Below are 72,089 nucleotides of genomic sequence, written 5' to 3'. Positions count from 1 at the left end.
AACGTCCTCACCGACAATGGATCTCATTTCGTTTCGCTCGTGCTCGAATCGCTGTCATTCGAGTACCACGTGCTCAGGCGTTTCTTCTGCATCTCCGCACGCGATGCAGCACGGCGAACTCGCGAGGCCGAACCTGTTCAGATACTTTTTGAAACAGCCATGACCAGACAAGAACTGTGTCATGTGAAAGTTCACCTCACCGTGCGCACTGTTCACCCACACCGACAGGCATGGAATTAGTCGATGGGTCCATCTACCATTTACAGCATTATCCCACTGATGCTGCCACTTGATTAAGGTGTCAGCTCGGGCTCGTTTACGGACTCCTCTCGTGCCTCGATTCCTATAACACTCGCTATCTTCTACGAGTAGAAGGTTTATGGAAATCGTTCTAGCATCACGTAGGCTGCCTTTGACGAGATAGTTAGGTACGCGCTAGACACCCGCATGGCCATCAGCCTGAACGTGCTGTTCAGCCGAGATGTGTTCCTCTTCATTTGCAGTGCCGTCACCCAAGCAGGTCCTGCGTATCTGAGCATCGATGTGGAGACACTCGCCAGTAGTCGCTTTTTACTGCTGCTGATCGCCGAGTTGTTGGGCATGATCCAAGATAGTGCCGAGATCATTTTTACGACCCTCCCGTATGCGTGGTCGATGTAACTGAGCTTAGCTGGGAACTATCATCACGCCCAGTTGTCTCACCCAGTTGTGTGTGTGTTTTATAGTAAGGTTTGAAAAGCTTGAAAAGCCTGGCCTGTAGTGTATAACCACTGTGTGGGACAAACAATCCTTCCTTTTTACGCCTTTCTTCTCCACGGAACTACGACAAGGTATTACTTCGTGGGGGATCGTTGTGCTTTCGTCGCACCTCTTTCTTCTGCTCTATCTCGCAGCCTCACTTGGTTCAGGGAGAGCTCGACCTATGAGCTTTTATCTAACTTTCGACTCTTCTCTTACTTCTTGCCTCCATCTATTACGTCGCCATTAGCTCTCGTCCCCGTGCGCCGTTTAGGTGCTGATTCCTTGAGCCATTGTTTCCGTGAGTCATTCAGCTTACCACGATCTACATGGATAGTCCCCAACGGTGAACTCACCCTACTCCGACCGATAGTTCCTCGACGGAGGAATTTCTCCCGACACCGATACCCGCTTCCTTGAGCCATTTAGTTCCAAACTTTATCGAGATAAACTCGGATGTTGTCCTACTCCGACTGAGAGTTCTCCGGTAACGGAATTTCTCTCGGTACCGGTGTTTCTTTCGTAAGCCTTCCTTTTTCGTCACGATTCTGTCGGGTGGTCTACGGCGGCGAATCTACCCTACCGTGAATTCCCAGACGGTAGATTGCTCCCGATATCGATGTACCTTTCTGTGAGCCATTTAGCTCTCCGCTCCGTCTACTCGGTCTAGTCCCTGGCGGTGGACCTAGCCTACTCAACGTGCTAGCCAGTAGGTGCTGAGATCCGTCCAGGGATTCCGGGTGGAGCGTAGCTTCCGGTTCACTGGCGACCCAACGACCCACTGCTAGCTATTCGACACGGTCTACTCGGTCTAATTCCTGGCGATGGACTAGGCTACTCACGAGCTACCCGGTAGGGTGTCGAGGTCGGTCCGGCAATTCCGGTGAAGCCTGACGTCCGGTTCACTGGCGCCCCGACGACCCAAGCCCGGTAGGTCAGCATAAGTCCGACTGCCAGCATCAGTGGCATCGTCGTCTCGGCCACCGTGCCGTCGAGCGCCTTCTTAAGGAAGATCTAGCCACCGGAATTAAGATGAGTGATTGTGGCCTAAAATTGATTTGCGAAAGTTGTATGGAAGGGAAGGCTGCCAGAGCTCCTTTCCCAGCTGTTGTCGCGAGGAAAGCGACTCAAGTGCTGGACGTTATCCACACTGACTTATGTAGGCCGATGATGACAACTACACCGAGTGGCAACCGGTACGTAATGCACCTATTCGACGATTACAGTCGTTTTACCGTAACAATCCTGCTGAAGCACAAGTGGGAAGCAGCGCAGAATATTATCGACTACGTGAGGTAGACTGAGAATATTTTTGGGCGTAAGCCGCGTGTAAATAATTCGTTCTGACGGTGGGGGCGACAATAAGCAGCTGAGGAATTTCTTCAGTTTACCACTGCTTACTCCCCGCAATCCAACGCTGTTGCTGAACGAAAGAATCGTTCGACCAATGAAATGGCAACCTGTATGCTCGTCGATTCGGGACTGGAAAAAGTATACTGGGGCGAAGCCTGAAGGTGTTTGGCAGTGAACCCTTCGTCCATATTCCTGGATCCAGGAGGAGCAAACTTGATGCGAAGGCGAAAAACTTTATTTCGTTGGCTGTTCGATGGAGCACAAGGGCTACAGGTTTCTAGATCGAGAGACGGACTCTATAACCATCAGTCGGGATGCGCGTTGCATCGAACTTAGAAATGGAACTTCATCTAGGGAATTTCCTGCTTCGGTTCCGAAGAAGAGATTAAGCTACTACCGTTCAAGGAGGAACCTGATAAGGGTGAAGAAAATGACGATTCGGCTAATGAAGAAGGTTACGATACTGCTAGCCAGGATGAAAGTGAATCTAGTGGAACTCGACGGTCAATGAGACGGAATCTAGGAACTATTCCAACGCGATTTGATGATTTTATCGTGGGTATAGCGGCATGTGCTTTCGAAGAACCAGTAAGTTACCGAGAAGTTGTAAGGCATCCGGAGTGGAGCAGTGCAATGAGAGACGAAATGGACTCTCATCGCCGTAGTGGCATTTGGGATCTAGTACCGTTGCCAAAGGGGCGCAAGATAGTTGGTTCCAAATCAGTATTTAAGCTTAAGCGCGACGAGACAAATGAAGTGGTAAAATTCAAGGCGAGAGTTGTAGCACAAGGATACACTTAACAGGTTGGGATCTATTATGATCAGGTGTTCGCACCGGTTACTCGACACGCAACGCCACGGGTATTCCCGACAGTAGCCGCTAACCGGAAGCTATTGGTCCGTCCTTTAGATGTTAAGACGGCGTTCCTTAACGGAACTTTGGAAGCAGAAATACTCATGCTGTAGTCGTACAGAAAGAATTGGTGTGTCGGCTCAAGCGAAGTATTTACGGATCGCGTTGCTGGAATAGAAAACTAAACGATGTTCTAACCAAGTTGGGGTGCAAAGCGTCGTCAGCGGATCAGTGTCTCTACGTGAAGAACACTGGTAAAGTTGTGGTGTTCCTGTTAGTCTACGTCGACGATATGCTTCTCGCAACGCCGGATGATGTGGAGTTGCAAAAGATCTACGAAGACTTGTCTAAACAATTTGAAATTACTTGTCTGGGAGAGATTCGTCACTTCCTTGGCATGGAGGTGCGCCGCGCGGATGGAGTTTTTCAAGTCCGACTGTAGCAGTACATCGAAAAATTATTGGACAAACACGAAATGGATCAAGCCAAGACCGCGAAATCTCCTATGGATTCGGGGTTCTTGAAGTCTCAGAAAACCAGCAAGTTACTTGAAGATGCAACAATGTACAGGAGTTTGGTTGGCGGATAGCTGTATCTGTCAGTAATTGCTCGACCGGATATTGCAGCTGTAACGGCGATACTCGGCAGGAAATTCTCCGCACCAAGCGAGGCGGATTGGACCGCTGCGAAGCGTGTTTTGCGCTTCTCGAAGGTGACAAACGGATGTTACCTTCAATTGGGTGGAAAAGTTAATCAACCATTCATCGGGTATTCTGACTCCGATTGGGCTGACGATCCCTAGAGCCGTCGATCGACGTCTAGTTCCGTATTTTACTTCGGCGAAGGAACAATTTCCTAGGCTAGCCGTCAACAGCCATGCGTGACACTCTCATCCATGGAGGCGGAATACGTCGCGCTTTCCGATGCTTGCCAAGAGACCCTTGGTTGCGGGAGCTACTGCGTGATTTCGGTGTATTTCGGGACAAGCCAACCTTCATGAAAGAAGACAACCAAGGGCAGGCACCCTGTTTGTGAAGACTGAGAGATCAAGTCGTCGGTCGAAACGTATTGACACAAAGGAGAAGTTCATCCACGAGCTGTGTGAGAAGAAGGTGATGTAATTGGAATACTGTTCAACTGATCTTATGGTGGCTGACATCATGACCAAACCTTTGGGTCCTCAGAAGCTCGAGTAGTTTTTGCAGATGCTTTGGCTGGTGAACGATGTGTGAGGCGGATACCCGTTGAGGAGGAGTGTGGAAATATGCAACGTCTACCAATACACACATCCCCAGCAACTGTCTACACGTTCGTTTACATCATACCATGCGCCGACCGCAGAAGAAGAGAGAGAAGATAAAACCAGATCATCAATCTAAACCAAGCACTTCTCACGATAAGTTGTACCTTTTAATTTCTCCTTACTAAACGATTGTTAAGCGTAGTTCTCGTGTGTGCACTGTTTCTAGTGTTATTCCACTCCGAATCCCATACGTTGGTTTTTCCATATCGGTGTTTCTGACTCTGCCGTTATCTATCAGTGAACATACAAATACGCCGTTGATCCTGGCGATCACGAAGCCTTCGCGTGCGTTATCTACCACCTCCTAGACAGCTGCACGATACGGTTTGCAATAATTGCAACGTCTCACTTTGTTTCTGTTGTTGACTGCAATGTCGCAATGATTGAGATTACGCTGGGTTATCTGCATCAATATTGGTCTGCCTTTGTCTTTTTGTACACTGGCCATAAGAAGTCTCCCGTTGTGTGGTCCTTTCCGTTCTCCTTTGTGCAGAGTGCTTTGTGCAGGTTGCTTTGTGTAGTCTCTAGCAATGTGATTCTTTTCTCCTACATTTTTTGCATAGATCAGATCTATCTATGCATTACATTCTTGAGTGACATCCCTATTATTATTACAAAAACTTACAAAGTGTTACCGTGCTTGTATTCCGAGAATTTCGTAGCTGTATTTACGCACCCCGATTTTCAAAATCGGATTGATTTTGTCCCTAAAATATCAGTGAAGTAAATACGTTAGGCATACGGATGTTTGACATGTGTATGTGGTGGCCTCGAGTGGTACGAGCGTTAATGATTGAACTTCTTTTTATTTTGTTGATTTACTCTAAGAAGCTGATCAAACTAGTGGTAATCGGAGACTCAGTTTGGGTTAATGTCTAGATGTACAACCGATAAATTGCACATAACTAAAATAGGCTGAACACTCTTGTTTAGAATCAATCTCTTTGTATTAATGCATGAATAACGTAAAATAACTTAGTTTTTACATACATGCATGGTACAATTGTCCTAGAACAAAATATATTCTTTGAAGAATAGCTCATGAAAGAAAAAAATATGCATTTTATTATTTATTAAACAAATATTGTTGCATCAATACTGAATCATCCATATTATTCCGTGCATTGATTATATTCGTGTTGCCCCCAGAGATAAAACTACGGAAACTGTATGATGTGAGGAAAAGTTTTATCGTGTACTGTGACGAATACACCGAAACAAAAAGGTATCGTCACAATCCGTAGTCTAATTATGGAAGCAGTCCATAATACTACTAGTTTGTATAATTTTTTATAAGTATATTTTTTCTTATCGTAAAGATGCAAAATATACAAAAACAAAAATATATTTTTTTTTATTTTGCACTGGAAGACCCCCTTAAGGGAAAATTATACTAAATAGTCATGTAACATGTAAACTTCATTCAATTAGTAAAGAGGCGTGTACAAATGATTGCGATTACTAATTCGAGTTTCGCTATTGTAAGTTGCCATTTTTTTCTAATGATATGTAATTTTTATAACATACGTAGTATTCCGTTTTATTTGTTGGATGCTTTTCGGTGCATCTGATCCGATGGAAATCTACAGGTTTCTTTAAAACTGTGTACAATACAATATTTCTACAAGAGTAATAACGGTTTCGGCTAAACCAAACTTTTTCGTCGAAACTCCGCATCACATTAGCATTCTAAACAGCCTCAAACAACAAAATGCAAATCAGTGAAATGCTATTCATTCACTATCAGCAGCAATTTACAAGCAAATTTGGAGTATTATTTTGCGAATTCACCATTCCGCTGAGCTATAAAACAGGAGCAAAGGTGAATTATCTTGTTCCCTTACACAACAACAAGTTTGCTTTGAATCCAGCCTCGGTTCGTTTCATTGCAAGCAAAAGCTTCCCTCTACTTCGTGGATGTTATCGAATCATCAACCATATGCCAGACATCAGCATGCAAGGAATTGTGGCGCCTCGACTTGACATCGTCATCATTCCACCAAGTGCCAGTCTGCCAACAGCAGAGAAGGAAGACGTTTTGAATCATATTCGGATGAAATATCCGACACATATGGTACGCATCGTCGACAACAGGAGTGATGTTTTTTGTTGCCTTTTTCGCCTTTCATTTGATTGATGCACACGCATACGCCGTACTACATACAGACAGACATGTTGAAGAAGCCACTCCACGCACAGGACGACTCCACCATATAATAACCGAGTGACGCTAGCGAAATATCAAGAAACCTTGTCGGCAGCTCATCCGGGAAAGGTGAAATGACGTGGTTCCATGAACTCCCCAATAAAAAGTACCGCTGGCTGTGTATGAATGCAACCCGTTCCGGTGCTGAGTAATACAATCATTTATTGGAGTGCTTTCGGTCGGGATATCGAACCAGAATTGCCAATTTGGCAGCTGAAATTGCAGTCAGGCAATCTTTGTGGCTATAAATTACACGCATTTCGTGAATCATCGTGAATGCAGATTAGTAAGTATGAATATTTTTGTATGAGGATTACTGCTTGAGCTATTTGAGTATACTACATTGTCTATTGTGATGATGAAAAAAAAGAATTAAAACAGTTTTCCTTTTATTTTGATTTATTTAATTATCTTTAGAGACAAATTAATATTTCGTCGGTAGTATATCGACATCTGCAATGAATGGTCACGTTCAAAACGTGAGAAGTTAATGGAAATAATTCATTACCATGGTAAAATTGTAAAAAATCTTCCCAAATTATTTGCATTTAATTTCAGCACTCCCCTGAAATGCACAACAAGATAAGGTTTTTCAATTATAGAGAATTCTGTGGTTAAATCCTGCAACAGATCCTCCAGAATTTCTATTTCTGTATCATACGACCGACTTATAGAACCACCTGAATGCTGCAATTTATTTCCACAAAATATATCCTTCTAGTTGATTCATATTTCCGCTTATTGCTGATCTAATGCGATATCCTCCATTTTCCAGGTTTGGTGGCGAAACATACCTAGAACCACAATATTTCACTAGAGAATTGCTCCAATTTGTGTTAAGATGCCGCTGCATGACGACGGGCTGCACCAACTCGCACTAAATATTGCTCGGCAATGCGAGTCATTACAGAGAACAGATGTTGCATGGCATCCACTTGTGCGGGCTCGGCAGCAACAAATCATTAATAATTCATGCTCGAATTAACCCTGTAGCTTTGGCTGCTTCAGTGCTCCCGCAGCCGGAGGAGGTTCTGCGATACTCCACAGATCTATACCTATAACCGTGCTAGCGCCGTGCAGCCGTGCAATTTCTTACCGTCGTCGTCGACGACGACAACGACGATGACGTCGGTGTCGTGTTCTGGGAGCTACTACGTTACAGCAAGTGGCAAAGGATTCTCATTGACATAAATTTCAAATGCCACCGTTATCGATGACTCTCTCGTACGGTTATTGAATTTTAATTATGTTGTACAGTGTGTTGGTAGGATCAATGGGATGATATTGCAGCACTACCAGGGCTTGATCTAGAAAATTGAAAATTTCAAAGCCGTGCTGTCTTACTAATAGTGAAAAGGCGTAGCAATTTACTTATCAGGTTGAAGACATTTAAAACTATAATTTAAACGTTTCAAGTCGTGTTGATAAAGATAATAACATGTTACAATTAAAAAATTCTCTCTTAACAAAGTTTTTAATATATATTTGTAGGAGACAAAGTCTATCGCTAGAATGTTTACAAAATTAAAATATTCTAGTGATAAATGTAAATGGGTTATTTCGCGCGAAGTGTAGGCCATATTCACGAATTTAAACAAATTTTAGGGAAATTTTTCATCCAAGGCGTCAGTATATAAGAGAGCGAAAGTAAACGCCGGAAAGACAGAACGTGGTTCTTAAAAGTCACTTGAAATATATTAGAATATAATGTTCAAGCGTACAAATCGGACTGAGACTTTTCGATGTAAGAGTTAGTTAACAAAACCTTCAGTACAAAACTCGGACATCGGACAAAATCGGAAAATTGCAAGTTACCAAATAAGTTTTTCAGCTAGCTTTTAATCATGCTTTTAATTTTGACGCTTAAGGCTTTTACCCCATATTTACATTCTTTTATAATTAAAACACCTTTTTGATATACTTAGTTGCGTTTCGGCTTCGCCTAATCAGAAACCGACACTAACTTATTGTCGGAATAGATTAGCGCCGGCTTGACGCAAATCCCTTAAAACTAAAACACACTTTGTGTTTCAATCGAACGACTGATCAAACAAGATGTCCCGTTCGAGCAGAAGTTCCGTTTATGCCGATGAGACACAGTGAAGCCGAAACATGTCTTGGTTTAGCAGGCCTATGCGAAAGCACTATGCTATATTTCACCCTAAGGAGGAATATTTGGTAAAAACCAAAATTTATCCCTAAGGTGAAAATTTGTTGGTAAAACCAGTCTTTGTACAGGAGGGCGCAAATTCTTAGTGTGTTTTAGTTTTAAGGGATTTGCGTCAATACGGCGCTAATCCATTCCGACAATAAGTTAGTGTCGGTTTCTGATGAGGCGAAGCCGAAACACAACTAATTATGAAATAAGGATTTGTGCCCTCCAGTACAAAGACTGGTTTTACCAACAAATTTTCACCCTAGGGAGAAATTTTGGTTTTTACCAAATTTTCCTCCTTAGGGTGAAATATACCATAGACCTTTTTGATATTTTTTTAGAAATTTTAATGAAGCGAATTGATCAATACTTTTGTACATTTTTATGGATCATTTCATTAATATTCTGTAATTATTCTATGCAAAAATATCGACAAGCGACTCGGTGACGAATCTTTTTGTAGGTCGTCTCTGGAAAAAAAATACGATTTGCGTTGATAACTGCCATTTAAAAACTACTTAACCGATTTCTTTCAAACTTTGCATACACATTCTATGTAAAAATGAGTTAACCTCTACGTTGAGTTTTGGAGATAATTTTCCATTTAAGATGGTTATTGCCTTTCTCATAAAGAAAGGTTATGCAATCGCTCCAAACATCGACTCTTTAATTGAGACCCGGAGGGCCGATTCACATATACCATTCGACTCAGCTCGTCCAGATCGGAAAATATCTGTGTGTACCTATGTGAAAAAATAATGTCACCTCTGTTTCTCAGAGATGGCTGAACCGATTTGCACAAACTTAGTGTCAAATGGAACCTTCCCATTGGCTGTTATTGAATTTTTTGTTGATTGGAATTCCGGTTCCGAAGTTACGGGTTGAAGAGTGCGGACACACACACTGATTGCTGTAACGTTCGGTTACAAAAGATTGCAGTATGTGTATACACCAAGACAGGTACTGAGCAGGCCCGTAGCCAAGATTTTGTTTCGGGGCTAATAAATACAATATGTAACATCACGTGTGTTTACGATTTGAGATGACCGAGCACATAGTCTCAGAAAACCTAATGATAATTCGAAATTTCTCTAAATGGAAACAATACTTGTTTACAAGTAAAACAAAATGAGGCGCAGAAGACAACAAAGCGAATTATCTTCGCAAAAGTTCGTGTTCTGAGCTACTTTCCAATTCGAATTAACCTTGTGAACAAGAATATTTCAGCGGTCCAATCCCAGGGCATACCAGAGTATATTCAAAAGAATTAAACTTTGGCATTTCTCAAAAAAAAATCTTATCTGGCAGGCGATTTATAGATGTGGGAAAATCGACATTGAATTCTACTTGTCACAACTAATGCAGCAACACTATTTCCATTACTAGAATCATTCTTGTAATTTTGCTTGAATTTAAAGTAAATAATTGGATTATCGCCTGAACCGATACACTATCCAACTAAATCCATTCGCTGATATCAAAATTGGGAGTGGGAAATACGAAAACATACATGAAACTAATTTGCTCAGTATACTCACGTGATGGATATTCGATAACTCTTGATCGTGTTTATGATTTTTTAATACTACAATTCTAATAATGCGCTACAGTAATTAAAAATAAACGGTTTATTTCTATATTCCTAGTTTGAACGTGAGTCTTTGTTTTTTTGTTTTTCAAGGATTTTTTGAACGTGTCCACTGGAAAACAGACAGAAAAAGAATGACCGGAACGGTGAGAATGAAGAAACGGTAAAAATTCACCTTTTTATTGGAAACACCGAGAAAAGATATATCCTCAAGCAGGAATCGAACCTGCGATCTCCCAGTCTCTAGTTGCGCACGTTACCCACTCCGCCATCGAGAAACTGTGATGATTCCCAACAGTATCGTGATCACCGCTGCAGCCTCCAACACCTCCTAATTGACCCATCGACCCCCAATGTCTACTATAAGCAGATCGTCACCTCTCGCTCTCATGGATCGCGCCAAATCTCTCTCTATATCTATTTTTAGGTCCAGTGGACTGCGCTCAGGCTTAAGATATTTATTATCACTGTTTGTTCCCTTAGCTAACTCAGACGCCGCCAGACTTTGGCAGTGAATAGAGCTGTGGAGCGGCATGTTGACGTCTGCCCTCAAAGCCTATCGGCAGATGCTAACGATAAATCCAGCCATTGATGGAATTTATATGTTCCTTGTTTGGACGTGAGTCTTTGTTTTTTCATTTATTTCTAAATACACTAAATTGTTATCCGCATTTTACTCAGATGATTCTGAATCATTTAGTGCATAAAAGAACACAATATATCGACAACTTGCAAATTTTAATAACTCATAACCCCTGGTAGTAATTTTAGGCATCTTTAAAGCCAAGTAGTGATGTTTCGCTGTGTTCGATCTTCGGAAAGTATCGTCACGGTCTAAGCCTATGTACTTGCGAGCAACTTAAAGACTTAACCACTCGCAACACGACTCAATGAGCTAGCTTAACAAAGCCATGGATGTATCATACATTTACAATGTGTAAAACTTAAAACAAAAATTTTAAGTGGGTGTCCGACAGATCACGCACACGCAATTTGGCGTGGAGGCCTTCTTTCTTCAGGGAGAAACTAGGCTTCTTCGCGTACTGTGTTGGTGTCGGTATTCGTGTTCAGATGCTCTTCCTTGCTTCAACTTACGGATCACAAGCCATATATAGTATTAGCTTCCTGCTGGCTGTTTATTTGGGGGTACCGGATGTAGCTTTTGACCAATACGTCTGTCCTGGATACGAGCACCGTTGGTTTTGGATGGATTACGGTTTGGTGATTCTGCTGTTTCACCATACATTGCGCCTGTGTGTACATATACAATTGGGCATTGCAAAAAAACCTTTTTTTTAATTCTCAAAGCCCCCATATTGCGACAGATGTCAAAGTAAGCTCAGATGCCAAATTTCACATCATTTGGACAATTCTGGACCCCCGCCCATTTCGATTGATTTTTTTTTAATTGGTGCTATTGAAAAATATGGAGGAAAAATATATTAAATGCTATAACTTTTAAAGTAGCGCTCAAAAAGTTACAAATCATACCTCTTTTTAAATGAAATAATCTTAGTATTTGAATGGAGATATTTCGGAGTCTCGAAAAATACGGAAAATCTTTCTGCTCCATGATGTAAATCATACATATTTTACAGTTTTTCTAATGTGAAAAAATCTCAGAAATTTGACTGAACCTTTTTGACCACTGTCCGAATACGAATTGGGGTTATAGGGCCTTTTGTCATTTATTCTAAATTATATCATTTTCTCGGGCATATATATCTACTATTCTTCAATCAATTTGAATAAACTGTGTTCAACAGAACGTGCAATTCCTTTGGAACAAAATTACAATAGATACGTTACCAGGAAAATTCAGAACCATAAATTTTTTTGACATTTGATCTCGATTTAAAATTTTGATCATTAAATCGCACATATTAACTCCATTTAACAACAAACTCTTATTTATACTACTATTTTCAATGTAAAATACGCTTAAGTATCATATGAAAAAAAGTTTCATCGCCGGAAAAATAGGGGAAGTTGAGATATTAGAACATTTAATGACAAATATGTGATTTGCAGATGGTTTGATGTTTCTGAATTTTACCGGTAAATAATCTATTTTTGTTTTATTTCTAAGAATTTTCCACTTTCAACAAATTATATTTTATGAAAATTGATTGAAGAATAATAGAGATAAATGCACGAGAAAATGATCAAATTTAATATGAATGACGAAAGGCCCTATAACCCTAACTTCTCGTATTCGGATAAAGGTAAAAAAATTCTATTCTATTTCTGAGATTTTTTCATGTTAGAAAAACTGCATCTATGATTTGCATCACGGAGCAGAAATTTTTTTAAAAATAGGGGATTTTGGGGACAAAACGCCCCAGTACCCTACTTTCCCGTATTTTTCAAAACACACAAATATTTCCATTCAAATATTTAGGCTATTTTCTTTAAAAAGAGTATGAATTGTAATTTTCTGAGCGCTACTTCAAAAGTTATTGCATTTAATATATTTTTCCTCCATATTTTCCCATAGCACCAATTTTAAAAATTTGGCATCTGAACTTACTTTGAAATCTGTCTCAATATAAGCCTTTGAGAATAAAAAAAATTGCGTTGCCCTAATATACAACCATGTAAAGCAGCTAAAATATTGCTACTGGTAGCATCATAGGGGGGCGTCTGGTTTAACGTGCTCTAACCGAAAATTATTTTGGTTTACGATTTTAAAAGCACGGTAACAATGGATCTTTTTTGTAATGTTACGATTTATTTACGCATTCATCACGCGAAAAAAAAAATTTCAGTCATGCGGAGCCACACATACGAGGGATCCAAAAGTACACGTCCAACCATTTCCACGTCGAGCAGCGCCGTGGCGAACACGATGACTCTCGTTAAAATTTTCTGATACAGGAAATTCAATAAGCTTTGAAAAGCTTGGACTTGTTGTTAATAGATAAAGAAAAAACCTGTTTTAATCCACCTATCGGTGCAATTGTGCCTTTCTCATTTCTTTAAACTATGAGTCTATGGCTGGTTATGTTCGTTTCAATTATGGAAACATTTACTACATTCTTAGTACACTTTACTCCTACACACAATAGTTTGCCAGCCACGAACCTGATGAGCTATGTGTCGACGGTGAAATACTTGAAACAAAAAAAAGATGGGTGGGTAATGTCTAGGACATAACCGGAGTGTCGTGACTACTCGTTTGACTTGTAATTCAAATCGAATGATACTCAATGAAATATGTGGGAATGTTTCAAGTTATTCTTTATAATAATTATGGTGGTTCTGAAAAGAACCTTTGTTGTTGGCGTCTGCGTTGATAGGGGATGCGCTGGATTCTAAGCTCGTTGAGACATTCATTCATGAAATGAACAATTTTCTTGCTTTGAAATATCAATGTTAAAATCTCTCGAAACAACCATCGGAATCTTTTCCGTACAGAAATGAACACGCTTAGCGAAAAACTAGAGGCGGGTAATGTCCGGGACATAACCGCGATGCTCATATTCTTAAAATTCTGCTTGTATCTCTTTCAAATGGCTAAATTTTACGCATTAAGTTCGATTCACCGGGCTCAGCGAAATTTTCCTGGGGATCCCGTTCGTTAGTAGATTCAGCAAAACAATTTTATTGCCGAGTTCTCCGCGTTGAATACAGGTCAATAATTTCACATAATGATTTCAACATGCAGACAATGTACATGTATGACAGGTGGGAGTATTCTGAAGTGGTTTTAGTGGAGGTAACAACATAAAATCATGTATTGGACATTTTACAATGATTCTCCTTAACCCTGCAAAACCACGTGGTTGGCAGCAGAGGGTTAAGTTGTTTGGAAGAGATGACAGTTAATATATGATAACTAAAAATATAAAATTGTTCTATAAATTGCAAAGTTATTGCCGCGTTGACCTGAAAATTTGTCATTTCATTCATAAAGGAACAATCATTGAAATTATATCAATTTATGCTTTGCAAGATTTGAAATAACTTCGAAGTGTGGTCACGACACCCCTGTTATGTCATACATTACCAACCCATCTTTTTCCATTTTGCATTCGTCCTAATAAGGACGGTTTGTAGATAACTATGTTGACACAAGACGGGAATCTTTTGAAACAATTCAAACCTTGCCGACGATTGTTTTTACTGCGTACATCCACACGATCTTTCCTCTTTCGCAGCTCACACCGAATGAGCACACTTTTCATCAAGCTGTTCCTATTTATTGACTTTACAATGCAGATGGAAGGCCGTCCTTTTGTTCGATAAATGAAAATATTTTCATCATTCGTTGCGGTGTAGCCTTCGCTTAGTGGCAGAGTTGCCACATTCACCGATTTTCTTGGAAGGATTTGCAAAAACCTTCGGGTTTGTAGATTAGAAAAACATTTTCTTATGATTCACTGGTAAAATTACAGAATTACCAAGCGCAACTTAATACTAGTTAATAAAAGAAACTTTCTAATTAAATTCTTTTTCCATTTTGCATTCGTCCTAATAAGGACGGTTTGTAGATAACTATGTTGACACAAGATGGGAATCTTTTGAAACAATTCAAACCTTGCCGACGATTGTTTTTACTGCTTACATCCATACGATCTTTCCCCTTTGCAGCTCACACCGAATGAGTACGCTTTGCAGCCTTCGATGTTTTGGTAGCATTTTTAGTGGCAGTTACTACCGCCTTTTCAGTGACTGCGTTTCTTAGCCTTTGGCTTTTTGGCCTTCTCACCACCACCACCTCCACCAACGTTTTTCTTCTCTACGGTGGTAGTCGATTTGATTGGTCGTCCGATGCAGCTTCTCACAACCACGCACGTCTCTTATGCGCTACGTCTTACACACGTCCAGCGTTGCCAACATTTTTTTCAAAAAAACTGGAACCTTTCTTGAAAAAAAAACTGGAAAAAACTGGATGCTCGAAAAAACCTACTTCACCCTTGTAATGTTTAAATCAACGATTCAATGAACGTAATTTTAAGTAAACACGTATGTTCCATACCTTGTACTGAAAATTTGTGTCGGTTTTTTGATATTGTTGTCCAAATTAAAAAAAAAATATTAAAACATTCGAATTTGATTGTAAGTGTAATAGTTATAGTCGAATTTTACTGTTTTGAAAGTTTCAATGTACACATCAACAACAAAACAATGTATAATCGAACGCCTTTGAGTATAGACGTGTTTTACGGTCCACAGTTAATTGTTATTTATTTATCTTTCTACCGTCGCGCGTGTGTTCAATCCTATTAAACAACGGTTATCATAATGAGCTGCAGTGTGACATCTTGTAATATCAGCGATGATCGTTTCTTGTGGCAGTGTGAATTCTGCAGAAAATGTTATCATGCAGCTTGTGTAGGAGTCCAGCGAAATCAAGAAGAATTTATCTCGCACTTCATGATTCCCCTGTGTGCAGATTGCCAGCATAATCTAAAGGTAGGCATAGACACACGAAAAGTGCTGTACCAACAGGAAAAATTATTTGAATCTATAACTACGCAAACGGACTGCAACTTACAAATAGCAGCCGACATAAAAAAGTTCAATTCAATTGTTGACTTATTCGAAAATGTTGAGCTGCAGCTTAAAGAATCAGTGGCGAATGTGAACATAAACACATCGTCGCAAGTGGCAAATGCTGTATCGGCACTATCGCAGGCCATTGACAGTAATTCTTTTAATAAGGCCGATGAGCTGGTCACGCTGAAAAACCATATCACATCACTATTCAACATATCTATGGGATCCACAAAAAAACACATTGAAGAGTATGTAAATGATCTCACTGCCGATTTGACCAGAGAATTGAAAAAAATCTGCAGTGAAGTTCAGAACTTGAGCACCCTTACCATAGATATGGCAGCTCATTGTAATGAACACTACCTGAGTGAATCGCGTCCTACACGTGAAGTTTTAGACGAAGTGAAAATTATAACAAATTCAGTTGGCAGTGACATTCTCAAAGAAGTACAATCTCTTGCCGGCTCAATTAACACTTTGGATAGCAGTATACGCGATGCTTGTTTGCCACCAGCGGGCCCCAGCTTGATGGACGAATTAAATGCCCAATCAACAAAATCGGGTGACTCAGGTCACCGTTCCACTGCCGAAGCCACTGAAGGGTGGCGCTTTTTGGGTTCGAAGAAAGTGTGGCGCTCTGACTGGACGGAGTACGACACACGTAATCAGCGTAGAATTCAACAGCAAAAGATGAAAGATAGGGCGATGACACGAAGAAAAGCTAATAAAAAGCAGTTGCATCGGGTAATAAATGATCGCAATAAAAACAGACACCAACGTAGCCGTAATACTAATGAGACAAATAAACATCAGATATCCAGAAGCAGTTATTATAACTATAACCTCAATGACAACAACAATAGCAACAACAATAGCAACAATAATCGTAACAACAATCGCAACAACAATAGCAGCAATAATCGCAACAACAACAACAATACGCAATGCGGTCGTCCAACAGCTGGCAACTCTCTTCCCCGGGATAAGGATCTACTTGCGGCGGCAAGGGTGCAATTCTCTAGGCCTCCGTTTGAAAATCAGCGTGGTATCAGGTTTCAACGTGGTGAAACACTGAATCCATACCCGGTTGTACATCAATTTAACTCAACTTTCGCACCAGATAGGTTTGTAACCCCCGTCCTGACGAATTCCTTTTCTCAGCGCTGTTCAGCTTGTTCCTGTGAGCATTCGTGTTTTCGTCCAACCTAACGCACTCTTCAGAGGCAGACCATGACGAACCGGTTACGGATGAAAACGGATCAATAGTTTTGCATGATATTTCTAAGTATGACAAATTGCCATTAACTTTATCAGAAACGCTTTCAGAAACTTTGATATATTGTCAAAATTTTAATCGTATGCAGAGCGCATCTAAAATGAGCAAAATCTATAGTAATGTATTGAGCTCCTCTTATACTGTTATTTTAGGCACTGAAACAAGTTGGAACGATAGCATAAAAAGTGAGGAAATTTTTGGTAGTGGCTTTAACGTATTCAGAGACGACCGAAATCTTTTAGAATCTCAAAAGAAGTCTGGTGGAGGAGTTCTTATAGGCGTTTCGGCTCAATTTAATTCTGAAATTCTTCCCACAGTGAAGTTTAAAGAATTTGAACATGTGTGGGTTAAAGCGAACATTTCAGGTGAAATACATGTTTTTGCCTCTGTATATTTCCCACCAGAGCATGCTAATATATCATCGTATGAAGCCTTTTTCAAAATTGCTGAACAAATTTTATTTGAACTTCCGGTCGAGGTCAAAGTTCACATTTACGGAGACTTTAACCAGCGCAATGCCGATTTTATTGCGGATTCTGAAAATGAAAATATTCTAATCCCAGTCGTAGGAGAAAACGAAACATTGAATTTCATCTTCGACAAAACTGCTAGCATAGGATTAAATCAAATAAATCATGTAAAAAATCAACAGAATTGCTATCTTGACCTTTTATTTACAAACACTCAGGATGATTTCTGTGTATCTGAATCTTTGGCTCCTTTGTGGAAAAATGAAGCTTTTCATACTGCTATTGAATTTTCTTTGTTCATCCATAAAAATCAAGAACCCAACGTCTATGACTTTGAGGAAGTCTTTGAATACCATAAAGCTAATTATGACAATATCAGACGGAAGGTAGGTAATGTCGACTGGCAAAATACTCTTAGAAATGAAGCGAATATTGAAACCGCCCTGGACGTATTTTACAAAATAATTTTCGAAATTATTCATGAAGAGGTGCCCATTAAGAAGAAAAGACGACACGGTAGCTCGAAGCATCCTATTTGGTACAATAGGCAAATTAAAAATCTGAAAAATAGGAAACAAAAAGCCCACAAGCTATACAAGAAAAATCAAAATAACGAGCACTTGGAACAATATCTCGACATTTGCGATAAACTAAATATTGCCATAGATTCTGCACTTGCGGATTACAACTCCAAAACTGAACAGCAGATTAAATCCAGTCCAAAGAATTTTTTTAACTACGTCAAAACTAAATTAAAATCAGACAATTTCCCATCAACAATGCACTTGGATGACAACGTACATAATAGCCCGAAAGAAATCTGCAACCTATTTGCAACATTCTTCCAAGAAATATATACAACTTTTTCTGAACAAGACCGCGATCGCGATTATTTTGCTTTTCTTCCAGATTTTCCTATGGATATTGGTGTCAGTCATGTCATAGTGGAGGACATTTTCAATGCTCTAAACCATTTGGATTCATCAAAAGGTGCTGGCGCTGATGGAATTCCACCATTATTTATGAAAAACCTAGCAACCGAGCTTACAACTCCATTGTTCTGGCTCTTTAATATGTCTTTACAATCTGGAGAGTTCCCCAAAACATGGAAGAGTTCTTTCTTAGTACCTATATATAAATCTGGGAAAAAATCTGACGTTCGCAATTATCGTGGAATAGCCATAATCTCCAGCATTCCGAAACTTTTTGAATCAATCATTAACGAAAAAATATTTCTTCAAATAAAAAACAGAATTACTAACCTCCAACATGGCTTCTTCAAAGGTCGTTCGACCTCAACAAATTTACTAGAATTTATTAACTATTCACTGATTGCAATGGACAATGGAAACTACGTGGAAGCACTCTACACAGACTTTAGTAAAGCATTTGATCGAATCGACATCCCAATGTTACTTTATAAATTAAAAAAGATGGGAATTGAGCCTGAGCTGCGTACGTGGTTAGAATCATATCTATCCAACCGCCAGCAAATAATCAAATTCAAAGGAAAGCAATCTAATCCAATTGAAGTCACCTCAGGAGTTCCACAAGGCTCTCATTTAGGACCTCTATTGTTTATTTTATATGTGAACGATATTTCCTTCCTTCTCAAAAAACTGAAAGTACTAATCTATGCCGATGACATGAAACTTTACTTGGAGATAAGAAATGCCGAGGATATTGATACATTCCAAAACGAAATTCTAGTTTTCCACACGTGGTGTCAAAAAAGCCTCCTACAGCTAAACGTGAAAAAATGCAATTCAATCACTTTTAGTCGAAAACGACAAACACCGAATGTTGTGATTACCTTAGGAAGACAGACTGTAGCAAAATGTGAAAGAATTAGGGATTTAGGCGTTATATTAGATTCCAAGTTAAATTTTATTGATCATTATAACACAATTATTCACAAAGCTAACAACATGCTCAGTTTTATAAAACGCTTTAGTTATCATTTTGTAGATCCGTATACAATCAAAACATTATATATTGCTTATGTTAGGTCGATATTGGAATATTGCAGCATCGTTTGGTGCCCTTTTTCAAGCACACATGAAGAACGAATAGAATCTGTACAAAAACAATTCATATTATTTGCCCTTCGTAAACTAGGTTGGATAGCATTTCCTCTGCCATCTTATGAAGCACGCTGCATGCTTATCAATATACAAACATTGAAGGAACGTCGTGAATTTGCAATGCTTTCGTTCATTAATAATATCGTCTCGCATCGTATTGATTCATCCGAAATTTTATCCAAATTGAACTTTTATGCACCTTCTCGACAGCTACGAAACCGAAGCATATTCTCAATAACTCCATATCGCACAAATTATGCAAAATATGGCCCTATAAATCGAATGATGGCTGTTTATAACCGCTATTGCGAATCAATTGATTTTACAATGTCCAAACTAAAACTCACACAATATTTTATACATAAAAGAAATTCTAACGCATAAGAAAATGATTCTGTAAAAGCTGAAATTGTTTTATTTATAATAAAATTACGTATATATATATTTTAGTAAATAAGAAAAATGTAAACATTACTGTAACTATACCAGTCTACATCGATTGACGAAATAAATAAATAAATAAATCCTAAATTTAATACCATTTGCTAAACTTGAGGATGCGCTTAAACCTTTCTTAGACTAACAGCACCGGAGCGTGGGTAAAAGCAATTTGCTAACCGCCATCATAACACGACACCGCACCGGCGATTGGTAAACAGGTTGGGAAATGAAAACTTATCGTTTCGGTTTACAGCGAGTGTCTATATTTGGTAACTTCTTCCAACCGACGCCAACGTTGCTATTCACAGAAAGGAGGCAAAACAAAGGAAAATGTAAAAAATAGGATCTCGCGATAAATGTTATGCAGAAGTTTTCTGCGTGGATTTTGATTCGACTCGTGAAAGATTTTTATTTTAAATAAAATTATGGATTGAGCTCAATAAATAAAACTATCGGTTGTGAGGCAATAAATTATTTGATTGAATTCAATAACATTTTTTTAAAGTTTACAGAAATTAAAACAATTATTGAAATTAAAAGTTTATTGTAACTTTAATGAAAATATACTTTCAAACCTCGATTCACACCAATTATTTTGTCGTTTGATACAATGAACGATATTTGTTTGTATTCAATTACCCACAGTTTTGATTATGCTGTATGTTTTCTGCGTGGAAGTAAAATGAGTGCATCTAAGCAGCTTGGATTGAACTGGAAGATGTAGCATTATGTCAAGCTGGGCATGATGTGTCCCAGGATCCGATTGATGGGATGCTAGCAAGAAGCGGAATTTCATTGGCTTTGAAGCTTGTAAAGGCCCGAAAATTTTTATATGTAAAGGCCAATACGAAAGCTAATGATAGTGTCCAACGAAAATTGAAAATCGCTGCGAACAAATGGTGATGATTGTGGGGACTGAAAGTAAGATTCGAGATGAAAGAAAATGCGTGTATTTTTCTCGCGCAAAGTTTTTAATTCAGGACCAGTAGTAAAAAGAAGATCACGACGATAATGGTTTATCACACACTCTTCAGCGCTTAGTTCAAAAACGCTGGATTTAATTGCTAATAGGTACGCATGGCAGGACACAGATCACACCTGTTACATCATCAGCATCTCATTTCATCCGGTGGTTCATCATATTTTCGAGGGATAATATTGTGTTGTGGTGTACAGTCGTGATTCGCTGGTTGGACACTTTTTAACTGGACCGCTTTTTAGTTGGACCTCCGCTAGTTGGACCATTGTCCAACTAAAAAGCATCTGAACGTCAAAATGTCGTGTCAAATTTACTTTGACAATCAATCTGACAATATTTAGAGATATGAACAGATGCATTTACAGTGCCAACATCTACATTGGAGAGTTTTTGACATTTGTCAGTCGGTCCAACTAGCGAATCAAATTCGTTAGTTGGACAAGGCTGTGGCCCAACCAGCGAATCACGACTGTATACTACCCAAGATCGCTTATTTGCCCCGTTTTCTATGGGATTTCCTATCTTCATGGGACTGACTTGCGATCATAGGCAGTATAGTGAAATGCATGAACGTGAATGCACTTGGAATTCAATTCACTTAGTCTGTAAATAAGGGGAGGGCGGGAGTACTTAACTTATAAACTTGGGTGGTTGTACTTAACTTATAAAAATGCTATTTTTAATACATTTTAACATTTCTAATATTGTTCTTAGAAACAGTAACACGAAATGTTAATTAACTTTATAATTTATTGTTGGACAATAAAATTGCTTGTTTCAAGACGTTTATTATAAATTTACTAGAAGTATTCCGCGTCGAACAATGTGGAAATGTCCTATAACTCTAGGATAGCCACTTTTGTTAATTCGTTGCAATAGTTTTTGACTTACTCCGACAATTTTATGCAAACTGTGGATACATGGATGTGGATTTGATGACCAATTTGGTAAGCAGCGAACGTCACGTTCAAAAATTTTCGAACGTTCCACTGTTTAACCTACCTATGATTAAGACCCGTGTCAGGTTATGGCAAACACCTGATGATGCTTTGGCTCGTTCTAAGCACAGACAAACAAATATAACAATTCGAAGACTGATTTGGGAAATACATCGATGATATTCAAAAGAGCACATCTGAACATTACATTACATTATTGTCGCTGCAGCTCATCGCATCGATGCTAATGCATTTGACAGGCGAAGATCTAATAGAATTTCCAATTGTTTGAGTTAAAAGTAGGAGACACAGTACGCTACTTCGAATTATGAAAAATTCTTGTCGCTGACGCTAGGAATTTTGCATTACCCCGCAGGACCGTTGTTTGAAAGCAAGATTCCGTGTTATGTCATTTGCCATACTGATAAATTGGAATCAAATTTATAATTTTTGAGCAATAACTCATTATTTAATTCCATCTTTGGAATTACCGTATCGACGACAAAATATTGAATTCAGTTAATATATATCTGTATTAACTTGCCACAAATTCGTGTGTACCAATTTGCTCGAGGGTACGCACTTAATGTTTATTTCTTGAAGTAGATGTAGTTGTAGTTAGTATCTCAGCTCCAGCGATACAACCGATTGTAATTGGAATTAGTTGTGTTATTGACGCCAGAATACTACACAGTTAAGCTTTTTCGGGAAATCAGCCGGAATACGAATTACGAATACGAATTAGAACCAACCAGAATTTCCGATTGAACTTTACTTTACCCATAGGTGCACGCAAAGTTCATATATCGATTACTGGAAGCCTATTGGCCGGTAGTAGCGCCGGCTAGCGGCTACTTGTTGCCAATGGCCTTGTTTATGTTATAAAGGCTCGCACAGAGTGAACCCAAATCTACCTATCGAACAGTCAGATGGCTATCGTGCAAAGTAAACAAATATCCTTCTTTCGGAGAACATGCAAGAAAAGTATTAGTTAGTTAATATCATGGCGAAATATTTCAATCGTCGAAACAAGACACTGTATTCAGTTTATTATGCTTTTTTGTAACAATGTAAAATAAATTACATGGAATAGTATCAAGAATAAAGTGCTATAAGCCACGAAACAGTGGGTTTTCAATTCACTCCATATTAATTTATTGTGTAACTCGGTTGAAGTCACTCAAAGTTACAGCAAAAATTATGGGTGCCAGAAACAAAGAAGATTGCATCATTTTAGGCAGCGTTGTGCATTCCTCTGTACGGGACTCTATAATACCACAGACACTAATTGTTGTTTGCTTAAAAATGATATTTATATGTTTTACACATACAATCTGAATTGGATGTCATTTATTAATAGCAAAAGTAAAATTACTTTTGGCATGGGTCAAAATCCACATTGAGGGGAAATTCCGGAGAAACTATTGTTGGTTCAGCGCAATTCACAGCAGTCACGAAAGAGTTGACGATACTCCTTTTGTTCACGAGCACTAAATGTGTTTGGTGAATATTGGTTTGGAACTTCGAGAGCTCACTTCGAGTCGATTAATTTTCATTATTTTCGGCGCAGTTTACTGCCTCCCGGTTATCGAAAGTGTCAATAAGGTTGCAATTTAACGATTATACAAGGTGAAGTGGCTTATAAAAGCATTTTCGGCATATTTTTGATTGACGCGAGTGGTGACAGTTTGTGAAAATCGAATTCCGGTAAATGAAAAAATATCTTTTCCTCGCATTACGGGCCGTCGATTCCCGATGCAAGGACAATAAAAGTGCACAGAAAACATCTAGAAACACAGTGTATATTCTAAAAATAGTAAAAAATGGTTTTTCAGAGAAAATAGTTCAATCCGAAAAGTGAAAAAAGATACTGCAATCAGAAAGATTAGAATATTCAAATAATTGGCGATTCACCAGCGACTAGCGACTACCAGGTGCCGCCCCAAAATTCTTCGCCCGAAAAATAGGTGGCAAACCAGCCAGTCGGTGCTCAGCTAATTTCGTCCGCGTCCCTTGTCACCTATTTTTTATTGGGGTGTTTCATAGGCGTCATTCATCTTTGGAGCCGTCTTGGATATTTAACTGTTTTTTTTTACTTTCTTATTTTTTTGTGAATGAGTAGAGGTTTTGATTCTTTAATATTCTGGATTGCAGATATTTTGTCGCATGTAAATTTTGGGTGTTCGTTGATGTGATGACACTGTAAGGGAACACGTATCTGCCGGTCGGTAAACTTTTCTTTGGACTGAGCAAACTAATTTCTATATTTCTTTAGGGTTTGTTTTACCAACGGGGAACTGATCCAAAGAGCATTCAATGTGCTTAGGGAAAACACATGGCCTTGTTTGAGTGGAATGATGACTTCAATCATGTTATGAGGTTTGAGAATTGACAATTCGCGAGAGGAATCGGGGACCGGTAAGCAATTACCTTCAGTTATGTCAGCACGAAGAATAAGTGTTTTGCTGTCATGTTCATTGGTTAGCTTTCAATTCTATCGCATGCCTCCACGCGAGTTTAAGATTATTAATGGCATTTGGTCCATAGACCGGCGACGACTGGGTGCTATCAGCCTTCTGCCAATAGTAGCGGAATGAGAGGGTGCGAACAGATCTAGCGGAGAAAACAATACCGTAAAAATGAATAGTAGTTGGGAAATCAGCTCCAATAAGACTTTAATTTGACTAGTATCGATGATCGCGGGTCAATACGTACTGAAAATTCGCCGCGTCTGTTTTAATGAATCTAATTTCCAGTTCCGTTATTGGTGGCAAGCTCGTGCATCAGGTTAACGATCCTCTGTATTTCCTTTTAATGTTTGATATAATCGTTCGTATACGCGTACTTCGCAAACAATCCGATACTAGAAATAGGAAATACTTTCGTTGATTTATAACATCTCGAGCTATCATAACTCTTTGTGTGTATAACGTGTTATCACTCGGTAGTTTGCAACCCAAAAAATATATTGTGGAGAAGGTATAGCGAAATTAGTCTAAATAATGTCGCAATAAATAGTGATCCGGCCTATTATGCAGATAAGATTAGCTTTTCCAGGCAATACTCCCACGATCGGCTGTGTGGAATTGAAATTGCTTTTGTTTAGAAAACATAGGATACTCTCGGTAGCCGGCTACCCAGAGTTTGAAAAGAACCAAAAACTAAACAAGATCTTCTTTTTCGAGCGATCGTGTTCTCGAAAACTTACTAAACTACTACCTAATAAACTATGTACAGGTCGCATCGCTTGCATGGAGCGAATCCTAGAACACCAACTTCGCGACACCTATGGAAGAGTCTGATGAACCTTCTGTATAAGATTCCTCATTTTATTCAAACGATCGCCGGGTAAAATCAGCACCGACACGATAGAAACCATGAAAAAATTCGTCGCGTGATTGAATATTATTAAGAAATATAAGCAGTGCTCCTCATAGCCGGCTTTCCGGAGCTCAAGTTGCTTATTTTGCTAATCGTATTAATACAACAAATGATAAATTTCCCAAATTCTCGGCAGCCGGCTGCCCAGAGCAATTATTACATGACAACGCTATTGGCACACTTACTAACAACTCTCCCATTCTCGTGATACATGTGGAGATGCAGAGGATTCCTCGGTCTCTAGTAGCAACATGTATCGGACTAACATTCCTTCCTTACCCAGAAGATCTGCATTCGGACGTGGCCGGCGTCGGTATTGATCAGCATGCAGGGATCAGAATAGATTGTACAATGTGGCTCATCATGTTATTCCCAAACATGTTGTTCCAATGAACATTTTGCAACCTAATTTGGTTCTGGTCAATAACGGAGTAGCAACTACGGGCGATCTCTTATGCTTATGCTTATGCTTATGCTTATGCTTATGCTTATGCTTATGCTTATGCTTATGCTTATGCTTATGCTTATGCTTATGCTTGGTGAATATTGGTTTGGACCTTCCTCTCAACGTGAATTTTGATAATTGTCTTTTAAGCACAAATATCCGATCAACATGGGGAACGTGCTATTTGAACCAGTCGCTACTGATTCCTGATTCTAGTTCTAGGTTACTTAGATGAGATATGATTACTATAACAACGTGCTCCGTGTATCAACCTAGGAAAACAACGCATTTTACGCAAGTTAATATTATTATTGAAGCCACACATAAAATACTATCACTTAATTATTTTTGTTTTACTGTATACTGTTCTGCCCAAGTAGTAAGGCCACTATTCTGCGATTCAAAATTTCTTTTGAATATACTTAAAACCCAGATATGTTTACCCGGCTATGCTGTCTACAATATGACCACAGCTGATGGACATTTGGGCTACAAAATTTATGTAAAAATCAGTGTAAACGTCTATTACCTGGGGTATGGCAGTATTCTCACATACATTAACGCGCAATTTTTCTCCCATCCGAATATATTTGACTGCAGCGTCTGAAGGACGTACGTCAGATGTCTTCCGTATAATTTGGTAAAACCCAACTTTCTATGGCTTTTCAATATAGTATTAGCCAGAGTGTATGTAAGGAGAGTGAAGACAACTGTCATGATTATCCGTCAGTGATATTCCAAACGAACAAACGACCTGTCAAAATACATGAATTTGACTCGTTTGGAATGACACTGACAAATAATAATTGTTCCAATTTTGACAGTGTCGTCACTGTCCTTATATGCACTCAGGTATTAGCTCCTCTTCAAACTGTTTCCGCAAAACAATCGTTGAATGGTCGTAAAGGTTCCTTCTCCGCAAGCCTGTTTGTAATATCTAGCATGAGATCCTTTTCATTGCACTCCTGATATAGAGCGGACGTAGTATGTGCTTCAGACAATAACTTCTGGGCAAACATTAGTTAATAGAATTCGTCGTCCGTTCCGAACCCATAACATTTCTTAGAATTGTTATTACATAGAGAATTTTAGCATATTTGAACAAAAAATGTCTTATTCAATGTTTATTGCTTCAAACGGCAAAATTAATGGCATGAGCATTTTTTTCATTGAAACAATAATTAACTTTTAATCTCAATAAACATTTCCAGTTTGAATAATTTTACAATCATTGCAATAAAATATTTTTAGAAAATAGAACGATGTTTGTTACTGAAATGGTTTTATTGAATTCAATAAATAAATGTATTTTCTTTCTAGCAATATTTTTTTCACTGAATAAAGTCCATATCATTAAAAAAACGATTATTTTATTGCATGATTGCAAAAAAAATGTAACGTAACTATAATAACAACTACCGGTGTAAAAACAGATTATTATTTTGGCAACCTATTTACCAACGACCGGTGCGAAAACGGGTGTCTAAATAAAATATTATCGTTTAGCGTAATCAAAATACACACGCATTTGCTTACGCACCGGTGCTGATAGTCTACGATACCACTATAGCAATTAGCTGAGCATTCTACAAATGTTCATCAAAATATTTGGCACAGTGTACTGCCACCTTTATGTTTGAGTAAAATTCATTTGAAATCGAATCAAAATGTACATTCCCGAACCGTTTTACTCACAAGTGGTATAAAAAGAGTTCTGGTTACGGTGGATTAAAATCTTATTCTGTGGCACTCGGCATAATCCTATCGCTTGTTTGAAAATTCTATGAATCAAGTTACAATTTGCGAGAAAAAACTACATAAATGAACATTTAAAAAAACTGGATAAAACTGGCTCAAATTTCAAAAAACTGTAAGATTTCTCCGATTGTCTGTTTGACTGGATGTTGTAACAAAAACTGGAAGAATCCAGTTTAAACTGGAAGGTTGGCATCGCTGCACACGTCTGGCTTTGAGAAAAGCTGCGACACCCCTATTTATAGGTTTTATCATTTATGTTGATTCTCATTTAAAGTAGTTTTTGAACTATTTAAACAAATTGTATATAGCAAACAACGTATCGGTAGCAAGCGTTGAACGTTTTCCTTCCGATTTAGGAAACAAGATTGGCAATCCGTTTAGAAGAAGAAAAGTTATTAAGGTTCAAAATGTACGTAACGCTTTCGCTAATATGCACTACTATCGCTTTCTCGCTCGTTCTCGTGGCGTGCATGAGCCTTTCCTTTCCGTCCGGCTTCTAATGGCATAACCAAAACTAATATGCCGGCTTTCCCCCACCAACTGCTCTCGTCAAGCAACCCAATACGAATAATCAAAGGAACAAACATGTAGTTGACCTATATATAAACTTTTCATTATTTTATTGTTCATTTGCTGCACCATTTTGACGGCTCTGTGCGGGATGGGCTGAAAATTTTCACTTTTCCGAGTCGTTTTCGAAAGATTTGTGAAAACACTATTTTTCCGTTGATAATGAATGTCCTACATATTCCAAAATATAATACAACATTGGTACAAATATTTTCGACAAAATGCCGAAGAAATTGATTAAATCCATTCCGTACAACAAAAGATATAAGCGTTCAAAATCTTACATCATTTTTCTTCCGAAATTTTGAAAAGGGGCCCCTATATTGAAAGGTAAGTCGTTAATCACGACAAAAATATCATACTTTATTAGCCTAATTAGCATTAGTTCAATATTGTCATCCTGCTAACTACGAACGAACCACTCTCCAGCTTAATTCGGAATGCCTTGTGCTATAGCGGTGGTATAAAGATGATGGAGCATTCAATTATGCATTAAATTTCAGTCAGTTGGAAAGTGAATGAATGAGAGAGGCGTTGAATCTGAATGTCGCTTTCGGTAAATGCAAGCAGAAATAGGTAACTGATTTTGAAATTTCCGAGCACTGCATGCATAGTGCAACGCAGCATTCTGGGAACGTGCATAATGTCATGAAAAGGTTTCTACCTGAGGAGCGCGCCTCAAGCCGAGAGCGTCGCATGGTAGCCAGGACGCCGCTTCGAACAATGGCCTGTAGAAACTTTTTTGGCGCACGAATTGAAAAACCCGTTTAACACAATATAGTAGACACTTCTACCTTTCAAAAAATGCAAAGGAAAAAATCAATTTTTTAAAAATTTCGAATGAAAACCTTCCCTTAAACATTTTGTCCAATCCTACTATTTACTTACTCAATTCTTGCTAACATAAAAACACCATAGACTAGATTCGCAAACCGTTTAATTTTTATTGAATAGCTGCATTAGTAAGTATATTTTGTTTATGATTGTAGCATTCAATAGCGGAATTTGTTTTTAGAAATTTTGTCCCAAAGTCTTATATATAATATCTTCTACAACATTTTCACGTTAAGATGTTCGAACCAGTTCTTTCGTATCCACTATACGAAAGTGTATTACAAGTTGTTTAGAATTAGCCGAAATTTTACAAAAAAAATGATTTTTTCGGTGAAGTTTAGGGAGCCCCCCTCTGACTACGTGCCTGGTACTAAGATGGCAATCACACCACGCCAGATTGTTGACGCCTATGAAAAAATCAATTATTATTTTCGTTTTCGTCCATACCAATATCAAACAGAATTTTGAGTGTCAAAAGAATAATGCTGCATTCTCCTATGAAATGTTCAAACCGAAGTGGATAGCTTGTTAATCGCTTTAATTATAGATTGATTAAATGAATTCTAGAATTGGGATTCAAACCAATTCATTATAACGAACAGATTGCCGTCGCACCTGTTATAAAAGGCAAAACTATCTCTCCTACTAATTGTTTTCCAAATGATCAACCTCGAACGTCTTGAACAGTATAATCAGAATCCTTCCCGCAAGACATTTTCCCCCGCCCCCTTCCATCGCTCGTTCTGTCATCATCCTTTATCATCCGCAATCAATCCAGTCTGGGCAGCGACAAAACAATCGGCACCACGATTATCGTTATGCCTGCTAAGTCGTCTCACAACCGTACATCATCTTGTATTGTCATCGAAATTCCGCAGTTTCCATTTTACGATTGATTCGCTGCTGAGGGGGGGGGGGGGACGCTCCCGCCTCACCGTAACACGGTCCACGGAGACAACGGAAATGGAAGCGATTTGTTAAGTGGATGATAAAGCGATATCTTGTCATCGCCGGTTCCATCCGTTGAGGCCTCCGGCCATCGCTTGGAACACCACTCCGGGGCTCCTTTCGTACTGTCTTCCTGCACGCAGGAATGTGCTTCCTGCTAGTTAGCCGAGCCTGACCGGTCTGTGGTTGGTAGGTACGTGCGTAAAATGATTTCTGCACGATGATAAGCGCTTACAATATCCAGTTTATTGTTCCTTGATTGACTGTTATTGTTTGACATCAACGCTCGACCTACACGCGCTCCATTCAGGATATCCTAAAGTAGCCAGGGTGATTGCAAATCATTTGTCCCCCCTGGTGACAATAGCAGTTGCCGGGTTGTTAGTTAACTTTAATGATATTGTCACGTCATCTGGAATCATTTGATTACTAATAGTGTGGAAAAATGAGCGAACAATGTATGCTAATGGCACGGAAGTCAAGCTTTCCATGTAAATATTAAATTCGTAGTTGTTTGAAGCTGGGAAATTTGTACCTTCCATTCATCAGTCGGACAAATTTGATAATCCATTTCTACGAATAGAATCTGTCATTGGAAATGTGCGAAAGCTCATCAAATCTAATGATATTATTTTTGGATACTGTTCTAGTAAACGGTGGGGCAAAGCTACTTTGACTCGGATTTATAAACAATAACAGTATAATCAAATACAAATATTTGTATATGGAATTAGTTTAGTACTGATGTGGTCCAGTATTGCAATATCGCCCTAGTAAAATGTGTAGCAGCAAAACTTTGTAGAGCTACAAACAACTCATATCAGTTCATTCCTGGGAAAGTATGCTTTTAAGCTCTGCAGATTGAGTTAGGTTCCATGCGCCTCTGTTTAGAATGGAATGAAAACTAGTCTCCCAACTCTGGCACAGGAGACCAAAAGTTGTCCATCGGCAAAGAAAGTAACAAAACATAAATTGTTATTTATTCATTTATATGAAAAACTAGCGCCCAGCAGCTATTCACCGTGCTACACGCGATTATCCAACGTAACGGTGAAGGATGTCCACGACAACCAATTAAATAAGTTTTGATGAAAATCCCGTCACACAGAGCCCATCCCTAACCATTCTTTTTTCCACCCCAAAAATGGTTCCATTCAATATACACTGACCGGAACAATAGCAACTACATTGTCGCTGGTTGTTCACCGAAATGGATGGATTGGATACGGTCCAATCCTTTCGTGATGAACGACGCGGCCAAGCCCTGAGCTGGGAAAGTTTTCGTGTACCAAACTGCTGTCGTTGGAGGCGAATGTAGTAAATTATTTGAAACGTAGCAAATTAACGTCAACTCGTTCGCAAAATGGACCCAGAATCGTCGAAAGGCTCACGTGGGACACCGTGTCGCTGATTGGGCTAGAGGGCTGGACCGGACCATTTCCGGCCATCCACGATTGCGACGAGACCGATGCCATCGACTGACGCACAGCCAACCGATGAAGATTTGTGCAAATTGTGTGCTTCCGAAAGCTATCTCCTTCATTGATGGACTGCTCCATCATCATCGGCCAAAGTGCATCAGCTCAGCACTTGCTTATTAGAGAGAGAGTGGTATGTGACTAGTAAGCGCAACCAACCACCAGTCCTGTGTTGGGGTTTGAAATCAGCGCGGATTGCTGATTGAATTGGGGTGCAAACCAACTTAGAGTTTATGAGCCGGATTGACAAGGGTGATGGGCTATGGCATGGCGTGCGAAGAGGTCGCAATAATCGTTTGTTATTGTTGAGCCGATGACTGATCCGTTTTGCTTGTTCAGGAATAGTACTCGGATATGCCAGCTATTGTTTTATTAAATAAATCTCCTAAATGGACTGAGGGTATAATTGATGTTTAAGCTAGTACAACGTTGCCGAAACGGAGCGGAGTAATTGATTAGTTTGTAGCCTTCTTGACGTATAAAGATTTTAGACAAGGGATTGATGTTTAAAGTAAGATGGATTATGCCTTCCTTCCTGCTTTATCCGGGTAATGGGAAGTTTCAAGACACGATTTGTTTTTGGACCAGCAGCTGTGCAGACTAATTATTATTTATATGTGTTAAGCTTAATAAAATGTTCGTTAATATTCGTTGAGAATATTGACAGTGCAATGCGAAACACCGATTCATAAAGTCTCGTTTTTTGAGAAGGGCCTATAAGCATACGGTCAAAATTCACTTTGAGAGGAACTTCTGGGCAAACCATTTAACGCCGATTGTAAATCACAGCAACAGACGAAAGAGAAAACTTAACAAAAACTTCAAATTTTCTATTTCACAAAATGTGAACATTCATTATCGGCGAGTTACGGTTTGTCCGGAATTTTCTCTCAAAGTGAATTTTGACAGCATGTTTATTGGCCCTTTAAAAAAACACGCGAGAAATATTCGACTGAAGCTACACACATAATTTCAGTTACTGGGTTTGTTATAGTTTGAATAACAAACAGCTCGGTAATCTACACAGTCAAACGATTGTGCTATCAAATTACAAAACTAAATATTGGGATTTGATAGTCATACGACCATTATAACCTTATTTGTCCCATGTCATACGGCATTCCCTCTATACATGAGACAGTTATGCGTAGAAGCGCAGTATATACGGGCGTCGAAAATGTGTTTTCTTCTTGCTGTATCGTTTGAATGTGTATCCACATGCTTCTCGTTCGACTAATAAGCGATGAATGATCAACAAAATGACATTCGGGATTTATATAACTTCTTAATACTTTATTGAGTATCTTGAGAGCTCTATATTACGGGTCTGTCTGAAAATTGACTGGGAAATCTTCGCCTTGTTTGTTCTGCGGTATCAGGCGAGCTCGAATCTCTTGAAGTATTTCATCCAAGAATTAACGCACTGTTTCCATGTCGTATGAGGCAACCCACAACCAGAGCTGGACAATATCAGTTCATTTGTATCAGAACACGTGAAATTGATAGGCGAACAAACTGAACCATCACTCATTTTACGGAATTTTCAGTTGAATGCATCAGTCACTGACATGGACTGCCAGCGAAGTTATATTTTTAACAACATACCGTTCGACATTGATCCTATGTTTGATTGACAATGATCCGATCTTGGTCCTATATAAGTCCAATATTGGTCCGATATCGGTCTGACATTGGTCCGACACAGCCCAATATTGGTCATTGGCCCGATGTCGGTCCCACATTGCCCGATACTGGTCCGACGTTGGTTCAGCCTTGGTTTAACATTCCATCTTATATCCACCATCATCGTTTTCTAATATTCTTACTTGCTCACTATCATTCAGTAAGTGAAATGATATTAGTGTTGAATTGATATTCGTTCAAAAAGGTTATAGCTCAAAAGGGCATTTGGTGTCACATACACACAGACACACACATAAATATACATCCCACAGGCACTGCCTCACAAGGCACGAAAACGGTGAGCACCCAAGTAAGCCTCACATGGTGTGTCATAAGTGGGGGATGCCAGGGGGAGCGACAGGGGCGTAAGAGAGTGGTATGATCGACAGTGAATCAGGTGATAGGGTGAGCATTCAAGTCAGCCTCACATGGTATGTTAGAGGTGAGCACAAAAGTAAGCCTCACAAGGTACGAAAAAGGTGAGCACACAAGTAAGCCTCGCATGGCGTGATACAGGTGAGCACAAAAGTAAGCCTCATGTAGAGTGTTAGAGAGTGAATCATGGTGTGACGGAGCGAGCACCCAAGTAAGCCTCATACAGGATGTATGAACGCGTGAGCGAGAGTGAGTGAGTACATCAAGTACAGTCATCCCCCCAGAAGTAATACCGAGAGGTAGTCCCTGAGGGGAGCAATGGCGGTGATCAATGGAGTTTAGTCGGTATTACCTTGTCATGGTGTCCACCATGAGAGCCCGACACTCCGGTACACCCTGTGTGGTAGCTTGGCATCTACTAATGCACGTGTACTGGGTTAGTGCGTAAATTGCATTCTCCATTGGAAAAAAAACACCCACAGACACTCGCCGACGAACTGAATTGAATGGTATATTACACGCGGCCATCCTTGGTTAAACTTCCGGCTTTCGCGCTAGGGTGCTCGTTCAGCGACCCATTTGTGCCGTTTCCGGAGAGTTAAGGGAGGTTCGCATTTTAATGACCAAAAAGTTTTAATCTTGTCACGTCGCGACATCCGGAACACACCTACCGTCGCTAGTTTGTAGTGTACACGCAGTTCCTCATCCATTTCCTCGATTGTCATTTCATTTTTCGATTTATAAAACAAGATTAGCAATCCATTTAGTAGAAGGAAAGTTATTAAGGTTCAAAATGTACGTTAAGCTTTCGCTAATATGCACTACTATCGCTTTCTCGCTCGTTCTCGTGCCTGCATGAGCCTTTCCTTTCCGTCCGGCTTCTAATGGCATAACCAAAACGAATATGCCGGCTTTCCCCCACCAGCTACTCTCGTCAAGCAACCCAATACGAATAATCATAGGAACAATCATGTAGTGGACCTATATTTAAAACTTTTCATCATTTTATTGTTCGGTTGGTGCACCATATTGACGGCACTGTGCGGGATGGGCTGAAAATTTTCACTGTTCCGAGTTGTTTTCGAAAGATTTTTCAAAACACTATTTTTCCGTAGATAATGAATGTCCTACATATTCCAAAATTTAATACAACATTGGTACAAATATTTTCGACAAAATGCCGAAGAGATTGATTAAATGCATTCAGTACAACAAAAGATAAAAGCGTTCAAAACCTTACATCATTTTTCTTCCAAAATTTTGAAAAGGGGCCTTATGTCACGACAAAAGTAAGCTAAATTTTGAGCATAGAAGCAAACAGATTTGGGATTCAGTAATCTTATATTTTCCTTTCCATTTGCGTTTTTTTTTTCAAGATGCAAAAAAAACTAAATGGCGCCCTTGGAGACCTTTTTTCTAAGGTTAGGTGCGCGTGGTGTTCCAATACTGCGTACAGCCTGCTGCCTTAGGACAGAAACAGAAAACTAATAATAAAACTCTAAAGTAAGCTAAATTTTTTGAGGAATGTCCTAAAACTTCAAATTCGACGTAATAGAGTGATCTTAAACTTTAAGGTCAAGTTTTTTTTCCACTTTAAAGCTTCACTAAAAATAGTCAATAAAAAGTTCTATTGGTCATAGTATCAACTTTAATAAACACACATGGATTTCAAGAAAAAACACGACCGAGGAAATACCAGTCGAAGATTTTTATCAAAATCATTATTGTTTCCCAAGAGTGCGCACCATGATAATGATAGTGATGTTGGATAAGCTCAAATGTTCCCAATTTCACATCAGTCCGCATTTTGTTGAATGAGATATATTCCTATATCATCGAAATGCTGTGAATACCGGTTTTAAATCGGCCTTGTAACAATCTCCTCCATTTAAAAACAAATGCAGCTCCTGCAAGGAAGCAACTTGGTACCATTGCTTTTCGCGCTGTTGTTTAAGGACGCTGAGTTCGCACTGTGCTCTTTAAGACACTCTAACGGTGACTGTTTTCATTTGAGAGAGCTGCTGGCTGCATTCGATGGCTTCTGTGGTAATGAATGCTGCATGAATCGTTGTCTAGAAAAAGTTTCCACATTCCGTATATTAATTGATTTATATCGTGAATAGTGAATATTTTCTTAAACTTAATTACTGGTATATCAGAAAAAGTCAAAAATGCGGTCAAAGCTAAAAATGTGAGATACAATATTCTCTTTTAGTCGATTCTTATCCATGGATAATTTTTTTTTGCGCTTCAACAACCGGATACTATACTCATCCATGTAGTCGACAAATGTAAATCTAATTTTAATTTAACTCAGTTCGCTTAATACACTATAATTCTAGTTTGTGGAACTTACCACCTTTAAAAATAATTTTCTGCTAAATTTCTCATCGAAAATATATGCGACGTTTTCAATTGTCCAACTGCATTCTTAAACCCACATCAGATATAAATACTAAATAGCAAACCATACCCATTAATCAATATATACTTGTGCCAGAGTCCATCCAACATACCACACTCTTCTGCTAAAGTAGCAACCAGAATAGCATAGGATAAACCGGACGAATGTACACTTCTTCAATGAAAGGCACAGTCATAAATCATCGCTTGAGTTTGTTACCTTGAATAGGAATGGCTCTCTTGCTCTGTTTCGCATTATACATACCTACCTGTAAAAACATCCCCCTGTGTAGTACGAAACATAGTCCCTGCAAAACGCATGCCATGACCACCACCACCGCCACCCACACTACCACTAACAGGAAGGAATGTTCCTTCAGCCGGACTCCAGATCGTAGAACGAAGTCCAGCCAGTATGTGGTCTGTTCAAGTTTGTTATCACAAATAACAAAAACAACAATAATAACAACACAACAACAACAACAAGAACAGTTAGATATGGTTGAAAGTGAATACATTTTATCGAGTTTATGTTTCAGTAAGTACTCTCCAGCTGTTAACTGTGAATGCTGGAGGGTCATTGTGGCCTGTTGTGATGGTTACACTTTGGGAATTTATGAATTTGCTTTACATTTTTTGTTTATTTTAGAATAACGAATAGTTTCAGACTTTCAGACTAATAAGAAACTAATCCTTTTCCTATTTTCTTTTTCTCAATTCAATGAGACTATATAATGTTTCTAAAATTGTGAAAAATAACTAAGCAATTATAAACTAAAATTAAAACTTTCAGTGTCTACTAGAAGTGTTGAAAGTTGGTTTTGCAAGGTAATCGTATGTGGATACGTCATGCTGTGCGTATGTCCAAGTCTACTACATGACGGCTTTTCAATGCACAAATTCAGCATGACGGTCATTCGGCACATTTATCATATGGCTTCTCTAAAGTTATATTTAAGCATTAAGACAGCCCAAGCGAATAATAATTTTTTGAAGAGAATTCAACAAATATTCTTGTAGTGGAGTGCGCGCTAGAAACATCGTTTTATTTCAACCTTATTTTAAAAAGAAAGAACGAGCCGATTTTGAAAAAAAAAAATATTTTTATTTCATTACAGTCATTAGTTCATCAAGCTAATTAAATATATCGGAGGATCTGTAATCGATCGCATTTGCGCACTCTCAGCCTAAAACACGAATATACCAAATTTGTGTTGAGTGAGAAAAAAATAATTTGAAAAATTGTTTTATTTAGTGACGATGAACGTTTCATCAGTATAATGGCAGTATTAAAAGTATTAAAAATGGAATTGAATTGAATTGAATTGAATAGAAAATATCAGATGAAAATGAATGAAAATTAATTCTGAAGAAAATATTTTTCTTGGTTCGAATCAATTTCTCAACAACTTCCTTTGTTATCATTTCCACTATTTCGAAAGAATCTTGAAACTGAAAAAGGAATAAAACGTGAAGAAACTAACTGAGCGAGTAAGTGATATTCCTCACAACTAAATTGAAATGGCTGTTCTATGCGTTCGGTTTTGCATCTTCGAAAAAAAATTAAACCTGAGTTACTATAACTTTGTCGCGGACTCTTATAATACATTGACTTAATTAATGCAATAACTGACTTCTCGATCTTTCACATCAATCGAGTCCTTGATATCACAGAATCATACAAATAAAAATGCAAAATCATAGCCTGTTGATGCCCTTATTATGAGAATGGATTTTAACTTAATTTTCAATCAAATTTTCGATTAAAGCAACATATTTTTACTACGTCGGGAACACCCCTGCCTTCGAGCTATTTGAACAACGCAGAAATTTAATGCAATAACAACATTTGATTTCATAGTTTTAATAACACGTCCCAATAAATTAGGATGTCACTTGCCAACAATAAGTTTAACAAAAACAATTTGAATCCCAATTTACATAGGCAGGCGCGCGCGTTTAACCGAACCGCTCCGCAGGACACATTTGCAGCTGGGGCCCGCTTTTCAGAATCGCTGATGACATATTTGAATTATTATCACTACTATTATTCCTAGTAGTGCGAACGATGATTGGAAATGGCGGCGGACATCCGGGAAAATTGACTGCAGCTGTGTTCGATCGATTGATTTAAAACAACAATGCTTGGGGAGTATTGGGTGTGGTGTGTGTGTGTGTATGTCATCAGGAGAATCGGAAAAGCCTTGTTGAAATTTTATTCCACAAAATTGGCTTACGCTTCAGTTCAGAAGTATCAAAAATCATGCAAACCACGAAACAGTCTCTGTCTCTCTCCCTATCGGGTGGTCGTCCAAGCATTCCAATTAAAAGCATTAAACATTCAATTGAACTGCTTCGCAAATTAATTGATTGTGTTTTTTTTTTCGCCGGAAGCTTTGCGTTATCATTGATCCCACTCAGCGAAATAGTTGTAAATATCGTCGTTCAACCACTTTAACAGTATTTGTTCGGCTGCAATAATGTTTTTATTTGCCACGCTTCGGTAGCGCAAATTTACCCAATAATTTAACATGGGATAACCAGTTTCGCAACTGTTTAAAAACTTCCCACTGTTGGTCATTTCAATGAATAATCGGCAGGAAAACAAATAAAAAAACAAGCGCTTTACTTGCCAAATGAGTGGAAATTAATAAATTCCTGTGCCAATAAATTTCCGCCGGCAGGAAACAATTGATTCATTAATACGACCCCGTGCAATTGCTACCCCGAACCGTTCGCAGAATGCAAATATTTTATTAAACGTTTCACCTTTGTAGGTTTGTTGCTCTTCAACTTCGTGTGCATGTTCAAAAGTACACATATTTTTAAACTTTGTGTTTGTTTCCCGTGAAAGAATGTGTAGGTATGCAGTTCCAACGCCCAAGGAAACGAATTACATATTAAAATTGCAAGAGAGGCACGCAACCCCCAGCGGGTTGGCACCCATGTGGGTCCAATTAAGCGATGGACATATTTATGGATAAATGCTTTCCGACTGTGCGATACAAGTTACGATCAGGGATTTATATGATATTTTATTTTTGCTGGTAGTTGTTCTATCGAAACATGATTGCCTGATTGATATATTTAATTCTTTATTTTTTTGATTGTGTTAGCTGCGTAGGTTTCCAGGAGAAAAGAGTTCGTCTAAATTACAGAAAATTAATGTGGGAACTTAACCAATTTTCCTCGCTACTTCTTGGTTTAATTTTGAAATTCTGCTGCACTTTTCATCATTCAAATAACTCATGTAGAATAACAGCCATAAATTAATTTTGATAAGCCCTTCGGGGAGTATACAAACAAATATACAAAGTAAACACGGACGTAGCCAGCCATAGGTTCCGAAGGGACTGTCCCCCTCTAAACCAATTTAAAAAAAACTGGACGCCGTGTAAAACTGGAAACTACCTGAATTTTGGGACTCCACGGGTTTTAGGTTGAATTATTTAAAAAAATGGAACTTTGATGCACAGTTAAGAACTAAAGTTTGTATGGACAGGTATATTCATAACGGTTTAGTAGAAAGCCTCAACTCATGGAAATTTTTAGTTTTGATATGATGTGCAGTCCAATTCGTTTGAAATATTTGATGGCCAAAATAATAATCTAAGTCCCAAGGTTTTCTTTTTTTAAAAAATTGTCTTCATGAAAATTTTATTTTCAAAGATTTTCATTTATCACAGTTAAGGTAACTTTTTTTTCCAAAACTTCTATTTAAACTTTGACATCAGGCCTCGACCTTCCACGCACTTTGAAATCATTTGGAATCTAAATAACATTTTTGATTTCCGAAAGTCATGAGAGTTCATCTTTTCAATCGACTCACAGTTCTCTTAGAATAATCCAGTAGTTTAGCATAATGCTTCCGCGAGAATGGATGGAATAAGTTCGTTGCTCGCGAGAATGGAAAAAATGCGTCTCGAAATATTTACTACCCATTCTCAAGAAAGCTTTCTTCACATATGAAGCATCCCGCTTGCATTGAAAATGAAGCAAAGCAACCCGGCGCAGAGCATGCAGCTGACCCGAACTAGCAACAACAAATGAAGAAGCCAAGACTCACCAGGGTCGTCGAAAGTAAACCGGGCTTTGAAGTGTAAGTTACTGTCGATTTCTTCTAGATATCTAGTTAGAGGATATATGCTTGGCTGTGAAGTCTTAGAATCGCAATCTTTTTCAAGGACTCTAAAATGGTTAGATATATTTAATAAACGTGTGTCATTTGCCCATTCAACTGTTTAAATTGAAAACTGCACCCAAAATCCGACGGATACATGGGTAAAAATCCGTTCCTCTAAATGAGGAAAAGCTTGAGATATTTATTTTCACTGTTTGCCCCCTTACCTAAATTAATCGCCGCCAGGCTGAGTTAGGTAAGGGGGCAAACAGTGATAATAAATATATCAAGCCTTGAGTGCAGTCCACTGGACCTAAAAATAGATAACGATAGAGATTTGGTCCGATCGACGAGAGGGAGAGGTGACGATCTGCTTATAGGAGACATTGGGGATCGATGGGTCAATTGGGAGGAATTGGAGGCTGTGGCGGCGATACGGTTGGGAATATGTGATGACATCATCCCAGTTCTTCGACGGGGGAGTGGTTAACGCACCCAACTAGAGACTGGAAGATCGCAGGTTCGATTCCTGCTTGAGGACATATCTTTTCTCAGTGTTTCAAATAAAAAGGTAAATTTTCACCATTTCTTCTTTCGGTTTCGGTCATTCTTTCTCTGTCTGTTTTCCAGTGGACGCGTTCATAAGAATTTGTCGTTTTCCAACAAATGATGCTGAGTTAGCTCGAAGCAGGTTATCCTATCGAGCCATGGCTTCTTGTACCATATTCAAATAGTGTAAACCAAGCAGAAATTGATTTCAACACAGCTCACTGTAAGGCACGCAACCCTGTCGAACGGTACAATGGTTGTTTGAAGTCGCGCGACTCACTTCTACGATATGAGAAGAACTTCTGTGGTCAAATTATTAGTTGCTGCGTGATAATTCACAACTTTCTTGTGATCAATAAATATACCGTAGAAGATAAATCGAATGATGAAAGCCTGAATAACGTAGATAATACTGTCATTGAACAAGCGGAACATGATGATAACAATGACTGTTGGATGTAGGAAGAAGGGAAAGGGAAAACATTGTAAATAACTACTAACGATACTGCGAGAATAAAAAACCTGTTTTAATCCACCTAGTGGTGCAATTGTGTCTTTCTCATTTATCAAAACTCCTCGAAAAAAAAATTGTTCCCAAAATCGTGAATAAAGTGTCATGAATCCTGGAACAATCACGTTTTTACGTTATGAAAACAGGACCATGAACAAAAATCATATCTTTTATAATTAAGCCCGCGTAACGCTTATTTTAGTGGAACTATTTGTTTTTGTTTTGTGTACTTCAGTCACGGTTTCCACCAAGTAATTTCTAATGCGATTTCCAGTACACGAACTGGTTCACAACTTTATGGACATTAGTTATAAAACCAAAGGTTGACTCATGATGATTTTCATATAGAAGCCTTAGTTCACAAAATCAAAGTATTCTGGGTTATCGTGAACTATTTCACGAAATTCAAAATTTTATTCATGAATCAATCCATTCAATTCTCGTGAACTAATTAATGATTTCTAATATATTAGGTACGATCCAATATCCGTGCTCATGAAATAGTTTACAAAATCATCAAATATTAGGAATCATGAACCAATTCATGAATACATGAATAGGTTCATGATTCCTAATATATGTCACAATTCAATATCCAAAATGAAATAGTTCACGAGATCATGAAATATAATTCATGTATTCGTGAACTCATGATACCTAGTATAAGTCACTACTCACGTCCATTTCTATGAAATAGTTCACAAAATCATAAAATATTATTCATGTATTCGAGAATTGGTTTATGATGCCTAGTACATGATTTACAATTTATTATACGTGCAGGTGATATTTAGAAGACACCGCTAATCATTTACAATTTCATGCAACATGATAATGACATTTTCCGGGAAGTCTTTCACAAAATTTGGAGAATTATTCGTGGAATCGTTTTTATTCCATACGCTGTTTTTTTTAAATGTCCAGCTGCTAGCGACAATAGTAACGGATACGAGCATTAGATGTAAAAAAAACTATTAGGACCTCGAACACCGATATTCGTTTGATAAGGTTCATGGTGATGTCTGGATAGAAATCGAAAACTGCGATGAGAATCCAAAATAGTGTGCGTAATATAATTCACAGAACAAGATATCGCGAATCAGTAATATTTTTATGATACAGTTCATATTATCACGTTATTCCGAATTAAAAACAGATAGTAACCAAAAAGTAATAGTTCACAATTATGCGAAGAGAATTTATGAATACCTTGAAAAAACTGCTGATATCATGAGCATTAGTCATATTACTTTTCGTGTCAGATTTGAAAGTAAGTTCTAAAATAACTAGAACAGAAAATACGAAAATGATGACTAAGATCCAGAAATTATGAGCATGAATCACTCTACTCACAACTAAAATATCATGATAACGAAGGAATGATATCACGATTGATGAAGGAAGGTGGGTTTAGAGAATGGCGATGTGTGATGGGGGGAGGGTGGTGGTATCTCCTCACCGCATGCCCCTAACTACGTCTCTGTTAAAGTACAGAAAACCTATATTAGTCTAAAAAATTAGACCGGAATTAGGTTGACGATGTTCAGAGTGATTGCATAACTATTCTATATAAGAAAGGCAAAAAAGTAATGTGAGCTTATAAATATGGGACATCACTTTTCTCACTTAAACGACCATAACAAACGAACAGAACACACCAGGGCTTCTAAATTTCGAGAAAAATCGTTGATGCGAGGGTGGCCAAGATGGGGGGTTAATGAAAGTTGGTGGTGTTAGGGCAAGTGGAGGGGGGGGGGCGATACTGCACTAAACTGCATATTATACCTTCCATTTGATACTTGTTTGGAGAAAATCGGTTCGGTCATCTCCGAGTAACCGATGCGCAATTGTTGGTCACACACATACACACAGAAATACACACATACAAATACACACGTTTTCCGAACTCAACGAAGTGAATCGAATGGTATAAGAGTGCCGGCTAACAATCTCAAGCAATTTGTAACTAATTTTAATTATTTTTCATTCATACATATATAGATTACCGGTTTATATGGGAATTTCGCACATGGCCGCATACTTCAACCCATAACACAAAAACCAGAACTCCGATTTAAAGGAAATTTAATAGCATTCAATAGGTTATTCTAGTTTATATTCTAGTTTTCATTCGAGACTAATTTTGTGAAAATTGAGTCAGACATTTTCGAGAAGCAGATGTGAATTCAACTCAGGAACATAACCACTTTCCCGATGTTTCCGGTTCCGCCGAAGTTGTCCAATGTGGTCAACATGGGTTTGATTGGGCATCAGTGAGCTGAAACTATAAATTCAAACACTTTCGAACACATTTTGTGAAGTTTTGCTTCTTTTAGATATCATGCTGATTCCGATTTATATGTGAATTTCATGCGTGACCCCATTCTTCAACCTGTAACTTTGGAACCGGAAGTCGGAATTAAATGAAATTCAATAGCAGCCTATGGGAACGTCGTACCTTTCATTTGGGTCTAAGTTTGAAAAAATCGGTTCCGCCATTCCTGAGTAACCGATGTGCTTATTTTTGGTCACATTCATACATACACACGCACACACACACATACGCACAGACATTTGCCTAACTCGACGAACTGAGTCGAATAGTATAAGAGACTCAGCCCTGCGGGCCCCGGTTAAAAAGTCGGTTTTCAGAGTGATTGCATAGCCTTTCTATAGGAGAAAGGCAAAACGGATTGTATTTCAAATACTTATTTTTCTGCTCTTAGAATTCGAATAAGCAAGTAGTTCACAAAGTACAACATACTTCACAATTGTTAATTACGGTTAATAAACTTCTATAGGGGTTCGTTGATTGAGTTTAATGCATCAACCTTTTGTTGCTTGAGTGTAAGATTCCTCTCCTCGAACGTTAGCATTTTCTCTTGCAGATCCAGTTTTCGTTTGAAGTACTCCTTCTTGTCTGCCTGCATGGTTTCAAGGCTTTTGAATATCTGTGATTCAAAATGCTGCATTGCGGTTTCAGAATATCGCTGACCTCTGGCGAGTTTTCTACCTCTCGAAGATGTTGCAGTGACTGTTAAATGTGTGGCTGTTCCGTGAATGCTAGATAGGGTTGAAGTTGCAGCTGTATCGTATAACGCGGACGGTGTTACTGGCGGTACGGAGTTCGTCGAGGGTTCAGTTGGACCGCAATGCATTCCAGTACCAATAGCTTGCATGTAGTCAAATTTTTCTTCGAGATATTCGACGTTGGCTTTACTATATTCGATATCCCGTGATTGTGCGTGCGTTTCAACGACAGTTTTCAAATCAGCTGAGAGAGTCTGTAAGAAAAAAACGCTAAGGGAAAAAGGCAAAGGAACAAATGACAAATTTTGTGCTACCCGTTCATTGAAACTAGAGTCTGTATACAATATAGAGTCCCGTACAGAGGAATGCGCAACACTGCGTAGAATATAGACTATTTATTTTTTCTGGCAACCGGAATATTTGCTGTAACTTTGAGTGACTTTGATCAAATCACAATAAATTCATACTGAATGAAAAATTAAGCAACTTTATCGTGGCAAACATCCCAGCGAAAACCATTTCAAACATTATTTCATCTGATTTATTGAATGCTATTTAATCAATGAATAACGTGCTTAAATTTATTCAAAGAATTTGAGTCAACGCAGGACTCAGGTTATTTTAAGCGGATTTTTCTCGGATGAACTTGACAATCGAATATAACAGTAACAAAACCATGTCACTGTGACAGAACAATAATAACAATTTGCAGTGAAGTCCAATGTTATACTATAATACCAAAACAAGACTTTTACAGTAACTAGGGTTGGTTATGTGTTGATTTTTATTTTTTGAATGTTATTTAACAAATTATTTTGTTCAACGCATTTAATATTTAATGCTAATTTACTGAATCATTGTTTGCTGGAAAATGAAATTAATTGTTACTTGAAATTTTAGTGTAAATTTATTGCAAGAACACTGCTTGAATAACGTCCAACTGCTCTTCATTTTAAAGACAACTTGAAGTTACTTTCTTTATCATAGTTCATATATGAAATTCCTTCATCATCTTATAAGATGGACTAGGGTTCGTCGCGGTTGCGGTAATTACCGCAACCGCGCGGTATTTACTGCACCCGCACCACAAAAACTGCGGTGCGGTGAGACACTTTTTCCCGCGGATGCGGTGCGGGAAATGACTTTTACCGCGCGGTATTACCGCAACCGCGCTTCAAAAAATAATTGATAAAGTCTGCAGTCTGCATTACAAAGTGAATTAAAACTATGACTTTTACCATTTGAGAAGAACGCAACTAGATTTATTTTCTGAACGAATGCTTAGCAATGTCATTATTAGGAAAATCCCTCTGTCAGATCGTTCGAGTTTTACTTATTACCCTATAATACAGAAACATGATAAACATTTACTTGCTCTAATTTCCATAGACTTGACATAAAACATACTGTTACTAAGAAATAAAATCTAAAGGCTGTGTCCAATATAATTTGGCACCATTATTTTACGACATATTTTGAAAACTATTTATTTTATACTTCAAAGAAAAAAATTACAAACGAAGCTTTTCAAATACATAAAACACAAAATCCAATCATTGAAAAACAATTAAATTGTAATGTCAAATCCAATTACAAAATGCATCATTTCTCCCCATTCCTCTTGGCAATCGAATTATGAATCATTTTCGATGACATTTTCTCAACTGTGAATTTTGATTAATTTGGAGAACTTGAAGAACTACTAATACTAAGACTTAAAAACAATCCAAAGAATGTAATTATCATCATCAAACCAAACGAATTTGAAGGAATTTTTTTTCGCGTGCATCTATTTTTCGTCCAACTGGGAATATTTTCTACCAAATTAACAAATAATATTTTTCAGTTAGGAGTATTTTTTAACTTTTTGAAAGTAAAGCTTTCGAAGTTAGTGTAGAGCAGTGCGATTTTTTTGTGTTTCTCAAAGTCTCCCTCAAGGCCTCCCTTCATATTGTGAAAAGTGTAAAAGTTAGCCCAGATGCCAAATTTTGCATAGTTTGGACAGTTTTTGCGTTGATTGTAAATTTATCTCGAAATCTTAACGTAGGGGTTGGGTATCATTTACATAGAATCTGTATACAAAGTTTGAAAGAAATCGGTTAAGTAGTTTTTGAATGGCAGGTAACATCGCAAATCATGTTTTTCCAGAGACGTTCTACAGAAAGCTTCGTCACCGAGTCGTTTGTCGATATTTTTGTAATGAAAAATTATAGCATGTTATGGAAATGATACACTATAATGTACAAAAGTTTTGATCAATTCGCTTTATGCAGTTTAAAAAAATCGAGAAAGTGTTTTTTACGCCAAAACCCTTACCCCCTTAATAAAACTTGCAAAGTTGAATATTTTCATAAATGTTACATTCTTAGGAGTCCGTCAAAGTTAATTTTCGTGTGAATAAGAATAACATTTTATTATATATGGATATACAAAACAAATGAATATTTGTTGTTGAGCACAATTTTTAAAATACATGATTTTTACCGCATTTACCGCATTACCGCGCGGTGCGGTGCGGTAAATGCAATGCGGTTGCGGTAAGCGGTGCGGTTTTATTATTTTTTTGCGGTTGCGGTGCGGACTATCCATTTACCGCCCACATCCGCACCGCGACGAACCCTAAGATGGACGATATGAAATGGTTAATGAACTTAACCTAAGGCATCCATAAATCAAACAAATCAAATCAGATCAGATCAGTAAGAGTATAATGAACAGATGGAAGAAAAAGTAAACCAGGTGGTACCAAATATAGTCTTGGTCTAAAATGTCTTCCTTTTTTCAGGTGGATCTTGTGGAGTTGGAGTATTCTGTAAAATTTTGACGATAGCGTGTTCGATAACTCAGAACGTAATCTAGTGTATCATATTGCAGGATACATTCTTAAGAGGGCTGGATGTTGTTGGCTCGAATCAAAACTTGTCAAAAGTAAACAAAGTTCATTTCATATCGTCAAACAGCAAGTGCTCGATTGGAATGACATTTACTGATAAATAATAAGAATAAGATAGAGATGACGAGTCTTTATCCAGAGGGATTCAGCGTCTGTAATATGTACCAGTTTGAAATTACTGTAAAAGACATCTGGCGGAGGATAGTTGAGCTAAATTTTATCTTCGCTGGAAGTTTTCCTTTTCTCTTTCTCTTTGATTTTTCGGAATTCGGTGGGAAGAGAAGAGAATCTTTTGACGAGAAAGACCTTTATAGAATTTCTTTTCTTGAAGACATTTTTGAACGATTCGGCTGCAGGTATATAAATTAAATTTCTGAAAACTTACAACTTTTTTATTGAAATTGATAATAAATAAAATTAATAAATAATTAAATTTGTTGACTATTTTCGAAAAATTAAAAACTAAAAGAAACGAAAGCAGTGAAACTGAAAGACGGATACGTATTCTAGAGCGAATCAGTTATAAATTTAGAATGAAAAACTAGGACTAGGCAGGCTCATATGGACATGATCGAAAGGAAATGTGAAGAATCCTTTACCTTCTGCTGGTAGGTACAAATTAGGTCCTCTTTTTAGACAACAATCAGTCAACTAGACAACCTTTTTTCCTACGTGGGTTGATGGATTATCGGTACCCAGCCAAAAAAGACTAATGCTAGCAACGACGCAGCTCTCTAGCTAGCGCGAGTTCGGCGGTCGTCGCTGTTCCGGATGGTTCACTGGGAACTTTGTAGCTGGAAGCTACGGGGTCAGTAGCTATCGATGACGGATGATGATCGGTGTGACGGGATCCTGCCGCTTCGAACCTTCACAAAAACAGGCATCCAACGACAAGTTAGAATTAGAGCACGCAATGCACCGTTCACCATTTTCACGTTACCTTAATTCGGGAATACCGACTCTCTATACTACTGCTTCGATATGCGGGAAGCCACTTAACTTGTACCAGTAAGAATTGGGAGAGAAAACTAATTGATGGCAAAACTGATATAGAGAATCTCACGACTTGATTATTTTACCTATAAAATCACATCGAGGCGCGAGAAAAAAAAAACTAAACCACTTCTGCCTCTTCCACGATCCAGAATAAAGTGAAAGATCAGATCTTAGGATACCTCAGCATAAAGCATGAGTCAAATCTTCGTTTACGAAATTACGTAAGTTTCCCCGAAACATTTTTGTATACGGCTCCAATTTCTTTTGAATATCAACCGTATCCATGTCCACCGGTTTCAGGAAGATTTCCTGAACCTCTTTCGCTGTTAATTCTTCCAGAATCCTTAGCAGTACAGATTCGGTCAGATTCAGTTGAGCAATCGCGAACTGTTCGTTAGATTTGTATGAATAAGTTTGAGTTTTTCTCTCTTCCGGGATAATTCACAAAGCAATGTCAAAATAATATGTTGTTGAATACGAAAACTTTCCTAAGATGAACGAAATGAATTCGTGTAACGAATTCGTTTGTAATATACACAAATATGTTTTTAAATAAACGAATCATTTCGTTTTATTCACGAAAAGTAATGTCTTTATCAACGATAACATTCTTGCAAAATTTACGAAAACTTTCTTTCACCAAGCGGTCATTCAGTTCATGAAATGAACGAAACGTACTATTTACAATGCACGAAAGTACTTCGTTGCAGAAAACGTCGAATGAACACGTGCATTGCACGATCAATTTCATTATATACACGAATTTATATTTTCGGCGTGCGCATCACTAAAAGAATGAGTACATCCATTTACCGCCCGCATCCGCACCGCGACGAACCCTAATTTCGGCAGGCTTTTTGGCTTAAATACGCCTATGTGCGGTGCTGCAAATCAGACCAAAGAATCAAGAATCCCCACCAGCGGAACAACCACTAAAGCATTGAGTAGATTTAAACCAGATTACTCTGATGACTAATTAATGATAAATTTCGTGTACCTACTTCCGAATGTAGCAAAAAGTTGGCTATCCTTCTCTGAACACTACAACATCTAATGACCGTTCTACGCCTTATTTCGAACTGTGCCATCGCCGGGAATCCTATTTCAAGATAAAATCCACCAAACCGACAGGGGTGGTTTAAAAGTGAATGCAAAGAACGGCAAATCCTCCCCATTTGATGATAATCCTCTAAATGAAGATTCAAACAAGGGTGAAATTTGTGGTGGATGGTTTGAAACTAATTTGTTAAGTTTTATCCAAACGGAACTCTATCTCAAGATGAGAAAATAGTTTCCCATTCGACCGAAACGAACCGAAACATGATTAATGTTAGCTTCAAATGAATGTGTTGACTTGAAAACACCAACTTTTAATCCATCTGTTTATCTATATAATTTTGAAGTAAGTCTCCATTTAATTCAAACACCACCTGCACGTTTCATGTAGTCAGCGGTACGTGATAAACTTCTCAAATCATCGGCAATAAAAGTTAACGAAACGAATAAATGTGTACTTTTCATTAGACTGCAATCAGCGCGCTGTCCCCAGTTAGTTCGCTTTTCAAACAACGCGGACGCCAATTTCGTGCTCCCTCCTGATGGGAACGTCCAGCGCATATATTTAGTTTTACGATAAAATTAAATCAAATTCCATTAGCAGAACCGGGTAAACTCTACCGCAGTACAGTGGCACATTTGCACTCGATGATGGCTTCAATTAGGCTGGCGTCTATCACCGAAATCGCAGTGCGAGACGACTCGCTCTGGCGAAGGTGAGGGTCATACCTTCGACCGCTTGAAAAGCCACGGCGTGTCACCACCATATCGAGCGTACAGACAGGTAAAACAAAAATACTCTTCTACACTTGCAACTGTGAGTTTCATTATCATTGTTATACACCTCTTCCATTTCAGCTGAAATTTCCATCATCTACGCGGCTTTCGTTTGGAATGGGCGATGGCTACCGATAGCGTCGCGTTGGTTAGAAGCTTGATATTCACTCCGGGCAAGTCCAGCAGTCATCAGCGAGAATGACAAAGTCCGTGCTAGCTACTAACTACGGCAACCAAGCAACCAACGGCGGGTCTCACATCATCAGTTGAAGTGACATATGGTCAAACCCGAAGTCGAGGGGTCATCCGATGTAGGTGACGTGACGCTGAAAGCATTCTATGATCGGTTTGCTCATGACGCCCTCTCGATGGCCCCGGAAAATGATGGTCAGGTGCAGAATGGTTCACATTTTGTTCGAGAGTGAACCACGTACCGTTCGCGATTTGCGGTGTGTGGTCATACGAGACGAGCACTTCAATCACTATTCATTGCTAGCGGGACCTGGATGCTGGCAGTCAGCCACCGGTCACCGCCTGTCGGAGTTGGGAGCAGACAGACGTGGGGTGAATTAGCATAATTCCAGGCTTAGAAGACAGTTGTTAGCGTGGATCTTGAAAGCTTGGAACATTGGAGTGGTGCCAGTTGAATGCAGTTTTCCTCCTATGGTTCACCCGATGACAACGGAAGTGGTCAAACTGACGGGTGATATCATCAATTCAAATGTGTAGAAAAGAGGCCATGGCCTAACGGTTCCGCATTTCCTACCAACGTCAGTCTCCGATGACAATCCATAAATCTGGCAACCATTTCCTGCTCATAAAACATCCATATTGAACAATATCACCACAAGAGAGCATCCTCGCGCAAACAGCAAAAGCGAGCGCAGCAAGCAGGCAAAAACGGGCAAGATTAATTTGTCATAATACGATATGAATACTAATGCCGCGGATGCCGCACTGAAGCTAGGGTATTAGGAGGGTTAAAGAATGGCCTCATAATGATAAAACTACAGACAGACGCGTGACCACGAAAGCGGATGGAGCGGGATGGGGTGGCACTCAGATTCATGTGCATTGACCATTCAATCCGCGCTGGGTCGGTGGGAGATCCATGCAAAGTTCCGCTTGGAGGATTAAAGTTCCGTTCTTCTTGGGGGAGGCAGACAGTTTGTGTTTGCCATCCATCCGTGCTGTCAGCTAGAAAGCAGTGTGGCTCCCATTATACTTATACAATGTTTTCAAAAGTTTCAAATTCAAATTTATTCTATGCCACTTCCGGCCTGAGTCGAACCACCTGCTAGATCAGCAGTGTTAGTGGTATTTTTGATTATGCTGACTTGGCGAAGCAAGCGATTTCCTTTGTGATTACATGATGGAATTCGGCTGGCTTTGGTCAAGGAGACTAGCCGGTTGTCGATTAATGTTTCGAAATGTTTCTGCAGCTGTTACCATATTCGATTAAATCGTTTAAATTCGAACAGCTCCCGTTGAAGAGAATTTAATTGCAATATTTTCGGTATATTCGATTTCCAGGAATGGGGGTGCCTATCACATCAAAAACCAGATTTGCTTAACATGAATAACTATAAAAGTGACATCTGGTGATTGGTCCTAATGGACTTGCAATTATTTGTTTAAAAAAAAAATTAAAGGGTTGTGTACAGGACACGACCACAGTGACATTAAAAATGTAGCTTTTTTCAAGATCGTGCAAATGAATTTTATCTATCACACATATCGACTCACGTTCTTGTTCACTCGCCCGTTTTCATATGTTACAATTTGCTATATACCCTCCCCATCAAAACTTAATTTATTGAAGGTTTTTTTAACGGTAATCTATTAATTAATCAAGTGTCTCACTAGGTGATTGGCATTATTTGGCTGATCCATCTAGTAAAAATAGGCTGGTCTTTCCAGAAAATATATTCAAAAGAAAAATTTCATATTGAGAGCTGTGATGAGAAAGCCCACGCCCGCCAACGGAAATATACAGATTCTCCATGAAATCTCGAGTACTTTTTCAAATGGACGTAAGTAACAATGAGAGATTCTCTTTGAGGTCTTTCTCTTCTGTTCATTACTCGGCCATTTCAACATTTACTACTCTACTCTTTGCATAATATTGTAGTAAAAACCGTCGGCTTTCGATATGTACTGGAAAATTAGTACAAAGTGTTGTAATGACGTCGTAATAAACGAAAGAGAAAGTAAACAAAGAGAGGCTCTCAATGTTACTTACGTCCATTTGAAAAAGTACTTGAGAAATATGAAATTTCATTTTCCATTTAAATTTTCAATAATGTACTAATGAACTTAAGTAAACAATCTTAAGTTTAAGTATTTCTTGATCGATTAGTGGTGGAAAAAATGAATTTATTTGATAAATTACATTGTTATGCAACGTTCGCACTACCAGTTAAAACGGGTTTTTATGCTATCTTGGTGACATTTTTCTTGTTGCTAATTATTAAAACGTGTTAACTCTGTAGTGTAAACATTGTATTATTAAACCAATTCTGCAGCGTTTTATGTTATATAGGTGTTTTATGTGGTAATAGGACTGACATAATTATATCTTCAGTACAGCGGTTTGTTTCATAATTTAAAACAGATTTATTTTAAAATTTAAATTAGTATACCCAACCGTTCTATTTGTTGTATACTTTAAAACGCAATTAGAACTGTGTTTTAAATACATAGGGTAGGACAGATACTGACTGGGATACATAGGGTAGGACAGATTCTGACTGGATAAACTGGGAAAACAATTTTAAGTCCAGTAACGCTTAAGACATGGCTTGAATTTAAATCGAAAAAGAACACCCGCTTAAACTGCTGCTGGGACGGTAAGTTCTGTTTTAAAATTTTCCATTGTGTGCAGTACGAAACAAAAGCGTTTGAAATTAGAAAACAAAAAGTTCTGCTGGGAATGTGATTGTTTCCAATGCAATTACACTCAGATTTTTCACGCAGGGGATACAGGCCGTGTAAATGAAAACCGCGTAAATTTTAAAAAAAAACGCGTTATTGAAAACCGCGTAAAGTTCAAAATCCGCGTAAAAAAAACCTGAGTGTACTCTCCTACATAAAATACTACGCTGCCGTAAACATGAATTAACAAGTTGCAACGCACACGCATACACAAAAATAAATATATTTTTTTCAAACGCAACACTCTTAAGCAGCACACACGGTATTGAATTAAATCCAAACCTAGGATAGGATCCGCCAGCTGGCTTCTTATATTTTACTAATCCCTGTTGAAAACGACATGCCCCACTCGACCAATGTTGCCAAAATATTTGTTTAGTTTTGGTCGTATATTTGTTCTGATTAAAATATTCTATATTATGTACCAATTTCATGCTTCTGGAAAAATCAAAGATTTAGTCTTTATATCCGCATTTAAACGATCATAACGTTTTTTTCCATCGGAATACAGAAAAACAAAATAATATATATTCGTTGTTGGACATTACGAAAAATATCTTCATGCCTCTTCATTTTTGTAAGTTGCTTTCTGAGTCAAGCAACCTCTGTCACAAGAATAATCTTCTCTGTTCGGATTTATTTTAAATATTCTAAAACTACTTTTCTGCAAGGTTTAATTTTTGTTTTGGAGCAATGTATAGGTTTGTCCCAGTACTACATGTGATCGTTTCGGAGAAAACAGCAGTAGAAAATACACGCTCCTATTTACACCGATGATCAATTCAGTTGAAAACTGTAAAATTCAACTGTATCGATACTACCAAAGGAAGAACAAGAAGCGGCTTCCGGGATAACTTTCTCCCTGTTTGCTCAGTACTTCCAATTTACTCGGTACTGGAACAAAGACAATTTTTACATGAAGTTCAAAATATTGTCATACTTACGCTACACAGCCTGTTGATTTCGAAAAGCGGCATTTTTGCATTATTCCGCACACAGAACAGAATCCACGATAACCGCGCTACCGGATCTCTCGGGAACTTCAGTTCTGGATAATATGTTTGATTTCGTCTGCCAAATAATGCCTGCACTTCATAAAGCGGTATCTCGAGAAAACAAAAAAATCAACACAGTTAACAATCGTCGTTTTATGTTTGATATCACAATATGACAACACTTCCAAGCAGCCCTTTAGTACTTTTAGTTTCCAAACCGAAGGTTTGCCTATGTCACTTTCATCCAATCACGAGCTGGTTCAGAATTGGTTCAAAAACAGGGGACAGAGCTGGCGGATCCTATCCTAGATCCAAACCACCCCGCCCACCCACTTTGCAAATCATTCTGTGACACCGTGCTGGTACCCGAAAAATCCGCACACGGCCACCGCTGCCGAAAATGCATAGCGTCTACCGCTTAGTGTAGTGCCCAGACGCTGCAGCCATGATCTTACCCGTTCGACATAAGAACAAAAACTGATTCAAACGGGTACGCGTCACCTCTATTTATAAACTAACCGTATATGGTTTAGTCACTTAGGTGCGAGTGTATGCGAATGCCAACGTTACCGAAAATCGATAGCGCTTATTGCATCGGCCGGAGACGATGTTGCTCCTATGGGATAAGAGCAACAACTGATTTAAACAGACATGCGTTGCTTCTATTTATGACTTTTCGTGTTTCATTGAGCAACTAAGCTGCCCTCTCTTGACGGCTGTGTCTGAGAAATCTGCCTCACGAATGGTAATTTTCCCGTTTTTCGTGAACTTTTTAATTTTATCAATTTCCAAAAGTCTACTTTTATTGGGGAGATATTAAATTATTACCAATATTTAAGTTAGGTGTTTCTGAATCGGTTGGTGTATGAATGATTAAAATCCATCTAGTAATATCGGAGTTATAAATGTGCAAACCTTACATAGTTTCGTTACATGGGAGATAGTTTAGATTTTAGAATGACACCTAGCCCCAGATATATATAGTGGAGTAAGACATTTTTAATGTCAAAAAATGGCTAACTGGGGCCTTACCTTTCATGTGCGCACTATCAGTTATAAAAATTAACAGTTGAACTGAAGTTATTGCGATTAATCTGATTGGAGTTGACTGGTGCAGTGTTGCCAGGAACATTATCAGTTAATGGTGGGTTAAATCAAATCAAATTTTGATTTGCCTTCGTTGTCTTCAAATATTATTAAAAACTGATAAAACATATCAATTTAGACTGTCTTCGACTACCTTTCTGATGCAGTTGGACTATTGTTAAATTTCTAGGAGAACGGTATTAAGCATCGGAAAGTAAAAGTTGGACAGCTTCTAACACGTCGAGAGAAGAATCAATCTCGATCAAAACAATTTTTTCGCCTTTGATGGTAGTAACAGTATTTTTTGGAACCCTATATACGCCAGAAAAAGTTGGGCATGAAAGGATTAAATGCACAGTTAGCACTATACTGACAGAATTAACATTAGTAATTTGACCTCCTTAGTTACATTGCGTTGTTTGAGGATGAAGAGATTTTTGGCCATGAAAGAGCTATAATAAAGCAAGACGTAAATTTACAATTCGAACTTCCTTGTTCCAGTCAGCAAAGAATTCTATTGACATATAATAACATATATTCTTCGTAAATCATGATGGATTTAAGGCTGTTTTCGAAAGAAATGCACTTAGTTATGAATAACTGGGTAAATATTACAACATCCCTCATATATGTTATTGTATGTCAATAGATGTCAATCATCGTTTATAGATGGGCGAACATTACTAGTTTTGAAATCTATCACTAAAATATAACACTTCAAAAAATTATACTTTAGTGATAGATTAAATGATGACTATTTTGTCAATTTAAATTGGTCTATTTTGATTTTTGTTGGTTCATACTACCATCAGATTTTGTGGTTTTCTCACTCTTAATGATATCCACGAAAAAATATGTCACACAAGTCCTGCTCCAAACAACGCAGAATAATTAAATTTGTTGAAATGCAGTTTAACGTGCAAGTTCGTGTTCTGTAAATTTAGTGAAATTTCCTTGTATAGTTTGGTAAATTTGGTGAGATTTCTGTCTATAAATTAACATAACCAAGCAAATTAGCAAAGCAAACGTTAGAAAATTCAACTCGCTCATCGCAACAATTCAAAATTACCCCATTGTAAACTTAGAAACGATTTGGAGCAGTTATCACCACGGTTTCGAGAGTACCTGATATTTACCGCTAGCGCTAAGGTTAATATCATGAAAAAATACAATCAAACAAGAAATCAAAATTAGCCAAGATTTTTTTTGGTCAGGCAAGCAATCTACAGTTGCGGCAAACGAAGTATGATTTATGTCACAACCGGGATTATGAACAAGGGCAGTACATTTACCACAAAAAATGCTTTCACAAACTCCGTGCTAGCTTTTAGACAAGACTGCAGTTCTTGGGGTTTTTGACTGATTTGATTCACGTGCCGTTATGCAAAATCAGTTCAGTCATGAAGATAAATTTTGTGCTCAAGGACTGCCCGTGAGTTTCTCGTTTTCGTCGGTATTTCAAACATCATCACGCAAATTTCTTGCATCGGTGCTAAAAAATCTCTGACAGACAATAGCTTCAAAATGGTTATTGCATTACGCCTCGATAGTGGTGCATCAAAAAGACCGAGACAGCTTATGGGTTTTTTTTTTTATGTTTTGTGTTTTGTAGCAGATCCAGCCCAAACTAACGATCAACTTAGTGGTTCTGTGCGCGCTGGTGTGGTCAACTGACGGGTCGACGTGGATTGAATTCTGCTGTGGGCCATGTTTGCAAACATGGCTTCACAGCTTAATGGCGATGTTGGTTGACATGGCTCGCAGTGGAGTTCATTGTGTGTCGATTTGTCGATCGACTTCGTCCGTGCGCACAAGCTAATTAATTAAAGAAAAAGTGGAAGCCTATCCCGAGCAAACGACTGCAACGCTCATAATCACCTATGGTTTAAATTCACCCCCACTGTATGGTGTTTTGATAGTGTTTGGAATGGGTTCAACCCGTGAAAATACCATCACCATGGTCCGGAAGATCCTATTTAAAAACCATATTCTGGTGTATTTATGGGTTTTTGAGACTATTTCATGCCATTATGATGGTTGTTAAATTTGGCGGGGACTATGATCATGGTATAGATATAGGGTTGTATGGCGTTTGAACCCATGCGAGTTTGCTCGGGATTAGTGTTAGTATTGTAATAATTGTACTTTTTAGTACTAGTGAACAATTGATATGTGCTAGTCGTATGTGTATCTGTGTATGTATTCGTCTGAGTATTTGTGACAGCTGGGTTAAGGAATGGATGAAGAACTGATGTATATGATAGAATAGTGGGTATCCTTTCTTAGGATTCGATGGTCGCTTTTTATCGGATTTCAACTCGTGCATTTGATTCGATTCCTCCGAGAAGATCAGTTTGAATAATTTAGGTTACGATTAGTTTACCGACGAACGTGAACTGTCCATTCCCGGTAAACATAGCATGATAAAATTCTATCAGAATGCAGTTGACGTTAATGGCAAATAAATGTAATTTACTGGCATTTAGACTAGTTTCTGCTATACTTCTACTTCTGTTCGCTTTCCAGCTACTCACGTATACCAAAAATACAATTTGCCAATTTATGCGCGTTTTTAATCTCTTCGCATTCTTTTTCTCTTTATAGGAATGTTGTTTTTCCTTTTATTACTATATCTTAAATTAAATTCATACAAACACTCACTAACACAATCAATTGCATCTTCTCTAGTATACTCTCACAATCTCTCATGCATAACGTACAAGCGCTAATGGCCTTCACGATAACACACATACTTAAGCCTGCGATCTCGCCAACATTAAAGCACACCGGTAACTAATGTCGTTTTTCATTGTAAAACACCGGGGAAGCGAATTTCACTAGTTTTGCACTTTCTAGCAGAAGCAGGAATGAAACACATCAAGTGGCCTGCTCTTTTGCTAGAAAATGCAACAACCCCCATAAGAGAACGTTATAACACTCTTAAATTTACAAACGCGTCTCAAGCATTAATACACCATCCGCGCGATCATGAATCAGACAACACGTTGCATGGCGACATGACAGGGAACTCTAGTGATACGAGGAAACTTACTCTCTTCTAGCATCTTAACCATACACTAAAAATTAAGTACTAGATTCACGGTCCGCGCGCGATCATTCAAGAATATACGCGAATATGCGAAGGGCTACATTTTTATAACAACTAAGTTATGCACGCGAAGTCACATTGACGCTAGCACACGCGACAAACACATTAACATACAAACGCTCGAGCCCTTCGCGATCATCCACGTATACTTACACTCGGGATGTTGCAAACAGGATAATACCCTGGTGACTAAGTGAACGATTTAGCACCTATAAATTTAAAAACGTGGTCTCAACAGTGAACCTACAAACGCCCGTGTTTGTGCGATCATGAATCGGTTACGTCTCAACCCTAGCAGCCTAGGTCTATGCCTTCAATTGGACCAATTAGAAAAAAATTACGATTATATCAACTTGAAAACACGTTCCATGGCGGCATTGCTAGTGGTAATATGGGTGAACTCATTCTCCTCTATCATCTGAACCGTGCACTAAAAATTAAGTGCACTGAAACCTCCATTTATGGACTCTTTTTTACGCAACATTCGATTTACGATAACTTTTTTTATGAACTAAATTCGAAATAATGAACTCTATTTTACGAACCAAGTTCGTAAAAAAAGTTTGAGTAAGAGCAGTACCGTATGAAGTTGTATATAATTTAACATATTCTTAGCTAACTATTACTAATAAAAGTTGAGCATTTTCGGAATAGGATTGATGAGTACATGACGGAAATGGACGCGAGCAACCATTTTTGAAAACTAAGATGACAACTTTCGGTTTATACTACGTTCACACTACGAGTTAAAACGTGTTTTAACGCTATCTTGATGACATTTTTCTTGTTGCTAATTATTATAACGTGTTTTAACTCTGTAGTGTGAACGTAGTATTAGATTAATTCTCTATAACATCAAAAATATGGGTACTAGTCAACTTCATCCCAAAAATTCCTATATCGCAAGATTGCCGAGAATATCGCTAGCTCTCTTGGAATTCAAAATAGCACAAAACATTTTCAATTTTCATCATCTACTTGTGAAGCCTGCCCTAAAATGTCCGTTTTGTTACGGTTATCGAGAATATTGCTCAACCGGAAGTCACCATCTTGGATTTCAAAAAGGTTCCTAATATCCTCATTTACTTGTCAGGCCCGTTCCAAAAATACCCATATTGTCAGAGTTATCGAGAATATTGTTCACCAACGAATTTTAATAAGAATTGTGAAGCAAAATATTTCTACGAGCTAAATCCCAATTAACGACCACTCTTCAGGAACTAATTCAATTTACGAAGTGCATCAGATTCACGGTCCGCGCCATCATCCAAGAACACACGCTAATATGCGAATGGACACACGGTTATAAAATCGAATTTATGCACGCGAAATTATATACATGCTAGAACACGAGACAAACAAACGCCCACGCGATCAAACACGTTAACGCACAAACGCTCGAGGCCTTGACGATAATACACATGATCGTGAGGTCCCTACGCTCGCACATATCTGAACCGTAACATGAATATCGCATTCAGAATCACAGCTCGCTGCAATTGGTCTTAAGCAGTGTGGTGGCATTTCCCGTCTCGTCTGCATTCTAGTGAGTGATTCTCACATGAAGCGCTTCCGAGACCCAGTAGAACAACTTTCGAAAAAAAATTTTTCGATGTATTCTATTTTGAGGGAGGGTGTGCCTACCACATCGTATATCAGATTTGCTTAACATGAGTATTGAGTAACTATAAAAGTGACACCTGGTAATTGGCAGTGCACTAATGACCTAGCAGTTATCTTTTTTCAAAAAATTGTCTGGAGGGTGTACCAGGGGATTATATCAAATTGGTTGAAGAAAACGTTGCCAGGAATCTGGGCGAAAAGAATACTGCTGTCGACACCCGGTAAACCAAAGGGATGTCTGCATCAAAAAGTCAGAATGAGGGAAATCCACTTCAAGATGTTTGTTGGAGCAACCCTAGTTCATAAGATTTAAATATCCCATATGTGTACTAAATTTGGAGATAATGTATCGATCTCGCTTCCTCTTTTGGATCGTTATCATTCGATCTACTTACTTATCACTAGCACTCGGCTAGCGAGAGAAATAGATCCGATCGAGGATCGGAAAGGCCTTTATTAATTTCCTTTTGTACTGAATTCCCATATAAATTGTTATATGCAAACCAGATAACCAGTTGAAATAAATCTCTCGAGTAGTGCACACTATATTTTTCAATAGTGCCAAAATCGATTAAGTGAATAAAAATTAGTTTAACACAAACGTGTCGTGTCCGTCTTCACATAGCCGATCACATTCCGGACGGTCTCAGTATCCGCCGCGAGAACATTTTTGGTCCTGATCGAGCCGGATCAACCGTTAGTGATCCGAAAAAAACGGTTTACATTTCGGACTAGTTTCGCGGTCAAGTGATAGTGAAATCGAACAATCACGTGTCATCACATGTGGTGTCGTTGAGACTTGAGTGACATATTAACAATTTCTGCCTCAGAGCAGCCCAGAAAAAGTGCGCGAAAGATCGTAAGTTAAAAACTGCGGTCTCGTTTGTGTCGTCGGCAATTATTCGGAGAGCTTCTGCAGTGCCACCGTCGCCGTTTCAACGTAGTCAACACGAGGCGAGGCAGACCGCGTGGCTTGGCTTGGGTCTGCATTGTGGCACCGAACAAAAGGACGTCGAACAAAAGTACCGAGGTGACGCTACGCCGGCGTGAGTACTTTAGAAGCTGAATGTAAGTACCGCATGCAAGAGATATTTTGAGGAAATAGGGTGATCTAAGCGGTGATTAATTTATTGTTTCGATATCGTTTCGCTTGCTTTCATCCCATGAGCTTATTCGGTTGCGTGGCACTCTGGGTTTAAATCGATTGGTGTGGTTTATATTGAGCGTAGGTGAGGTAGGCTTTCTCATCGGATAATAAGTTTGTGGAAATGACGTCAAACTTGCGCACGCTTACCCGCCAAGAGCGGTTCTACTTAGACGCCATGACCAATCTGAAAAGCTTTGTAGCAAATTTCGATGCCGAACGGGACAGTGGACAACTCGAGGGATGGAAGCAACGAATTGCAAATTTATACCACGATTTTCAGTCTAATCGGTTGCAAATTGAATCGGCACTGGATGAGACCGGTGAATCAAAGACAGATGAAAAGGGGAGCAAGATTTCAGAGGAAGCTAATAGGGCGATTCGGCGAGCGTTTGAACAAGACTATGTTATGGTTTACAGTTTTCTCACCAATATACTGTGTAAGTCTGAAGCGAAAGTACAGATGATGCTGCCATCCCCTTCTAGAGATTGCGTTAACGCCCCAGATCATTCGCTCTCTCGTATAAAACTACCAGAAGTTAGGCTTCCAACCTTTGATGGATCCATTTCAGAGTGGATAACATTTCGTGATACATTTAAATCTCTCATAGACTCGAATCCCCAGCTTTCGCCAATCGATAAATTGTCGTATCTCGTTGCTTCCTTGTCAAAAGATGCCAGAAAGGTAATTGAATCGATCGAGCACATCGCCGCCAATTATACCGTTGCATGGCATCTGTTAGAAAGGCGTTTTGACAATAAAAAACTAGTGGTAAAAACGTATATTGACAGTCTATTCTCAATTGATTCAATGAAAAGGGAGTCGTATGAGTCGCTGATGCAACTGGTCGACGATTTTGAGCGGAACCTGTGCATGATCGAAAAGATGAACATACCAACCGACGGTTGGAGCGTATTGCTGGCGCACATGGTTTGCAGTAGGCTTGATCCTTCCACTCTGAAACAATGGGAAATCCATCACAAATCAACTGATGTACCCACGTACCATGATGTTATCGCATTTCTTCGTACTCATCTTACGGTGCTCCAATCGTTGACGCCGTTCAAATCTCGTTCGTTTGATTATGTGAAATCGGAAACGGTCCGGTCGCAGAAGTCTAAAGTAAATACAGTCCATACAGCTACCAACTCATCGCCCGGTACGTGTCCATTTTGCTCAAAATACGCACATTCTCCGTTCAAATGTGACGTGTTCCAAAAACTCTCCGTGGCGCTGCGCTTCGAGCAAGTAAAAAAGCTAAACCTCTGCATCAATTGTTTTTCCTCCTCCCACCTACTAAGGAATTGCTCATCCGGTGCATGCAGAGTATGTAACCAGAAGCACCATACAATGCTACACCAATCACCGACCGATCGCTCGTTCACCCAATCGAAATCACCTATACCTATCACTTCTAGTTCGCAACCACCGAAGTCGTCAAAGGACAATCAACCTAACTCGTTAAACCAACCTTCAACTTCTCGATCCTCGCCACCAGCAGAATCCCAAACGCCAACAGCCACTGCCTCTAGCCTTGTTTCCACCACTCTCGTCGGAAGTTCCTGCAATGTTCCTGCCACTGTACTGCTGCAAACAGCCATTGTAAAGGTCTTCAATTCATATGGGAACGGACAGTGGGCCAGAGCGCTCTTGGATCCTGCTTCTCAGTTGAACTTAATAACGGAAAATCTCGTACAGAAATGCCAGTTGCGTCGCTACTCCAATCGTCAAGAAATTGGTGGTGTAGGCAACTCTATCGTCGTATCGTACCATGCGGTTACCATTCGTATTGGATCTCGGTGTTCGGATTTCCTCGCAGACGCACAGTGTCATATTCTTAAGAAAATCACACGAGAACTTCCAGTTCGGTGTGTCGATACTTCCTCATGGCATATTCCATCTAATATTGTCTTAGCAGACCCGAAATTCCATGAACCTGGACCCATCGATTTACTTATCGGGATGGAGTTGTATTATGACCTGTTGCTCGAAGGTTTTCTGAAACTGGGCCCAGAAAAACCAATTTTGCAAGGAACTGTTTTCGGCTGGGTTGCTTCCGGAAAGGTCGGTTCCAGTCGTCCTGAGTCAACTCTTAAACTGGCACATGTCACCAGCACACAGTCTCTCGATGAACAACTATCTCGCTTTTGGGAAATAGAATCATGTTGGACTACCAGCACCCAATCCTTAGAAGAAACCGCTTGTGAAAACCACTTTGCCGCAAGTGTATTTCGAGATCAGACCGGTCGCTTTGTTGTCACCCTTCCCAAACGAGCTGAAATTCTAAATCAACTGGGAAATTCGAAGGAGATTGCTACTCGCAGATTTCGCGCTCTCGAACGCCGTTTTGATGCTAATCCTCACCTGAAGGAATCTTACACGGTTTTTATTGACGAATACCATCAACTTAACCACATGCGGGAGATCTCAGACAGTGAAGCTTCCGCGCCTATAGCCTATTACCTGCCACACCATGGCGTCGAAAAGGCAGAAAGTACAACAACGAAACTGCGAGTTGTTTTCGACGCCTCATGCCGCACTGATACCGGAATCTCATTGAACCAGGCTCTCATGGTGGGCCCAGTCATCCAAGATGATCTGTTGTCAATTATTTTACGCTTCCGGATGCATCGATATGTCATTATCGCCGATATCGAAAAGATGTTTCGCCAAATACGTGTGCACCCGTCGGATTACCCACTGCAACGTATTCTTTGGCGATGCTCATCGTCTCAGCCCCTTCGTACTTTCGAACTTACGACAGTGACTTATGGCACGGCCTCTGCTCCTTACTTGGCAACCAAGTGCCTTCAACGGCTGTCGGAGGATGGATCGAATGATTTCCCTCTTGCTTCTTTAGTCCTAGGTAAGGACTTTTATATGGACGATATGCTGACCGGGGTTGACAATGAAGCTGAAGGGAGTGAACTGTGTCGACAACTGTTGCAGTTGCTCCAATCTGCCGGTTTATGCCTGCGTAAATGGTCTTCGAATTCCTCGACAATTCTTTCCGAGATCCCACCCGAACTTCGTGACGAACGAAGTACTCTAGCTCTTGACTCGCCCATCACTCAAATCAAAACTTTGGGCTTGCATTGGCAGCCGTCCGACGATGTGTTTCGTTATTCCGTGCCCAAATGGTCTCAGGAGGGACCGATTTCTCGCCGTATTGTACTGTCCGACACAGCTCGGCTCTACGATCCTCTAGGGCTTATTGGTCCAGTTGTAGTGATCGCCAAACTTTTCGTACAAACCCTCTGGCGAACTTCTAAGAACTGGGATGATCCGCTAGACGAGGCCCAGCAGCAGCATTGGTTGGAGTTTCGTAGCAGCTTAGATAAATTAGCCACAATCGTTATTCCGAGATGGGTAGCGTTCGCTTCCGCTCCAGTCTCAATAGAGATGCACGGCCTTTGTGATGCCTCCGAGAAAGCTTACGGGGCCTGCATTTATTTGCGGACAGTTTCCATCGATGGGATGATATCCGTACGCCTATTAGCCGCCAAATCGAGAGTGGCTCCTCTTGGAGACTCGAAGAAACAAAGGCGTATTTGTTTACCCCGGTTGGAACTTTCATCAGCGCTCTTGTTGAGCCACCTCTACCATAAGGTTCACACCAGTGTAGAATTGAAAACCAAATCCATATTCTGGACAGACTCGATGATTACTCTGCATTGGCTTAGTTCGAGTCCATCACGATGGAAGACATTTATTGCTAATCGCGTCTCGGAAGTGCAGCATTTAACAAGTGGAGGTGTATGGGCTCATGTACCTGGCATCGAGAATCCTGCGGATATAATCTCCCGAGGAATGTATCCAGATCAACTGAAGCAAACATCTCCGTGGTGGAGTGGAGCACCATGGCTTAGCCGATCCTCTCGTTTTTGGCCACCGCTAACCTGTCCAATTACCGTCGATTCCCTACCGCCAGAACTGCTGGAGGAAAAGGCTGTCTCAATGCCAATTCAAGTGTACCAGCCAAATTAAATTTTCTTCATTCGATCATCGTTCTCAGCTCTCGTTCGTATTGTTGCCTTACTTTGCCGCTTCATTCATAACAGCAAGCCCAACAACCGCAGTAGTAGGAGATCAGGTTTACTATGCACGATGGAGCTCAATGAAGCCGTGAAGGTCCTTGTTCGACTAGCACAGTCAGAAGTATTCGCTCAAGATATCGCAGCAGTGTCCAAGGACGGTCAAGTGGGACCGAAATCAGCTCTGAAACATCACACTCCAATTATCGTCGATGGGATCCTCAGAATTCGTGGCCGACTTCGACATGCGGTCATATCTCTAGATCGGAAACATCCAATGATTCTGCCTGCGCGACATCCCATCACGAAATCAATACTTAACTACTATCACCTAAAGAATTTACACGCCGGACCACAACTGCTTGTAGCGTGCGTTCGGGAAAAATTCTGGCCACTTCGCATCCGCGATTTGGCACGAAGCGTAGTGCATTCCTGCATAAGCTGCTTTCGTTGCCGTCCTCGAAACCTCGAGCAACTCATGGGAGATCTACCTCCAGACAGAGTTACCCCAACGTTGCCCTTTCTTAACACTGGAGTAGATCTCTGTGGACCATTTCTATATCGTAGCAGCAAAAGAGCGACTGCTATAAAGTGCTACGTAGCAATCTTCGTGTGCTTTGTCACAAAGGCAGTTCATATAGAGCTTGTCTACGACCTCTCCACTGCGTCGTTCATAGCAGCATTGCATCGGTTCATCGCTCGCAGAGGGAAGCCAAATCAAATAGAGTGCGACAACGCCAAAAACTTCGTGGGAACTTCAAGAGAACTGGGAGAGCTCGCCAAGCAGTTTCGTTCACAGCAGCATCAAGATGAAGTAATCAACCGCTGTGCAGATAACGGAATATCCTTCAAATTCATCCCGCCACGCAGCCCAAACTTCGGTGGCCTTTGGGAGGCGGCGGTTAAATCGTTCAAACAGCACTTCCGTCGTACCGTTGGAAACTCTGTACTATCACAGGATGAGTTTGTGACACTTCTGGCCCGCATCGAAGCTTGTTTAAACTCAAGGCCGCTCACACCACTCACAGCTGATCCAAATGATCTGGAGGTATTAACACCGGGTCACTTTCTCGTATTTCGTCCACTGACATGCTTTCCCGAACCTGACCTCTCCGGTGTCCCGCAAGGCCGACTTAGCCGTTGGCAAGAAAATCAGCAACTCCTTCGGCGACTCTGGAAGCAGTGGACAAAGGACTATCTTTCTGGACTCCACCCCCGAACCAAGTGGACGCGCATCAGAGATAACATCTCCATCGGCACGATGGTTCTTCTAAAGGAGGATAACCTCCCGCCTCTAAAATGGAAGTACGGTAGAATCACCAACATCATTCGTGGAGACGATGACAACATCCGCGTAGTCGACGTACGGACCGTAGATGGAGAATATCGGCGTGCAATCTCGAAAATATGCGTCCTTCCTACTCGTCAACCCACAACCGAGTCAGCTGGCGCTGCCAGTATCAACCCAGATGACCTCTAAGCTCTTCCATCGCAGTACTTCGGTGCTGCGCAACGAACGGAGGCCCTGGGGCCTCCGCCACTGTAAGTATTGTTTATTAAAGAACCCGCAAAAAACTCATAGAATGTTCCTCCTCCGGCATGTGCTGCGCTTCGATGGCTACTCCGACCGTCAACCATGAGTAAGCCCAACCCTGATGACGTTGAAGGACGACTCGATCACTGTAGATGCTGGCCGGCCCGAAGGACGACCCCAAAGACGTCACTATCCGAAATAGACGAATCATCCGCTTGTCAACTTATTACCAACCAACATCCTTGTGACGTCATCAATTTCAACGAGACATCGCCCGGATCAATTCATCGCGATTGCTGACTTACGGTGAAAGGATGCCGCAGAATGAAAATAGATCGTAGGACATCGCCAATTTGAACGAGAACATTAGACGACGAATCATCGATCTTTCTTCAGAGAACTCCAGCCTTCATCATCTAACATTCGTCGCCGTCTAGTTAGTTGAAAGAGCCAATCTTTCAACAGGGGCCGGCATATGTTGGAGCAACCCTAGTTCATAAGATTTAAATATCCCATATGTGTACTAAATTTGGAGATAATGTATCGATCTCGCTTCCTCTTTTGGATCGTTATCATTCGATCTATTTACTTATCACTAGCACTCGGCTAGCGAGAGAAATAGATCCGATCGAGGATCGGAAAGGCCTTTATTAATTTCCTTTTGTACTGAATTCCCATATAAATTGTTATATGCAAACCAGATAACCAGTTGAAATAAATCTCTCGAGTAGTGCACACTATATTTTTCAATAGTGCCAAAATCGATTAAGTGAATAAAAATTAGTTTAACACAAACGTGTCGTGTCCGTCTTCACATAGCCGATCACATTCCGGACGGTCTCAGTATCCGCCGCGAGAACAATGTTAAAATTAATGTTTATTTCGAACATTCACGCTTCTAGCATAACTCACACAAAATTATAGTTGAAATTAATAAATACATCTATGGTGGCCTAATGTCTGCCCGTACAGTGAAGACCTCGGTTAATCGTAGGATCCTCCTTCAACTCGAAGAGCATCTCACCTTTTTGGGTACACCCGGTCCTTACAACCTCTTTCCCCACATCCATCAGCTCCGGATCGTCTCTGACTTTCGTGAGGAACACTGCACACTGTAATAGCCCAGACTAAAGACGTCAGATACGACCAAGAGTGACTCACTGAATGATGATTTATTAGCAATCCATTTCTTAGCCTTAGCCTCTTTTGCGCCTTCTGACGAGCCGGAGGTTTTTCCTTCCTCTTCTGCTTTATGTTGCTCTCATCCTACTTCTTTTGCTGTATGCTGTGTATCTCATTCCGACCTACAACGATACTCCAGCTCTCTCACTGATGAGTGGTGTCCTCCCCTCGACTGCAAGAGTCTCTTGGCTAAGTTCTTCCACTTTTTAAAGTCACGGGAACTGGCGTTTTCTCAACTTCAACCAACTTTCATTTCCTATGCCTCAGAGGAGCTAAGAAAGCGGTAACCTTTGCCGACATCAATGCACGCTCAATTACCTCCGCCCTCTGTGTGGCCGTTTCATACACCTTCACAGCCGACACTAGCGCCATTCGGACACTGAGAACCATTTCCTTAATGTCCTTATGGACAATATTTTTGACGTTCACAAACATGGAGCTCTTCCACGAAGAACTTCACTGCCACTTCTTTCAGCATCCGAAAATCAAATTTAAACGAAATTTAAATGAAAATCAAATTTAAACTAATTCTACATTTACTTCTCTCACTGATGGCTGTGGGGTATATGACGAAAATAATATAATGCAAATCGAACTATATAACAGGAATAAAAATTAGGTGATGATTTCAGCATCTTTCTGATACTATCACGCAGCAAACGGCTCAAAACTAATTCAACAGATAAATTTACTCAGTGTAAACGAAACGCAACTTCCTCAAGCGTGCGACGAACGCATTGCTGCCGGAAGTTGAAGAACGACGTCTGCCGAAGTTCTCTGCTGAGGAATCGCGTTTGTGCACTCTATTGAGAGAAGAACGAGAACAAGCAGGAGAGCAATCTTGCAGATGAACGATACCTTGCCGAGAGACGAACGCATTTGCTACCGGCGTCTTAAACAAACAAAAAAAAAAAAAAAACGACGGTTACCGAAGTTTCCCCGCAGCCTTCGTGCAACCACTCGTTAAAATTGAGAAGCAAGATAGAGCGAAGTAAGAAAAGCGCCTTTTTCGACGGGATTGAGAGAGAGAGAGGGATGATGGCATAGCAAGACTGGAGAGAGAAGAGAATTTATATACATGCTCGTTGCTTCGCTAAACTTTGAATTGAGTTCAGCGATTCATTCTGTGTTATAAATTTGAAGCGAGCGGACAGACTGCCAAATTTTAGCAGACTCCAAAATGGCTTCCAAGCGTCACGACAATGGCGTAGTTGACGCTCCCACTAAGTAAGTATAAATTGCAAAGCAGATATAGTTTCCTTCTAAAAAGAAAACGACTAGGGAAATGTATAAAGGTCGCGATGACAAACGTGAGAAAATATGCAAAAAAAAGCGATTTGTTGTTGGAAAAGTTGGCAAAAAATACAGATAAGCCATTCTCCACTAGGCAAAAAAAAGGTAAGCCTTCTAACCATAAGCAAGACACGTGTACGATAAACTTATGAAAATTAAAATGGCAAAAAAAATAAGGTAAGCCATCTATTATCCAAAATAGCTATACACAAAGAAAATATCAATGAAATGTCAAATATAAATGCGTTTTACCATAAGCAAAATATGTGAGGTAAGCTTATGAGAAAAAAAAAACTGGCAAAATATGAAGGTAAGCCATTACAAATCAAGTAGTCATCGCACCTATTATCACTTAGTAGTAACAATAGTTTCCCATTACAAAAAAAAAATTGATTGTATCTATTGGAATAAATTGCAGGAAAAAGAAGAATACCAAGTTGGCTCATCTTACCGAAGAGCTGGAGAAGGCGCGAGAAACGATTCGATTGTTACAATCTAGTTTGTCATCCGCAAGAAGCGAGTGTGGCGAGGTAAATAGCGTTGAGTTCGAGAACGACCTCGGCCCTTGCAGTACCAAACACCAAGCTGGACACCGGAGCGATTCGTCGGCCGATCTTTCCCGATTTGTTTCTTCAATGAACCAAATGTCCGTCTCATCCATTAGCGTGCCGGAATGTAAACCGTGTGTAGAGGGCGAAGAAATATCAAGAATCGACTTTGATTCATGGCAGGATCTTTTGTGCAATTCGTTGGCTTTGGCGGGCATTATTGACGAGGAAACGAAATACGTTGTCTTCAAAATTAAGGCAGGACAAAAGCTTCTTGAAGTATTCCGAGGAACTGTAACAGCAAACGATGCGCCTAGTGAAGTGACTCATCCATTTTCCAATGCAATGGCTCGCCTAAGGATGTATTTTGCTTCTAACGCTGATGTCATGCTCCACCGCAGAAAATTGTCACTCATGTCACAGGGAGTGAATGAGACGGATTTGGCATTTATTAGAAGAGTTGGGATGACTGCAAAGCTGTGCGAGTATGCAGACGAGAAACAGTTTGAAGAAATATTAAGCACCGTGGCCGAACAGGCTAAACATAAAGAGGTTAGAATAGCAGCACTCAAAATGATGAGTCGTAAAGGAACACTATCAGAACTTATTGACAAAGTTAGGGAGATCGAAACGATACGCCTGAACGAAGAATACGTTTCTAAAAAACAAGCAGTTGTTGGAACCGCGGAGGGCTCATTGAATGCTCTGCGATCCGTGGCTAGACCGTCACGATACGTGGTTAGTCACTCTACTCCAGCTTATGGTAGAACTCCGCACCAAAGGTTCAATTATCGTGGAAGAGGGCAAAGACCTTACAGAGGTGGCATGACCTGGCGCGGATCAAGTTCGCAGACTCCAGAGCGCTGCACTCGGTGCAACAGTATCTACCATTCAGCGGAAAGGTGCTTTGCAAGTCAAATGACTTGTCATAACTGTGGTGGTATTGGACATCTCCTTCGAGCGTGCAATTTACCAGTGGCATCGAGAAACAGACAAATTCCAGATGATCGGAAGATGAATCGCGAACAGATGGAAGTAGCTGTAGTCGATGCTAAACCCGAAGTAATTGCGGGCGAGGACACCAACCCAAGACCAGTAAGTGATGACTCAACTCAGTTACTATGAAGTTCACCAATGGGTAATTAGTGGTAATAACTGAAATGTTCTTTGTTTTTTTTTCATTTGAATAAAAAAAAATCACGTTTGATGAATACAACCCATTTGGTGTTACTTTTTTATTGTGTGTGAATTAATGTTCAAATTATTAATAGGTTTTCGAGCCGCGCGATGAAAGTTCGGGGACAACATTGGCGGTGCTGTGTGAGTCCAACGACAATAGCACTATCAAAGCTACAGTAGCTGGAATGGCATGTGAGTTCCTGATTGATTCTGGTGCTCAGGTCAACACCGTAACGGAGTCTGTGTTCGAAATGTTGCTCACGAATAACCAGTATAGTAAAGGGTTGTATAATATTGAACAAGGAACTGATCGTCCATTAAAAGCATACGCAACAGCCGAAGGCATACGCGTATTATGTAACTTCGAAGCATTTCTGTACATTTCGGATGATCGCCCGGTACTACTCGAAAGATTTTACGTGGTCAAGGAACTACGCTCATTACTTAGCCGTGCTACAGCGACTAGGTACAGCATATTGCTTCTTGGCTTAAACGTACCCTTGAACCGCGTGTCCTTAACTCGGAATCCAAACAGTGGACAGAATATTGCGTTCATTAGTTCTGGCGAAACATTCCCGAAGTTTAACATACCTCCGATCAAAATATACTACGATTTGTCAAAACCACCATGCCGCAACATTTTCATGAATGTTCCAGTTGCTATGAAACAATTAGTGGAACAAAGACTGAATGAACAAATTTCATCAGGAATTATTGAGCGCGTTACAGAATCGATGGATATGTCATTCTGTTCTTCAATGCTTGTCGTTCCGAAAGGGCAAAATGATTTCCGTTTAGTCATTGACCTCAGAGGTCCAAACCGTTATATCATTCGTAGTCCATATGCAATGCCCAGTTTAGAAAAGATCCTCGTGAAACTAGAGGGCGCAAAATGGTTTTCCACCATAGATTTGACTAGCGCATTTTTTCACATCGAGCTAGACGAAGACTCAAGGCACCTGACCAACTTCATGACGGAATTTGGAATGTTCCGCTATGTACGACTTCCCTTCGGGTTGTGCAACTCCCCGGATATATTCCAAGAAGTAATGGAGCGTACGATTTTGGCGGGATGCGAAGGTGTATGTAACTATCTCGATGATATTTTGGTATACGGAAAAACGAAAGAAGAGCATGATAGGAATCTTTCAGAAGTTCAAACCAGACTCAAAGATCACAATGTGAAGGTTAACACATCCAAGTGTAAATTTAGCAGTCGAACGGTAAACTTCATCGGATTTGAGTTAACTGCTGAAGGATGGCGGATTGAACAGGAGAAATTAAGTGCTATTAAGAATTTCCGACAACCTACCTCATGTGCAGAAGTAAAAAGTTTTCTAGGATTGATTACTTTTGTCGACAAATTTCTCATCCATCGGGCAACAAAAACGGAGTATCTAAGGCTTTTGTCAAATGCGGCGAAATTTTACTGGACCGACCGTGAGGAAGCGGAGTTCGTATCATTACAGACCAAAACAATAAAGGCAATTAAGACGCTAGGGTACTATAGCAATACTGACACAACTGAACTGTTTGTCGATGCATCCGCAGTTGGTTTAGGAGCTGTGCTAGTCCAGTACAACTCGGATGGAAGGCCTAGAATAATCGCTTGTGCTTCGAAGGCACTCACGAGCTCTGAACGGAATTACCCCCAATCGCACAGAGAAGCTCTGGCAGTTGTATGGGGCATAGAGCGCTTCACATTTTACCTCACGGGTAGACCATTCACTGTAC

The 72,089-nt window shown here is 39.5% G+C and overlaps 3 protein-coding genes across 3 annotated transcripts; all 3 read left to right on the top strand.

Moving 5' to 3' along the window:
- The first annotated feature begins 15,443 nt into the window (after positions 1-15,443).
- Positions 15,444-31,304, top strand: LOC131686931 (integrator complex subunit 1 homolog). Its single transcript, XM_058970962.1, has 3 exons — positions 15,444-16,442; positions 16,512-16,822; positions 31,196-31,304. Exons 1-3 carry the CDS (start codon positions 15,444-15,446, stop codon positions 31,302-31,304), a joined length of 1,419 nt encoding a protein of 472 aa, XP_058826945.1.
- A 29,458-nt stretch (positions 31,305-60,762) lies between these two features.
- LOC131686930 (uncharacterized) lies at positions 60,763-64,572 on the top strand. The gene has a single exon (XM_058970961.1). It carries the CDS (start codon positions 60,763-60,765, stop codon positions 64,570-64,572), a length of 3,810 nt encoding a protein of 1,269 aa, XP_058826944.1.
- A 120-nt stretch (positions 64,573-64,692) lies between these two features.
- Positions 64,693-66,099, top strand: LOC131686929 (uncharacterized). Its single transcript, XM_058970960.1, has one exon. It carries the CDS (start codon positions 64,693-64,695, stop codon positions 66,097-66,099), a length of 1,407 nt encoding a protein of 468 aa, XP_058826943.1.
- Positions 66,100-72,089: the final 5,990 nt, after the last annotated feature.

This window comes from Topomyia yanbarensis, chromosome 3 (genome assembly GCF_030247195.1).
Source record: "Topomyia yanbarensis strain Yona2022 chromosome 3, ASM3024719v1, whole genome shotgun sequence".
NCBI classification, from domain to species: domain Eukaryota; kingdom Metazoa; phylum Arthropoda; class Insecta; order Diptera; family Culicidae; genus Topomyia; species Topomyia yanbarensis.
The sequence above is the reverse complement of the archived record's forward strand: the minus strand, read 5'-3'. Positions and strand labels throughout refer to the sequence as shown.

Excerpts from the sequence above, each read along its gene's own strand:
- LOC131686931 (XM_058970962.1), top strand. The coding sequence starts at position 15,444 with ATGAGCTGCAGTGTGACATCTTGTAATATCAGCGATGATCGTTTCTTG. Across the intron at positions 16,443-16,511 it reads ATAAAAAGCAGTTGCATCGG|ATATCCAGAAGCAGTTATTA; the intron begins GTAATAAATGAT and ends AATAAACATCAG. Across the intron at positions 16,823-31,195 it reads TCAACTTTCGCACCAGATAG|AATCGTCGAAAGGCTCACGT; the intron begins GTTTGTAACCCC and ends AAATGGACCCAG.
- LOC131686930 (XM_058970961.1), top strand. The coding sequence starts at position 60,763 with ATGACCAATCTGAAAAGCTTTGTAGCAAATTTCGATGCCGAACGGGAC.
- LOC131686929 (XM_058970960.1), top strand. The coding sequence starts at position 64,693 with ATGGAGCTCAATGAAGCCGTGAAGGTCCTTGTTCGACTAGCACAGTCA.